The sequence below is a fragment of the Bufo bufo genome, chromosome 1 (assembly GCF_905171765.1).
Source record: "Bufo bufo chromosome 1, aBufBuf1.1, whole genome shotgun sequence".
Classification (NCBI taxonomy): domain Eukaryota; kingdom Metazoa; phylum Chordata; class Amphibia; order Anura; family Bufonidae; genus Bufo; species Bufo bufo.
In genome coordinates, this window is record NC_053389.1 from 66,545,057 (window position 1) to 66,617,145 (window position 72,089).

Sequence of the window (72,089 nt, forward strand, 5' to 3'; positions counted from 1 at the left end):
TGGAAGCACTGTCGGCCACCCAATCGATTAATGCCTGTACCTGCTCAGGCCTTACCATCCTAAGAGCGGCATTGTGCCCCACGAGATATTGCGGTACATTCTGCCGGCTAGTTGAGGGAGTTCGTTCCCTACTGTGTGCGCCTGGGGCCGAACGGCCACGTCCTCTACCAGCAACAGAGGCTCCACGGACACCACCACGACCGCGTCCTCGTCCCTTAATAGTATTTTTCTTCATTGTTGCGATTCAACTCGCACCACAATGAAATATATTATTTTTTATAAGCAAAATCCCCTCACTGGAATACTTTCAGTCTTTTGACTGTATGGATTACAGATGGAATGACTGTTATATGTGAGTACCGCTTTCTTTGACAGATTCTAGTATGGGTACATATACAGGGAGTGCAGAATTATTAGGCAAGTTGTATTTTTGAGGATTAATTTTATTATTGAACAAGAACCATGCTCTAAATAAACCCAAAAAACTCATTAATATCAAAGCTGAATATTTTTGGAAGTAGTTTTTAGTTTGTTTTTAGTTTTAGCTATTTTAGGGGGATATCTGTGTGTGCAGGTGACTATTACTGTGCATAATTATTACGCAACTTAACAAAAAACAAATATATACCCATTTCAATTATTTATTTTTACCAGTGAAACCAATATAACATCTCAACATTCACAAATATACATTTCTTACATTCAAAAACAAAACAAAAACAAATCAGTGACCAATATAGCCACCTTTCTTTGCAAGGACACTCAAAAGCCTGCCATCCATGGATTCTGTCGGTGTTTTGATCTGTTCACCATCAACATTGCGTGCAGCAGCAACCACAGCCTCCCAGACACTGTTCAGAGAGGTGTACTGTTTTCCCTCCTTGTAAATCTCACATTTGATGATGGACCACAGGTTCTCAATGGGGTTCAGATCAGGTGAACAAGGAGGCCATGTCATTAGATTTTCTTCTTTTATACCCTTTCTTGCCAGCCACGCTGTGGAGTACTTGGACGCGTGTGATGGAGCATTGTCCTGCATGAAAATCATGTTTTTCTTGAAGGATGCAGACTTCTTCCTGTACCACTGCTTGAAGAAGGTGTCTTCCAGAAACTGGCAGTAGGACTGGGAGTTGAGCTTGACTCCATCCTCAACCCAAAAAGGCCCCACAAGCTCATCTTTGATGATACCAGCCCAAACCAGTACTCCACCTCCACCTTGCTGGCGTCTGAGTCGGACTGGAGCTCTCTGCCCTTTACCAATCCAGCCATGGGCCCATCAAGACTCACTCTCATTTCATCAGTCCATAAAACCTTAGAAAAATCAGTCTTGAGATATTTCTTGGCCCAGTCTTGACGTTTCAGCTTGTGTGTCTTGTTCAGTGGTGGTCATCTTTCAGCCTTTCTTACCTTGGCCATGTCTCTGAGTATTGCACACCTTGTGCTTTTGGGCACTCCAGTGATGTTGCAGCTCTGAAATATGGCCAAACTGGTGGCAAGTGGCATCTTGGCAGCTGCACGCTTGACTTTTCTCAGTTCATGGGCAGTTATTTTGCGCCTTGGTTTTTCCACACGCTTCTTGCGACCCTGTTGACTATTTTGAATGAAACGCTTGATTGTTCGATGATCACGCTTCAGAAGCTTTGCAATTTTAAGAGTGTTGCATCCCTATGCAAGATATCTCACTATTTTTGACTTTTCTGAGCCTGTCAAGTCCTTCTTTTGACCGATTTTGCCAAAGGAAAGGAAGTTGCCTAATAATTATGCACACCTAATATAGGGTGTTGATGTCATTAGACCACACCCCTTCTCATTACAGAGATGCACATCACCTAATATGCTTAATTGGTAGTAGGCTTTCGAGCCTATACAGCTTAGAGTAAGACAACATGCATAAAGAGGATGATGTGCTCAAAATACTCATTTGCCTAATAATTCTGTACAGGGTGTATGTTTTCCCAACCCCAGCACATTAGTTTGCTAATTCCAGATGTATGAAACGCAGGCCTAACTGTATCTAGTATATTGAACGCCAGATAAACTAACTTGGCCTTTTTTAAATAAAAAAAATTCCCTCACTGGAATACTTTCAGTCTTTTGACTGTATGGATTACAGATGGAATGACTGTTATATGTGAGTACCGCTTTCTTTGACAGATTCTAGTATGGGTACATATATGTTTTCCCAACCCCAGCAAATTAGTTTGCTAATTCCAGATGTATGAAACGCAGGCCTAACTGTATCTAGTATATTGAACGCCAGATAAACTAACTTGGCCTTTTTTAAATAAAAAAAATTCCCTCACTGGAATACTTTCAGTCTTTTGACTGTATGGATTACAGATGGAATGACTGTTATATGTGAGTACCGCTTTCTTTGACAGATTCTAGTATGGGTACATATATGTTTTCCCAACCCCAGCACATTAGTTTGCTAATTCCAGATGTATAAAAAACGCAGGCCTAACTGTATCTAGTATATTGAACGCCAGATAAACTAACTTGGCCTTTTTTAAATAAAAAAAAAATTCCCTCACTGGAATACTTTCAGTCTTTTGACTGTATGGATTACAGATGGAATGACTGTTATATGTGAGTACCGCTTTCTTTGACAGATTCTAGTATGGGTACATATATGTTTTCCCAACTCCAGCACATTAGTTTGCTAATTCCAGATGTATGAAACGCAGGCCTAACTGTATCTAGTATATTGAACGGCAGATAAACTAACTTGGCCTTTTTTAAATAAAAAAAATTCCCCCACTGGAATACTTTCAGTCTTTTGACTGTATGGATTACAGATGGAATGACTGTTATATGTGAGTACCGCTTTCTTTGACAGATTCTAGTATGGGTACATATATGTTTTCCCAACCCCAGCAAATTAGTTTGCTAATTCCAGATGTATGAAACGCAGGCCTAACTGTATCTAGTATATTGAACGCCAGATAAACTAACTTGGCCTTTTTTAAATAAAAAAAATTCCCTCACTGGAATACTTTCAGTCTTTTGACTGTATGGATTACAGATGGAATGACTGTTATATGTGAGTACCGCTTTCTTTGACAGATTCTAGTATGGGTACATATATGTTTTCCCAACCCCAGCACATTAGTTTGCTAATTCCAGATGTATGAAACGCAGGCCTAACTGTATCTAGTATATTGAACGCCAGATAAACTAACTTGGCCTTTTTTAAATAAAAAAAATTCCCTCACTGGAATACTTTCAGTCTTTTGACTGTATGGATTACAGATGGAATGACTGTTATATGTGAGTACCGCTTTCTTTGACAGATTCTAGTATGGGTACATATATGTTTTCCCAACCCCAGCACATTAGTTTGCTAATTCCAGATGTATGAAACGCAGGCCTAACTGTATCTAGTATATTGAACGCCAGATAAACTAACTTGGCCTTTTTTAAATAAAAAAAATTCCCTCACTGTAATACTTTCAGTCTTTTGACTGTATGGATTACAGATGGAATGACTGTTATATGTGAGTACCGCTTTCTTTGACAGATTCTAGTATGGGTACATATATGTTTTCCCAACCCCAGCAAATTAGTTTGCTAATTCCAGATGTATGAAACGCAGGCCTAACTGTATCTAGTATATTGAACGCCAGATAAACTAACTTGGCCTTTTTTAAATAAAAAAAATTCCCTCACTGGAATACTTTCAGTCTTTTGACTGTATGGATTACAGATGGAATGACTGTTATATGTGAGTACCGCTTTCTTTGACAGATTCTAGTATGGGTACATATATGTTTTCCCAACCCCAGCACATTAGTTTGCTAATTCCAGATGTATGAAACGCAGGCCTAACTGTATCTAGTATATTGAACGCCAGATAAACTAACTTGGCCTTTTTTAAATAAAAAAAATTCCCTCACTGGAATACTTTCAGTCTTTTGACTGTATGGATTACAGATGGAATGACTGTTATATGTGAGTACCGCTTTCTTTGACAGATTCTAGTATGGGTACATATATGTTTTCCCAACCCCAGCACATTAGTTTGCTAATTCCAGATGTATGAAACGCAGGCCTAACTGTATCTAGTATATTGAACGCCAGATAAACTAACTTGGCCTTTTTTAAATAAAAAAAATTCCCTCACTGGAATACTTTCAGTCTTTTGACTGTATGGATTACAGATGGAATGACTGTTATATGTGAGTACCGCTTTCTTTGACAGATTCTAGTATGGGTACATATATGTTTTCCCAACCCCAGCAAATTAGTTTGCTAATTCCAGATGTATGAAACGCAGGCCTAACTGTATCTAGTATATTGAACGCCAGATAAACTAACTTGGCCTTTTTTAAATAAAAAAAATTCCCTCACTGGAATACTTTCAGTCTTTTGACTGTATGGATTACAGATGGAATGACTGTTATATGTGAGTACCGCTTTCTTTGACAGATTCTAGTATGGGTACATATATGTTTTCCCAACCCCAGCAAATTAGTTTGCTAATTCCAGATGTATGAAACGCAGGCCTAACTGTATCTAGTATATTGAACGCCAGATAAACTAACTTAGCCTTTTTTAAATAAAAAAAATTCCCTCACTGGAATACTTTCAGTCTTTTGACTGTATGGATTACAGATGGAATGACTGTTATATGTGAGTACCGCTTTCTTTGACAGATTCTAGTATGGGTACATATATGTTTTCCCAACCCCAGCACATTAGTTTGCTAATTCCAGATGTATGAAACGCAGGCCTAACTGTATCTAGTATATTGAACGCCAGATAAACTAACTTGGCCTTTTTTAAATAAAAAAAAATTCCCTCACTGGAATACTTTCAGTCTTTTGACTGTATGGATTACAGATGGAATGACTGTTATATGTGAGTACCGCTTTCTTTGACAGATTCTAGTATGGGTACATATATGTTTTCCCAACCCCAGCTAATTAGTTTGCTAATTCCAGATGTATGAAACGCAGGCCTAACTGTATCTAGTATATTGAACGCCAGATAAACTAACTTGGCCTTTTTTAAATAAAAAAAATTCCCTCACTGGAATACTTTCAGTCTTTTGACTGTATGGATTACAGATGGAATGACTGTTATATGTGAGTACCGCTTTCTTTGACAGATTCTAGTATGGGTACATATATGTTTTCCCAACCCCAGCACATTAGTTTGCTAATTCCAGATGTATGAAACGCAGGCCTAACTGTATCTAGTATATTGAACGCCAGATAAACTAACTTGGCCTTTTTTAAATAAAAAAAATTCCCTCACTGGAATACTTTCAGTCTTTTGACTGTATGGATTACAGATGGAATGACTGTTATATGTGAGTACCGCTTTCTTTGACAGATTCTAGTATGGGTACATATATGTTTTCCCAACCCCAGCACATTAGTTTGCTAATTCCAGATGTATGAAACGCAGGCCTAACTGTATCTAGTATATTGAACGCCAGATAAACTAACCTGGCCTTTTTTAAATAAAAAAAATTCCCTCACTGGAATACTTTCAGTCTTTTGACTGTATGGATTACAGATGGAATGACTGTTATATGTGAGTACCGCTTTCTTTGACAGATTCTAGTATGGGTACATATATGTTTTCCCAACCCCAGCACATTAGTTGGCTAATTCCAGATGTATGAAACGCAGGCCTAACTGTATCTAGTATATTGAACGCCAGATAAACTAACTTGGCCTTTTTTAAATAAAAAAAATTCCCTCACTGGAATACTTTCAGTCTTTTGACTGTATGGATTACAGATGGAATGACTGTTATATGTGAGTACCGCTTTCTTTGACAGATTCTAGTATGGGTACATATATGTTTTCCCAACCCCAGCACATTAGTTTGCTAATTCCAGATGTATGAAACGCAGGCCTAACTGTATCTAGTATATTGAACGCCAGATAAACTAACCTGGCCTTTTTTAAATAAAAAAAATTCCCTCACTGGAATACTTTCAGTCTTTTGACTGTATGGATTACAGATGGAATGACTGTTATATGTGAGTACCGCTTTCTTTGACAGATTCTAGTATGGGTACATATATGTTTTCCCAACCCCAGCACATTAGTTTGCTAATTCCAGATGTATGAAACGCAGGCCTAACTGTATCTAGTATATTGAACGCCAGATAAACTAACCTGGCCTTTTTTAAATAAAAAAAATTCCCTCACTGGAATACTTTCAGTCTTTTGACTGTATGGATTACAGATGGAATGACTGTTATATGTGAGTACCGCTTTCTTTGACAGATTCTAGTATGGGTACATATATGTTTTCCCAACCCCAGCACATTAGTTTGCTAATTCCAGATGTATGAAACGCAGGCCTAACTGTATCTAGTATATTGAACGCCAGATAAACTAACTTGGCCTTTTTTAAATAAAAAAAATTCCCTCACTGGAATACTTTCAGTCTTTTGACTGTATGGATTACAGATGGAATGACTGTTATATGTGAGTACCGCTTTCTTTGACAGATTCTAGTATGGGTACATATATGTTTTCCCAACCCCAGCACATTAGTTGGCTAATTCCAGATGTATGAAACGCAGGCCTAACTGTATCTAGTATATTGAACGCCAGATAAACTAACTTGGCCTTTTTTAAATAAAAAAAATTCCCTCACTGGAATACTTTCAGTCTTTTGACTGTATGGATTACAGATGGAATGACTGTTATATGTGAGTACCGCTTTCTTTGACAGATTCTAGTATGGGTACATATATGTTTTCCCAACCCCAGCACATTAGTTTGCTAATTCCAGATGTATGAAACGCAGGCCTAACTGTATCTAGTATATTGAACGCCAGATAAACTAACTTGGCCTTTTTTAAATAAAAAAAATTCCCTCACTGGAATACTTTATGGCTTTTCACTGTATGGATTACAGGTGGACTGGTATTAGTAGGGGTGACACAAGCACACCCAAGTCCCTGATGTAGGATTTCTATGGCACAGACCACTATTACAAGTGATTAATGGACGTTGGGAGAGATTGTGCTGCAGCACTAGTCCCAAGATGGCCGCCGCCTATCAGCCCAGTAACATGTGCCACAAAATGGTCTGCACAACCTTTAAAATAAATAGCCTTGGACTGTGCTGCTAAATCGCTATTGGTCTGAATCCCAGGTGTAGATGTCTGACTTGTTTGGAGCTTTGGAATGCACACTGTGGCAGCTTCTGCTGCAGCACTACAAGTCGCAAAATGGCGGCCGGCGGTCAGCCCAGGTACATGTGGATGGAAAAATCACTCTGGCCACTCTAAAAATAGCCAATCCCTATCAAAAAAGCAGCTCAGCTGCAGTTGTTCAGATGAATCACAGGTGGAGGAGAGAAATTTGCTTCCAGTTATTCAATTATCCCTGCCTATTCTCGCCCTAGCATCAGCTGCGTCTAACCCTGTTCTATTCACATCGGGAGTGAGCACGTCCCGACGTGCGCACAAGCTTATAAGAGGCTGAGTCACATGCTGCACTTGGCCAATCACAGCCTTGCCAATAGTAGGCATGGCTGCGATGGCATCTTAGGGCAAGTAGTATGATGCATGTTGATTGGCTGCTTTGCAGCCTTTCAAAATGCGCCAAAATACATGCCGAACGACGAACCCGAACTTTTAATAAAAAGTTCGGGTTCGGGTCCGTGTCACGAACACCCCAAAATTCGGTACGGACCCGAACTATGCTCGAACTGTTCGCTCAACACTATTTACAACGCCATAATCTAGAAACTGTACATGAGGCCATTTGTACACATTTTGATCATAATGCATAGGCCCACTCACCACGTCAAGGTTGCCACTTTCGAGTGGGTACCTGCTCTAGGTTGGTGCAGCGCCACATGGTGGCCACCTCTGCCACAACACAGTGCCCTCTGGTATTAATAAAAAGATTTGAAAGATTACTGCACTGTCCTTTCATACAGTTGTAATTAGATCTCCCCTAAGTGATCTTTTTTCCAAACTGAATAAGCCCAATTTTCCCGTCTTGTACTACAAATCACCCGTTCCCTTAAAGAGGTATTCCAGTTAGATTAAGTTATTCCCTATCCACAGGATAGGGGATAACTATTAGATTGGTGGGGGTCCTACCGCTGGGACCCCCAACGATCACAAGAATGGGGGCCCCGTACCCCCTTCAGTCCCCCTAAAATAAACAGAGTTGCCTGTCGCACATTCACGTGGCCATTTCATTCATTTTTATTGGAGTTCCGGAGATAGCTGAGGGGATAACTTATAGGGCTTGTCTCACTTCAGCAAATTGCATTTATCATGTAGAGAAAGTTAATACAAGGCACTTACTAATGTTTTGTGATTGTCCAGATGGTTATGACCACCCTGTAATCCAGCAGCGGTGGTCGTGCTTGCAAACTATAGGAAAAAGCACTAGCCTATGTCCACTCCCACAGTCTCGGCCACCAGTAAGGGCCAACGCTTTTTCCTATAGTGAACAAACACGACCACCACTGCTGGATTGCAGGGTGGTCGTAACCATGGAAACAAGCAGTGTATAATGTGATGGAAAAATGAATCCAGCCAGCAAAGGAAGCAATACGGATAATTACAATACATTAGTAAGTGCCTTGTATTAACTTCCTCTACATGATAAATGCCATTTGCTGAATTGAAATAACCCCTTTAATTACCCTCTATACCAGCTTTAGTTCAGTGTGCCCAAAATTTTACACAGTATTCCATGTAATCCAAGAGAAACTATAAAAAGTTGTGTTGAACTACAGTACACAAAACATATAACAATTTAAATTCTAGCATTAAAATCTGCATAATATTTTCCCTCAATCTCCAGTTTATTAAAGCAAAACTTTCTGTTCTGTCCCAAAAAAAAGTTCTGACTTGTAGGCTCGGTCATACTTTTTATTACACAAACACAGAAAAGTTAATTACAACATTTAAGTAGCTCTAAAAACATTATATATACAGTTCACCTGGTTCCTAAATACATTATGTACATAATCAATGCAAGGAGAAGAAACAAGGTGGCTTCACAATCATGCAGCAGCCTGAAATATTACATGTGTGATTGTGACCTAGTTTCTCCCTTAGTCGACAAGGTAAAAAAACACCTGCAAAATACAATCCATTTCTAGTATGTACGGTGCTAGACCACTGCTCTAAGTAATAAATCTCCGGTGACCCCACTGTGAGGTAATATGGGTTAAAATATCGAGTTCTAATGAGCTCACATGAATTTCGCACATGGGCCTACAGGGAGAGTCATAGCACATATCCAAAAATAGGTTGACATGGGGAATGGATGGACCAATGTAAACGTGTCCCCGTAGTGCTGCATTGTCCTGGTAGCCATACTGTGGGGTTACACTACAGCATATAACATGGCGACCTCCACGGTGTGCAGCATATATTTCAGATGCCAGAGTAGAAGTGACGATTCTATGCAGGGTTTGGCTAGAGTAGCACCATCTTGGCAAAGTGAGAGTTGGAGGTCTACAAGAGATGATGATGATGATGATGATGATGCAGTTAAGCGTTTTTCATAGTCTTTTCCTTTCTTTTGTTACTGAAGAGACAACTTGTTCCAGACCTGCAGAGAGTGTGGGGCTGTGCTGGGAAGAGGAAAGATTGTCTCAACGAGACTAACACAGTAGTCATATCATGTGCTCGACCCATGAGCTTCACTTGGCCCGAAGGAGGTAGAAGTAATAAATAGGACAGGTTCAGTGGATCAGCTACAGGCGCTACAATTCAGAAAACAAGAAGAGAAGACATGAATATGTGGCATCCATTCATATCTATCTATATCTAGCCATCACTTTTTTGCACTCTCTTCCCCAATTTCTCTTTCTCGCCCTCTCCATCTCTCTTTTTTTGCCTTCTCTCCGCCCATTTCTCTGTCTCGTCTCCATCTCTCTTTTTTGATCTCTCTCCGATCTCTTTTCCTTGCCCTCTCTCTCCTCTATCGGGTTTTCTCACCCTTTTTCTACCCCCTTTCTCTCTTTTTTTGCCTTCTCTCCCCCCAACCATTTTTCTCACCCCCATCTCACTTTGGCATAAGACAATGCCCGCTGAGGCCTACGATGTTGAGGTGTAGCTAAAACGTATTAGGGAAAAAGTTACACTATAAGTGTCCTATCAGATTCCCCTATATAAGCAAATATGTAAGAATGCAAAACGGCCGCAGAAGAAGGAGTTACCTTCATGAGTCCGTGTATCCATGGTAAAAATGACTGAACTCTTGTGTACACTCCAGCTTTGTTAGGCCGTCCACAGCCATCTCCCCAGCTTACAATACCAACTTGTTCCCAGGACGAACTCTCACCCAAATACACCAAGGGGCCCCCACTGTCACCCTAAAAGAGGGGAAAAAAATATATATTATTTTTAGACTTCCATAGGAGATGCAAACAATAGTCTGTGGTAAAGTACGGTATGTATGTTAAGTCTTCTTAGGCCTCATGCTTACAACTACTCTTGTCTGTAATACAGACAAGAATAGGACATGTTCTATAATTTGTGGAATGGACACACAGATGATATCTACTTTCTCTCGTGAGCATGAGAGACCTGCTAAGAGTTACCTGGCAAGTGTCACGCCCACCCTCAATTTCACCAGCGCACAGCATATCGATTTGGATTTGACCAAAATACTGTATGTTGCATATATTGCTTGATACCAAGTTGAGGTTGACTTTCTGAAGTGTGGAAGACAAGGATCCTGTAAAAGGCAAAATTTTGAGAAAAGATTCAGGTGAGAGGAAAACACAAAAAAATGAAAATTATCTAAACCATAAGACACATGGATTAAAACCAAACTACTTGAGTAGATCATGTTTTCAGTAATACTGCTATACTAGCTCTGGTAGGGTCTGATGGTTAGGCCAAGTTCTCACACGGTGAGTATTCAATTTTAACGCTTGTCTATGGATTTATTGATGGAGAGGAAAGATGTGGAAAATTAGGAGAAATTTTAGAGAGATGCAAAACTTACCACCTCCTTCTACAGTGTAACCCCAGCCAGTCACTTGAAATGGTGCATTATCTGGCAAGTTGATATCATATCCCGGAAGACAGATTGGTTGTATGGATGCTGGAAAGTAAAAGGAGGGGTTTAGTGAGTGAGGTCTGACTGTGGAACACCATCTCCAGCTGTTGTCAAGGAATGTGGGGATTCCAGGCCAGGGTTGCCAACAGTCCAGAAATTACTGGACAGGCCGTAAAAATAGGCGACTTTTTTCCCATATCCGGAAAAAAAAAAAAAAAAGACGTGTCAGTGATTTTTTTTTTTAGGCTGGTGGTTCTTGAAAAGATTATTTTGGTGGTAATGTTCATCATTTTACAGCTCACAGTAAATTCTGGTGAGGAGTTCTTATCAGTATATTGAGGTATAGACATGGATTACTTAGAATCTTTATCATTCATTATGGTTTTCCAATTTGTCTGTAAAACATGTTGGCTGTCCGTGATTTTGGGATAACTTGTCCGGAAAAAATAAAAAATCTGGTTGGCAACCCTTGTCCAGGCTATTAGAGCAAGCTACAAATGGGACCGAGCACAAAGAGCAAAGGAACACGATCTCTAGAGCTAAAATCTATTCTATAGTAAGAATGCTTGTTGAAAAACTGTTTCATGGCAGATTAACAGAGTTTTAAAATATCACTGTAATGATAAAGGGGCACCGATGAGGTGCCCATAAGGGGTTAAAGAAATAAATTCCCCAGAAAAATAAAAATTGGAGGGCTATATACTGCACTTGGTATCCAACTGAAAAGGACTGTTGGGTAGAGCGCTGTGAGTTGTTCTCAGTTAGGCCCTATTCACATGACCATATTTTTGCTCCGTATCTGATCCGCATTTTTGCAGATTTTAGGCAGATCCATCCAGTAATTGATGGCAGCATGGTGAAATAAGTCACTAAATATGGCCCTTGTATCACACATCATATTTACCAACAGGGTTGGGACTCCTTTATGAATTATCTCATTTCAGAAAATGGCACAGTAATTTACAGTCTTAGGCCTCTTTCACACTTGCGTTGTCCGGATCCGGCATGTACTCCACTTGCCGGAATTACACTCCGGATCCGGAAAAACGCAAGTGTACTGAAAGCATTTGAAGACGGAACCGTCTTCCAAATGCTTTCAGTGTTACTATGGCACCCAGGACGCTATTAAAGTCCTGGTTGCCATAGAAGGAGCGGGGAGCGGGGGAGCAGTATACTTACAGTCCGTGCGGCTCCCGGGGCGCTCCAGAATGACGTCAGAGCGCCCCATGCGCATGGATGACGTGATCCATGTGATCACGTGATCCATGCGCTTGGGGCGCCCTGACGTCACTCTGGAGCGCCCGGGGAGCCGCACGGACGGTAAGTACACTGCTCCCCGCTCCCCACTACACTTTACCATGGCTGCCAGGACTTTAGCGTCCCGGCAGCCATGGTAACCACTCTGAAAAAGCTAAATGTCGGATGCGGCAATGCGCCGAAACGACGTTTAGCTTAAGGCCGGATCCGGATTGATGCCTTTCAATGGGCATTAATTCCGGATCCGGCCTTGCGGCAAGTGTTCCGGATTTTTGGCCGGAGCAAAAAGCGCAGCATGCTGCGGTATTTTCTCCGGCCAAAAAACGTTCCGTTCCGGAACTGAAGACATCCTGATGCATCCTGAACGGATTTCTCTCCATTCAGAATGCATTAGGATAATCCTGATCAGGATTCTTCCGGCATAGAGCCCCGACGACGGAACTCTATGCCGGAAGACAACAACGCAGGTGTGAAAGAGCCCTTAGTAATAGAGTCTTATTACCTGAGAATTTCAAGTCCTTCTTCAGTTTAAGAATGGCAATGTCATATAACTTGCGATCTAAGCTGTAGAGGCTGTGAATGAAGATCTCAGACACTTCTGGCGCAAATAGGTAGCTAAGAACGGAAACGCCGGACTGAACGCGCCATTTATCCACCTGCTGCTCTTTCCTAGATGGACGACAAGACCCGGAATTACCTGCCTGCCGTATTATAACATGATCTACTGAAAAAGGGGACTGAGGAAGGCCTCAACAATGAGGAAGACACAAGGAGGCTACAACTTACTTTTGAAAACAATGTGCCGCACTTAAGATTATACGGGGGGTAAGAATACTTCCGCCACACGAATGTTGCCCCGAGTACTGCAAGCTGACCTGCCACGGTGAATGCTCGATGGTGGTGTCTTGTCCTCCAATAATTCGCTGCTTTTCATGATTAGCTCCACAGACTAAGAGGCAAAGAATAAAAAGATGACTACCTGACATAACGAGAGTATCAGCAGGGAAGTCTTTCATGGTGTTTTTTTGGCTGTTAAATTCTCATTTTTTTAATTTATTTTTTAAACAAGGATTTTTGGAGTGGCATTTTTTTTGTCCCTTTTTTCAGACTTTTTTTTTCTATGGACAATGGGAAAACATCTGAAGAAAAATATACTCGGCATGTGTACCATCACCCTGCCTGTTACAACTCTCACAGTGCTCAGTTCCAGCTTTGCTGAGAAGACTCGTTACACTCTTTTTTTTTTATTACAAAGAAACATCTTTCACTAATAAAGTATATTACAAAAAATATACTATACTATATATAAAAAATAATCCAAAATGACAGTTACACTTTAAAGGGGTTGTGTCATAAAACATATTCTACATTTTTCAAACTAGCCCCTGGATCTGAATACTTTTGTAATTGCATGTAATTAAACATTTAGTATAGTCAGTGAGTAATTCAATAAAATGTATTTGTACAGCGCCACCTGCTGTTTGTTCTTTTCCTTACTTTTTGTCCATCTTACTGAGGTGGTCACACATGCTCAGCTTACATCTTCAACTGCCACCAAGCCATATGTTTCTGTTAGAAGCTGTGGCAGTTATAAGGGCTCATGCACATGAATTTTGGGGTCCGTAAAACTCGGATGACATCCACGTGACATCCTTGTTGCATCCATTTTTTTGTGGATCCATTGTAACAAAATGGACAAGAACAGGACATGTTCTATTTTATTTGTGGAACAGACATACGGACACAGAATGCACACGGAGTCATTTCAGTTTGTTTTTTTTCAAGCCCCATTGAAGTGAATGGTTTCGCATACGGACCTGTAAAGAAAGTGCAATGCAAATGGAAAAAAAAAATACGTTCTTGTGCATGAGCCCTAAGGGCTCATGCACACGACCGTGCCGCGTTTTGTGGTCCGCAAAGCATTGATGCCGCCAGTGTGCGTTCTGCAATTTACGGAACGGGCAGCCCATAAATAGGAATGCCTATTGTTCGCAAGACGCACAAGAATAGGACATGTTCTATTTTATTTGCAGGGCCACATGGAACGGAGCAACGGATGTGGACAGCACACGGTGTGGTGTCTGCATCTTTTGCGCCCTCATTGAAGTGAATGGGTCTGCATCCAAGTAGCAAAAAATGTGGCTCAGGTGCGGACTCAAACAACGTTCGTGTGCATGAGCCCTCATAGGGAGAAAGCTGCAGCAGAAAGGACACATCCCCTGAGCTACCAGGCTGAATATAATCTAGCAGAGAAATTGGAGCAGTAAATGGGGAGATCTCTAGATCCATGTGAGGTACGGGGCTGGTTCTAGCTTTGTTAGAAAGAGGTTGTCATGTACTATGTGATGTCTGATTTTCATTTTTTACATCAGTCACTGGACAACCACTTTAAAGACTCCCTTTCATGCATGGATAATAGGAATAATTAAAAAGAATAGATAAACTCACCTATACAGCTGAGGGTTAAAACGTTGCCAGATGGACATGTCCTGAAAACAAGACACATAGCATTAAAAACAGGAGGAATAAAGTACCATCTAAATCAATAAAGGGAGATGATCCAATCTCCATTCTCATCCAGGTAAAGGGAGCCGGTCATCCATCTCTCTCTGAAGTAGCAACAGGCTCCCTTATTATGAAGAACATTTACTAATCCTGTCTAAGATGTAGATGGTGCAAGCTTAGACGAGACAGTGCTGGATGATAAATCTGGTCTAGTCTTTGCCACCTATTAGTTGGCTTAAAGGCTATGTACACCTTTGGGGGCAATTTTCTTTAAATATTGAATTGTACCCATTTTGAGCTAATAATATATATTTTTTAAATTGGTCTTTATTAAAAATATGGATTCCTTATTTCTGTACAGAGCTGAGATGCTCTAGTAGTACCTTTGGATTTTCTGTCTTTTTCGGCAGACCAGGAGCCGAAGGACTCCTTATCTCTGCTCTCTGACCTCCTAAACACTCATTATAGCTAGGTTCTTATCTTACTGATCAGAATGTGGCTTAAATAAGTGTTTATGACCTCTCATTTCTACACATGATTTTTTTGCTGAGACATTGGGGGACAAAATATTTAAATCATTCTTGTTTTTTGTTAAAACTACTGTAAAAATGATCTGTGTGCATACAGGCCGATTCTCTACGGTCAAGACTCTACACAATTTATTAAGATAATAATTAACATAATTGTCAGCATTTGATTTTAAAAACTTTTTAGGACTTTTACTCACCCAGAAAGAGGATCCACCTCAACCCCACTGTTAACGACCCGAACAGTACCGAAAGGCCCATTTATACCATTGTCACTTACAAAGCCAAAGGTAGGGTTACTGAAATACAAGGACAGAATGTTTTTTTATAGTCAGCATTTGGTCTAAACTACATTTGACAGTATATATGAAACATACAGTATGACAAGAAGAGGGCGTGAGTGTACTAGCATTGATAACCAACTAGTATACTTAAAAAAAGATAGAAAAGGTATAGATAAATAGCTGGTGTATGTAATAAAATGTCTACACAACATGGTTACCTTCCTTTAAAATATTTAGCTACTATAGGATTTACAATGAAAATGAGAAGATGCCATTCTACTTTTTGCCACTAGTGGGCAGCAGCTAACTCCACGGTTTTCATGTCTGGTTTGTAAGTAGTCGAAGCAAGAAAAATGCTCCTTTTTAGAAGCACTTCTGTAAGCCTCAGCAAAGGGTAGCATAGAAAGGCATCCAAACGGAAATGGTGTACTTAAAGGGTTTGTCTCACTTCAGCAAATGGTATTTATCACGTAGAGAAAGTTGATACAAGGCCCACGAGAGATCTCGGTCGGCACCTTTTCCTATCGGGTCGTAACCCCTGGATATAAAGCAGTGTATAATATGATGGAAAAACTAATCAAGCCGGCAAAGGAAGCAATATGGACAATCACAATACATTAGTAAGTGCCTTGTATTAACTGTATCTATGTGATAAATGAAATTTGCTGAAGTGAACCAACCCCAGGAATCAGTCACCAGGAGTTCACAGTGCCTTGCAGGGCTTTTTAAGGGCGCTTTTTAAAGATCTGGCTTTCTAACCTTATGGACACGTTTAACGTAGACGATTTTCTGGTAAATGTAGATTAGAAATGCGATGTAAAGCCAGCCTTATATGTACTGGTGCCTGCTGTCCAGACTATAGGTGTATACCAGAGATCAGCAACCTTCGGCACTCCAGCTGTGGTGTAAGTACGACTCCCAGCATGCACATTTGCTTGGCTGATCTCAGAACTCCTATAGAAAGTAAATGGAGCATGCTGGGAGTTGTAGTTTCACAACAGCTGGAATGCTGGAGGTTGCTGACCCCTGGTGTATACTATATACAATATACCTTGAATATCCGAGCTGGGCACATACAGCCTTAGCTCTCGCAGCATCAAAACCTTCATAACAAATGGAGCTCCACCTTCCAAAGGAGAAGATCTGTACGACGGAGTCTGCATCTGTAAGCCGGACTGTGACATAAAAAGAAAGAACAAAGTCACTTCTGGTCTGGTGAGAGATCTCGGACAAAAACAAAAAACACACCTTAAAAGTATGATTATACATGCGGGTTAGGCTGCAAGCATTCCCAATCCGCAACATGACCACGCCATGTGGTCACACCCTTATGTAGCTTTGGCTTCCATGGACCTAAGGACGGCAGTACCCATTGACGACTACTGGTCAAGTGGCAGCTGTCCCTTCCAACCCCTCCATACACATGCATGCTCAAGTGCCGTGAACGAGGAAAGGGGAAAAAGCAGTTACCAGACTCCCCTCTTATCTCCTGAAAAGTATCAGGCATGTTAAAATAAAACTGCCCAATATTCCCTGACAGTTACTATCAGGAGAGAGTCAGGAGGCCCCATACAGTACATATCAGATGATAGGCCAAAATTGGTGGGTTAGGACAACATTTATCTGATGCGTATGGCCAGCTTTACGGTTCTGTGTGAGTGAATCTCAAATTGCATGGAGGGTCACAGTCCCTTTAAGTTGTAGGGATGATAGATGAACACCTAAAGTCCAAAAAAATTACTATTATTTACACCAGAAACTGGCTTATATTATAAAGCAAATTTGCTTATCTGTCACATGGACTATCAGAAGATTCACAAAATAAATTTTGGGCATAGCTATCTTATCATTCAGACTGGAGCATGAAACACCCTTCTTAAAATCCCCCTCAAGTATTTAATTTCCATACAGCGCCACTACAGAACCCATGAAGCATTAAACAGTCCAGTTCATGGGGTAATACTCACCAAATGAGCTGTTGCTGTAATCTACTCTCTGTACGCAGCGGAGTTCATCTTCATTGTTGCTACAGTCTGAAGTTCCATCGCACCATTTGTCCAGTGGAATGAACTTAAAGGACTTGGTACAGAAGAAGTAGTAATTATCTAGGACCACCTTAACTGTAAAAATAAGGGAAAATATAAATTATAAAGCTTAAAAAAAAAACATAAAATACTGTAATTGTACAACCCCAACACAAATTCTAACCAGGGTCAGGAGAGTGTCTAAATGATAGTAAAAAAAGCCACTCATCTACTCAAGCTTGTTCTGTTCCAGCTCCTACTATTCACCTGTGGATCAGCAGTGAGATTCCCATCCATGGTTACGAGCACTGCTGTAGCCATTCACTGACCTCAGCCATGGGGACACCACCACTGAGGCCAATGAACAGCAATGAATGGATGGATATCACGCTTCTGGTCCACAGGGTACTGGAAGGAGCGGAAAGGGAAGCCTAGCTTCTGGAATGGAGCGGCATTGAGTAGATGAGAGCACCTTTTTCTTGCACTTTAGCCCTGGTTAAAATATAGGTTACAACAACTCCTTTAATGAAATCATAAACAGCTAAGATTAGGTGATTATAAAGGATGTATAACATCTGTCTTCAGCAAGTTCCCCCTAGTGGTGGCTACAGGAAGTCAGAATTCTATCCTGTCACTACTGTATATGGCGGTGTGAAGGGGTACAGGAAGTTTAATGCTCTCTTTGAACTAGTCATAACAAATACCAGAATACATCACATAACATAACACATTCTGACACATGCAGGCCCTTCCTCGGGTCAAGAACCATCTATCCAACACATCTCACCAAACCAAATCTTGCATCTTTGCATCATATCCTCAATGAAAATATATCTTCTTCTGTACTTACTCAGTATACCAATGACTGCAAGCGAAGTTAATACAAGTATCGCCGTTGTGATTGGGACACAGTATCTTCTAAGTGCTGAAACTCTTCTGATTTTGTAGACCAAAGGTCCAGGTCTTGGAGTAGGTCTCGGGGTACCACGAACAGGGCCTGGCATTCTAGTGGGTCCTACAGGCCTAGAATCAGGAGGTCGGGCAGGTCCTCGTGGTGTGGGAGCAGGAGCTGAAGCACCAGTTGGTGTTGGGGCAGCACGGGTAGCTCCAGGTGGAACGCGAACTGCAACAGCAGGGGCAGGAGTTGGTCCTGGTGGGGCAGTATTAGGTCCTGACGGTTGAGTGTTGGCAGTCCTAGTGGTAGAGGCAACTGGTTGTGATGATACAGTTGGCTGTGCTGCATTTCTTGCTCCCTCATTTGCACCTGCAATGGCATAATATCCAGAAATGATGACGGTAAAATCTAACAATGCCTATTGGGCCCAACGGTGGACCTTTTTTCATGCATGATGTTTTGCTTAGCAATCACCCACTGAATATATGCTCCATTCCTAATTTAGACAGCTATAACGTATACCACAGAATATGGCAAGTAAATGGGGGCTACGCTTAGCACCCCTTTGGGTTTCGAATACCTCAAGTTAAGTTGTATGTGTGAAGATTCCTATATTTGTTAGATACAAGTTAAGGGGAACCAGTCCATAGATTCATACTACATAAATAGGGAGAGACCTGTCAGAGAGAAGCCAGAGGGAGACACCAAGTGGACACTTCTGCTTGTGCCCAGCTCTTTTTGAAACTATGAGAGCCATTTACTAAGACCAGCCTTTCACATGCCAGTTTTATTAAAACCCAACTGGAGAAGATCTGACCAATTTATTAAGAGGGACACATCTCGTGATACATTTGTTATGTCTTCTGCTGTCCATGCTCCAGAATCGAAATCTACTCCATCCAGGTGTAATGTGGTTCCTTTTCATTGTAACGGCTAACCGTTGGTTCATTTTTTTTCTTTGCCCACAATCATTTATAATGTTTGAGTACTTTATTATGGGCAGTGAATGTGACGGAGAAAGCAAGGGTAGAGGGTTGAAAGTCCAATTGGCTGCAATGACTCGAAAACTTTTCTTTGACAGACTGTTGGCATGAGGTGCTATTAACTACGATATGCATGAAAGAAATGTTGTGTCGAGCTGTAGGGCCGAAAGGATATTTGTATGAGTGGGCCTTTATGAGGACATTGGCTTCATAAATGGGGCTTGTATAACTGTGTTTGTATTTTGCAAACAATCTTTAATGAGGCTCTTTGATAAGCCATGTTCTACACCGCTGACTTCTAGTCCTGTATGTTTTTACACTGAATAGTCCCATTGTATTTAACCACAGCGTAAATAACAAGCACACACCCTAATACTGCTCTGCAGTTTCTACCAGTTGCGGGTTGACCTTACCTGTAGTGTTAAGAGGAGACGCAACATCTACTTCTTCCTCTCCTGTACTCTGTAGAAGCAAAAGGAGAAGGATGAGAAGGGTCATACCGCACCTCTGTACTTTTATAGCTGCAGAAAAAAAATACATAAATCTCTGATACAGTGGGTCTCATCTGATTTCCTTAAGGGGTTCTCCAGGACTTAACTGTTGATCATGACCTATCAACAGTTAAGTCCTGGAATCAGTGAGGGTCCCATTCCTGGTATCCCAGATGATCAGCTAGTTTTACGAGCTATGGCATTAGGACTACACAGCTCCATGTCTGGTTACAGCAGAATCAGACCCCTGCCAATCTTGTATTGATGGCCTATCCTAAAGAAGGGGCTTTCAATAGTTAAAGGGGTTGTCCCATTTTAAACATTGGGGGGCATATTGCTAGGATATGCCCCCAGTGTCTGATAGGGGCGGGGCCCACACCTGAGACCTGCACCTATCCTTAGAACGGATCCCGCAAAGTGCAGGAGGGTGCACGTTGCATGTGCGGCTGCCCTCTATTCATTTCTATGGAACTGCCGAAAATAGCCGAGCTACACGCTCCGCTATTTTCAGAAGTCCCATTGAAATCAATGGGAAGGGCACCGTGCAAGCGTGCCAACCGCTCCATTCACTTCTATGGGGCTGACGGAAATAGCTGAGCGTGCAACTTGCTATTTTCGGCAGTCCCATAGAAATGAATGGAGGGTGTAGTGCGCCCTCTTGCACTTTGCTGGCTCCATTCTAAGGATATGTCCCCAAGACGGGAAAACCCCTTTAAGTCCTGGAAAAACCCTTTAAAGCCTCAGCTTTACTCTACAGATGAGCAAATCGATTGTAAACTAATTGGATTTGATTTATACCAGTCAACATAAAAGGCTCTTAAAGGCTGTATTAGACCCCCCGAGGCCGCAGGCGACTGTCGTCAGGGAAGCGTTCCCTCCCTACAATTGTCAGATAGCTAGCGGAGGACACTGTTGATATTACATGCAGCGATGTCCTCCATGGCACAGGTAAGACCAATCATTATGCCATCGCTCGTCCCCATGCAGGGCAGCAGTGTGCTGGCGGCAAGTTTCTATTACACAGCGCGATCTGCCGCAGGCACCACAGATTTTTAAGCATGTTTACAATTGCCCCATGAATGAGTGTTTGCGACAATCACCTGCAGAATCGGGCTGTGTAATACAGCCACAAATTAGTGGTAAAAAACATTTTTTACTTTTTTTTCAGCTTTTTATTATCTTCTATTCACATTTTTCAGGCCTTTCTCAACACCTATAGAGATGACTCAACAAATAAAAATGCCATACCTTGAACATGCTATGTTTTATTAAAAACACCAGAAGGAAGGTAAAAAAAAAAAAAAAAAAAAAAAAAAAAAAAAAAAAAAATCGCTCCATGAAACTAAACGCTTTGCCTGTAGTGAATTTCATAATTTTATAATTCACTAAAGACTCCAAAGCAACATTTTAATGCATAAAAAACACAGCATAAAAAGACTGGAAAAAAATTAAAGAAAATAAATGGCAAAAGCGCCTAAGGCTACTTTCACACTAGCGTTCGGGGCTCCGCTTGTGAGCTCCGTTTGAAGGCTCTCACAAGCGGCCCCGAACGGATCCGTACTGCCCTAATGCATTCTGAGTGGATGCGGATCCGCTCAGAATGCATCAGTCTGGCTCCGCTTGGCCTCCGTTCCGCTCAGCAGACGGACACCTGAACGCAGCTTGCAGCGTTCGGGTGTCCGCCTGGCCGTGCGGAGGCAAACGGATCCGTCCAGACTTACAATGTAAGTCAATGGGGACGGATCCGTTTGAATTTGACACCATATGGATCAATTTTCAAACTGATCCGTCCCCCATTGACTTTCAATGTAAAGTCTGGACGGATCCGTCTGAAGCTACTTTCACACTTAGAATTTTTAAACTATAATGCAGATGGATCCGTTCTGAACGGATCCAAACGTCTGCATTATAGGAGCGGATCCGTCTGTGCTGACATCAGACGGACCCGTTCTGAACGCAAGTGTGAAAGTAGCCTAAAAGAGACTATGTAGAAATCCAGCGTTGATAATACAAATATTTTACCAAATGATATCAGTTTTATAGCCAAAGTTTACTACAAAACACAAAAGTCACAGTGAAAAAAAAACAACAACCAGAACTGGCACAAGTGCTAGATTACTTCAGGCTCGATCACTCTTGTAAGGTCACACCTAGCTTCATGCGGTTATTTTCGTGCCATTTTTGCTGCGTGTATGCCTTTAAAACGCTGAGCTACAGGTGCCATCGATAGGCATGTTTTTCCAGATGTGAGTATGTAGTAGGTTGGGGAGTGGAGGTCATCAGTCAGAGCTGTGCGTTCCTGGAGAGGATGGGTTAACGCACTGCGTGCAGAGACATTGTGCCGTATCTAGTTTTAGATTACATTTTAAAGGTACGTTCACACGTCATGCCGACATGTATTTGCAAGAAGATCCGTGGCAGAAATCCAAGGCGGTACACTCTGATGTGTGGCGGTTAGGTGCAAGAATTAGCCTCATTAAGGCCCCTTTCCCACGGGCGTGTGCGTCCCGCAAAATGCAGGCCGCAATGCACAAGCACAGTCCGTGGGGCAGCCGCAGTGGATTGCGGACCCATTCACTTGAATGGTTCCGCGATACGGCCGTTCTGCAAAAAGATCGGACATGTTCAATCTTTTTGCGGAACGGAAGTACGGGACGAAACCCCACGGAAGCACTCCGTAGTGCTTCCGTAGGGTTCCGTTCCGCACCATTCCGCATCTCCAGATTTGCGGACCTATTGAAGTGAATGGGTCCGCATCCGTGATGCGGAATGCCCACGGAACGGCGCCCGTGTATTGTGGATCCGCAAATGCGGTCCGCAATACGGCAACTGGGCGCACACGCCCGTGGGAAAGAGTCCTAAATGGGGTGTATCTTAGAGTTTTCTGGGTGGAATCCACCGTCCAAGGCTTGGACTGGCTCACAGGGGTACAGGACGGTGGGCCCCTGAGAAAGATGGGCCCCTAGCCTCCCACCCCCTGCACAGGTGGCACATAACACAGTAGACTTACTGCACTACACACATATATTCCATGTACAGCTCCTCCACCAGCCGATGTTCATGTAAAGAAACTCCCCGGTTTATTATTATAGACACGATCAGAGATGAGACGACTTCTAGGTATAGAGGAAAACTGCCAGTGTCCTCTTCTCCCCAGGACCTACCTTCTCAAAGTTGTTGCAGGGACCCCCATATTCAATCATCTGGTAGCATCTTTCATATTTGAATGTATCCGTACAGTGGGCCCCCAAAATACATTTTACTGGTGGGTCCAAGACCCCCTAGTCCGACACTGCCACCGTCCAAATAAAAGCTGCCTGGATTTATCTGACGCTCTACAAGGAGGAATGGCATTGCAAAAACCTCACTTACTTGCATTGGAGGCAGCTTGTGAGCAGATCTGATTAGGGTTTTGGCTGAATATCCATGGTGATATAAGTCGTTAACCCCTTCAGCACCAGGCCACTTTTCACCTTAAGGTGACAACATTTGTCGCACCAATGTCGCGCAACGATTTTTATAATGGCAGTCTATGGTGTCGCACTGCAACATGCAACATCCTGCGACTGCGACGCAACAGTCGCAGAAAATCCATTTGAGATGGATTTTTCTACGACTGTTGCGTCGCATTCGCAGCATGTTGCACTGCGACACCATAGACTGCCATTATAAAAATCGTTGCGCGACACTGGTGCAACAAAATGTCGCGCGACAAATGGTGCAGTGTAGTTGTTCCTTATTGTCGCACGACAAATGTCGTCGTGTAGACCTAGCCTAAGTAACGCGACAGATAGGGCACAACTACACTGCACCAATGTAGCGCAACAATTTTTATAATGATAGTCTATGATGTCGCAATGCGACATGCTGCGACAGTCGCAGCAAAATCTATCTCGAATGCGTCGCAGTCGCAGCATGTCCCATGTCGCAGTGTGACACCATAGACTATCATTATAAAAAATGTCGCGCAACAAATGTCGTCGTGTAGACCTAGCCTAAATCCCAGGCCGATTTTTGCAAATCTGACATGTGTCACTTTATGTGGTAATATAACTTTGGAATGCTTTTACTTATCCAAGCCATTCTGAGACTGTTTTCTCGTGACACATTGTACTTCATGACCGTGGTAAATTTGAGTCAATATATATCACCTTTATTTATGAAAAAATCCCAAATTTACCAAAAATTATGAAAAATTCAAAATTTCTATTTTTCTGCTTTTAAAACAGAAAGTGATACCTCATAAAATATTTATTACTTAACATTCCCCATATGTCTACTTTATGTTGGCATCATTTTGTATATGTCATTTTATTTTTTTAGGACTTTAGGCTTAGAAGTTTAGAAGCAATTTTTCTAATTTTCAACAAAATTTCCCAAACCATTTGTTTGATCACCAATTCAGTTATAAAGTGATTTTGAGCGCCGTACAGCTGATCGGGCGGGTGCAGGAGTTGCGCCCGCCCGATGAGCGGCAGGGGTCCGGCAGTCACTGATAGCCGGACCCCTGCTGTATGCACCGGCATCGGTGAAAACACCAATGCTGGAGCATTAACCCTTGCACTGCCGCGGTCAGCGATGACCGTGGCATGTGCAGGATCCTGCCGGGTGCGGGTGGCCATCGGGTCCCCCCGCTGCTGTGACGGGGACCCGATGGCAGGGAAGGTCCGTCACAATGTGCATATCTATTTCTTGTAACTGTTATGTTCAAAAGTAATGTTCCTGGTTCACCAGAGGTGGCAGCAAACATGGCAGTGCTACTTTGCAGAGGATGGAACCCTTCTTTCCATTCTAAACTCCCTCTCTAAGGAGAGGAGGAGACTAGTTAGGTGGAGTTAGTTTAGTTTTACCCCCTGCCAAATGGAGGAAGCAGGTCCACGTGTCTGCTGGACGTGCCTTGCCTAGCCAGCTAGAGCACCTTCAGCTCTGCTGGATATGGAGGCCACAGTTTGGTGCCTTATCAGCCAGGAGGATAAATTCCCTGGATTAAGCTAGAGAGCAACAGATATAGCATTGTCGAGTCTGTTTGCCTGCCAGAGTTAATGCTAACGCCTGCTGGAACCAAGATAAAGTCTGTAAGCTGTTGGAGAAACGTTTCAAGTAAAGCTGCTATTGAACTTCATACAAGGTCTGGACTCGATTTATTCTTTTGCACCTAACGGTGCTGGTGTCACGAACACTAGGACCCTGCCGCCAGGGCACCTTAACAAAAACCCATTCCACTCAGGGCACCTCGAACACCATCTGGTGGGATTCCGTGGACAAACAGAGAGTGCCCCGAAGGAACTGGTGCTGTCCTTCCCATCACTGCACGCCGGCCCAGGGAGGCTCCGCTAACCGTGAGTAAATTAACTACTACCCCCATCGGCCCACCCTGCCTCACGTGTTGCCTCTGCGGACCCGGTCGCTGCATAAGAAGAGCAGCCGCGTGTGTTTGCATGTTGGGAGTTTTAGTTTCACAACAGCTGAAGTGCTCAAGGTTGCTGCTCCCTGCTATAGGGAATTTCAGCAGCCTATGTGCCCTTCTATGGCCCCACCCACTAGAGAGGCCGATGCTTTTTCTTATAGTGTACAAGCACGACCACCGCTGCTGGATTGGAAGGTGGTCATAGCCCCTTAAAACAAGCAGTGTATAATGTGAAGAAAAAATGAATGAAGCCAGCAAAGGAGGCAATATGGACAATCACAATACATTAGTAAGTGCCTTGTATTAACTGTATCTACAGGATAAATGCCACTGAAGTGAGACAACCCCTTTTGAGGCGTTTTCCAAAAGTACAATATTGATGGCCTATCCAACGCCCTCCAATCACGAGAGCAGGGGCACATGTTCCAGTGTTTAAATGGAGCACCTGCTTTACTCAGCTCTATGGGACTGTCGGAAATCACCAAGTACAAGCGCTAGATTATGTTCTGCAGCCCCATGGAGTTGAATATCCGCGGCACCATTCACATGGAACATGGGCCCCCATTCTTGTGATCGGCAGTCGGAGCCCCATCCATCAGACAATGTTTTCAATTTTTACTTTCTTCTAAGAATGATGCGGTCTGAAAGAAGATGTCACCCATCCAACAATACGACGACTACAGACGACAAATAGGTGTTGTAGCTACTGTCTTGAAACGTTTCACATTCTCTTCTGGTAAGGCCTCATGCGTCCGTGGCGTCCGTGTGCGTTCCGCATTTTGCGGAATGGCACAGACAGCCTTTAATATAACTGCCTATTCTTGATGTTATATATATATTTTATTATGACCACAGAACGGAGCAACGGATGCAGACAGCACACGGAGTGATGTCCACATCTTTTGCGGCCCTATTGAAGTGAATGGGTCCGCATCCGAGCCGCCAAAACTGCGGCTCGGATGCGGACCAAAACGGTCGTGTGCATGAGGCCTAAAGGGGATTTTCTAAGCAGTTATCAATAGTGATTCACCAGCTCGAACACCCTGCAGGGATGAGGAACTTTTGTTGTTGATTAGTCATGCCTGAAACGCCTGCGCTGCAATTTTCTGTCTATTACCTATTGTCTATTACTCCATTGTGCAATGGGGACAGACATTGTCTTGAGCACAACACATGCCAGAAAATGCTGAATTATGGCTGGTGACGAACGTGATGAATGGTAGATGGGGAAATAGTGGAAAGTGATTGAGAGCGATCAGGTCTGCGGCTATGGAACAGTCGCCAAATAAAGACAATAGGCAAGACTTATTGAAACTGGTGGAGTGAAAAAGCCAAGACGTCATCAATAGCAGCTAATCAGATTGCTTATATTACTTAGGCTACTTTCACACTTGCGTTGTTGTTTTCGGTATTGAGATCCATTCAGGATGCATCAGGACGTCTTCCGTTCCGGCAGCATTCCGTTTTGTGACCGGTCATAAAAACGGTGGTTGTTTTGTGTCCGGTCATAAAAACGGAAAAAAATGGATCTGTCACTGAAAACAATGTAAGTCAATGGTGACGGATCCGTTTTTTTAAGAGCCTAAAAAATCTGATCCGTCACCCATTGACTTTCAATATACACTGCTCAAAAAAATAAAGGGAACACTTAAACAACACAATGTAACTCCAAGTCAATCACACTTCTGTGAAATCAAGCTGTCCACTTAGGAAGCAACACTGAGTGACAATCAATTTCACATGCTGTTGTGCAAATGGGATAGACAACAGGTGGAAATTATAGGCAATTAGCAAGACACCCCCAATAAAGGAGTGGTTCTGCAGGTGGTGACCCCAGACCACTTCTCAGTTCCTATGCTTCCTGGCTGATGTTTTGGTCACTTTTGAATGCTGCCGGTGCTTTCACTCTAGTGGTAGCATGAGACGGAGTCTACAACCCACACAAGTGGCTCAGGTAGTGCAGCTTATCCAGGATGGCACATCAATGCGAGCTGTGGCAAGAAGGTTTGCTGTGTCTGTCAGCGTAGTGTCCAGAGCATGGAGGCGCTACCAGGAGACAGGCCAGGCCAGTACATCAGGAGACGTGGAGGAGGCCGTAGGAGAGCAACAACCCAGCAGCAGGACCGCTACCTCCGCCTTTGTGCAAGGAGGAACAGGAGGAGCACTGCCAGAGCCCTGCAAAATGACCTCCAGCAGGCCACAAATGTGCATGTGTCTGCTCAAACGGTCAGAAACAGACTCCATGAGGGTGATATGAGGGCCCGACGTCCACAGGTGGGGGTTGTGCTTACAGCCCAACACCGTGCAGGACGTTTGGCATTTGCCAGAAAACACCAAGATTGGCAAATTTGCCACTGGCGCCCTGTGCTCTTCACAGATGAAAGCAGGTTCATACTGAGCACATGTGACAGACGTGACAGAGTCTGGAGACGCCGTGGAGAATGTTCTGCTGCCTGCAACATCCTCCAGCATGACCGGTTTGGCATTAGGTCAGTAATGGTATGGGGTGGCATTTCTTTGGAGGGCCGCACAGCCCTCCATGTGCTCGCCAGAGGTAGCCTGACTGCCATTAGGTACCGAGATGAGATCCTCATACCCCTTGTGAGACCATATGCTGGTGCGGTTGGCCCTGGGTTCCTCCTAATGCAAGACAATGCTAGACCTCATGTGGCTGGAGTGTGTCAGAAGTTCCTGCAAGACGAAGGCATTGATGCTATGGACTGGCCCGCCCGTTCCCCAGACCTGAATCCAATTGAGCACATCTGGGACATCACGTCTCGCTCTATCCACCAACGTCACGTTGCACCACAGACTGTCCAGGAGTTGGCAGATGCTTTAGTCCAGGTCTGGGAGGAGATCCCTCAGGAGACCGTCCGCCACCTCATCAGGAGCATGCACAGGTGTTGTAGGGAGGTCATACAGGCACGTGGAGGCCACACACACTACTGAGCCTCATTTTGACTTGTTTTAAGGACATTACATCAAAGTTGGATCAGCCTGTAGTGTGTTTTTCCACTTTAATTTTGAGGGTGACTCCAAATCCAGACCTCCATGGGTTAAAAAATTTGATTTCCATATTTTTTTTTGGTGTGATTTTGTTGTCAGCACATTCAACTATGTAAAGAACAAAGTATTTCAGAAGAATATTTAATTAATTCAGATCTAGGATGTGTTATTTTTGTGTTCCCTTTATTTTTTTGAGCAGTGTATTTAGTGACTGATCTGTTTTTTTCCATTTTGACCTTACACAACAACATCCTAAAGGAACAGATGCCTCCTGATGTGCAAAATCAAAATGGATCCGCTTAATTTCCGTATTGAGATCCTCGGACGGATCTCAATACTGGAATTAACAACGCAAGTGTGAAAGTAGCCTACATCACAATAGCTTTATAAGAAAGCTAGAACCAGCCCTGTTCCTCGTATGGATCCAGAGATTTTCCAATTCACTGCCATCTTCAGCCTGGCAGCTCAGGGGGTGTGTCCTTTCTGCTGCAGCTCTCTCCCTATCACAGCTCAGGGGGTGTGCCCTTTCTGCTGCAGCTCTCTCCCTATCACAGCTCAGGGTGTGTCCTTTCTGCTGCAGAACTCTCCCTGTAACTGCCTCAGCTTCTAACAGAACATATGGCTGGCGGAAGTTGAAGATTTAAGGCTCATGCACATGGCCGTTGCCCGCAAACAGCAAGTCCGCAATATGCGAGCACCGGATGTGTGTACCCCGCATCACGGATGTGGACCCAAACACTTGAATGGGTTCACAATCTGGAAGGTCCGGTGTGGAACGGAGGCACGGAACCCGAAGCACTATGGAGAACTATGCCTCCGCACCGCAAAAAGATAGAACATGTTCAAACAGGACGTGGCGCTATACAGATACATTTTATTGACTAGCTCACCGGCTGTACTAAAATTTTTAATTGCATACAATTGGAAAAAGTATTCAGATCCAGGGGCTGGTTTGAAATATGTAGACTATGTTTCGTGACACAACCCCTTTAATTTTATTAATTAGCTTTGATAATTGTCCCCAGGAGTGTAGTTGGGGAATGGAGGTGTCTGGGCAGGTGCCTGGTGGGCCTTCCACTTGTCTTGGCCAGGGTAGCAACCTGAAACTTTTGCCCCAAGTGAATATCTAAAAGTGCTTTAGGCCTCATGCACACGATCGTTTTTCGGGTCCGCATCCGAGCCGCAGTTTTTGCGGCTCGGGTGCGGACCCATTCACTTCAATGGGGCCGCAAAAGATGCCGACAGCACCCAGTGTGCTGTCCGCATCCGTTGCCCCGCCAAAAAAATATAACGTGTCCTATTCTTATCCGTTTGGCGGACAAGAATAGGCATTTCTACAATGGGCGGAAAGGACCGCAAAAAAAACGGAACAGTTGTGTGCATGAGTCCTTATAATGACTTTCAAGTCTGTATGAAGGCTGTTTGGTACTCTAGCCGTGGCTTAAAGGGGTTAATTAGGATTTTAATATTGATGGTCTATCTCCGGGCAGAGGAAGGAGAAGTGCATCATGGGTTTGGTTGGATACTGGGACAGGAAGTGCAGGATGGAAACAACCAGAGGGTTTGGTTTTCATGGTGAAAATGGGTCGAGGAGAGTCCAAATTGGGGAAAAAAAAAGCATGGGGAAAAATGTACATGAGGTAACCAGCTACAGGAGCATAACTGTTAAAAACCCTAGTAATCGTGGAAAACCCCTTTAAGTACCATAAAGACTTCAACTATTTTTTTACAATTGTAAAATTGCGCAGATTATTAATAATTAGAAATGAGCGAATCGATTGTTAAGCCCCTTTATAAATCTGCTATCTTGGATTATTCTCTATGGGTTTTACAAGGGACTTTCCCAGAAAAAAAATTTTTAAAGCAATTATGGTAACAAAAGAAGCCAGATTACAGGGTATCCGGTTTCTCGATCAGATTATGTGCGTCAGAATTTTCTGCTACAAATAAAAATAAAGAAAATGTAAAAAAATTGAGAACTCAGCCAATTTCTTCTCCCATTCTGTTCTCCTCTGCTGTCATGTACAGTATTTTGGTTATAGGCCGCTTTCACACAATGCGTATATAGTCCAGATTTTATGTACCGAAACCTACTGCTAATGTTAATGAATAGACCTATTCACATGGACGTATAATTTCCGTCAGTATTTGAAATCCGGAGGGTAGTTGTTTCCAAATGCGCACATTACAGTCTATGGAAGTGCATCAAAAATGCAGGGAGGAAGAAATATGCATGTAAATCCTGATGAAATCCTGAAGCAATACTGACAGTATATCATTAGGAATCCGTCCATATGGCTGCATGCACATGACCGTATGTGTTTTGCGGTCCGCAAATTGTAGATCCGCAAAAAAACAAAACGGATAACGTCCATATGGCATCCGTTTTTATTTTTGCGGATCCATTGTAACAATGTCAATCCTTGTTCGCAAAACAGACAAGAATGGGACATGTTCTATTTTATTTTAAAAAAACGGAACGGACACTGAAACTAAATACGTTCGTGTGCATGAGGCCTAATCCAGAGCCAAAATACTGACCGATTACAATATGCTCGTGTGAGGGAGGTCTCAGGGAGTTTGTCAACAGAAAATTCACCGATAAACCAGGTGCAGTAACCCAGTGGTTCACTGCTAAAGGGGGGGGGGGGGGGGGTTAAGTTGTATTTTTGTATTGTAATGTTTTTTTGTTTTTTTTTAACTGCACATGGAGTTAATATATAGCCCATGGTATAGGTTGCTAGAGGGACTTCTGGTAATGAGTAGCTAGTAAGTGTGAGAGAGGCAAGGAAGCACTGTTTAGCAGCGAACGGCATCCCTGAGGGAGAAAAGCGCCGTACACTGCATAGCTTCTGTGCTTGGTATTGCAGCTCAGCCTCATTCACTTTAATAGGGCTGAACTGCGCCTAGGTCACGTGACCGATGAACGTGACATCACACGACCTAGGCTAATCTGCAAGAAGACTGAAGCGCTGCTGCCTTCTCAAACATCTGATCGGCGAGGGTCCCGTGTGCCGAACCCCCACGGATCAGATACTGATGAACTCTCCAGAGGATAGGTCATTAGTAAAAAAAAAAAAACGACAAAAATCCCTTTAATGATAGTACCTACCGTACAGTGAAATAAGACTTCTTTTTTTTTTTTTTTTTATACAACATTTCCAAAAATGAAAAACGTGTCCTAAGTGGTGTACAAATCTTTGTACATGACTGTATAACCCAGAAAATACGGGTTCATTATATACATGCATAGCCTCCGTGATACAGAAAATCCACAATAGCTCAAGAGTTAATTCACATGTTGCTGAGAGCAGCGAACGCATATGCTGCAAGTCTCCGAGGCCTGGAGCATCATAAGTGGGGACCAGGGAGACAAGGCCCGGGTTGCCAAGACACTATGGAAACAAATCCCAGGATCCTTAGGGATATTTCTCAGCAGATTTTGCTTCTTTCATTGGAAGGTGACATAGAAAAGTCCCACAAAACTGTCTGCTATGAGGCTGCACCTGCTGATAGCACGCTCCCAAAATCACTGAGGGCCTCCACATCAAGCAGAAGAGCATCCGGTGAATCAGTCAGGTACGGGTTTCAAATAGATCAGTCATGAGCTGCGAAGCCATGTGCACATGGCTCCTAACTGTATAATGCTGGGACTGTAATGACGGGGTGTAAGCGTGGAGAGCCGGTGTGACTCATTGACTCACGAGTAGTCATCATCATTCCGTTCCTCCGTCTCTTTAATTTTATCTTCTGTTGTGTGCAAAAAATTATTATTCATTTTGATTTTATGTGCAAAAAAAAAAAAGATGGCGGAACAGAATAAAAAAAAAACAAAGAAAAAAATGGGGCAAGAGTTTCAAACACAAAATGTGAATTCGGTTCTGTGATTCTGAATGAGTGGCCTTTCCAAGGTATAATGGATGGGGTTGAAATCCCAGGATCACCACCGATCAACAGAAAGAAGAGGAAGCTGACCCCTCGCTGCAGTACCCAACACAGCGACACCCATAGGTGTGTGGCCCATTATGGTACTGCAGCTCGGTCCATGCAAGGGAATAGAGCTGAGCTGCATTATGAGACACAGCCGCATTCGTGTGGTCATTAATGATGTGTCAGATATTGCAGCAAAAGGGCCACATCCTCTTCTGCAGTATGGGTGCAGTGCCCTGGAGCAAAGGTACTTTGGACTATGGACATTTACCCTAATTTCTACTTTGCAAAGCCTTCAACTACCTACTTTATTGCACTTTGAAGGGTTAAATTGCACAGTGATTTATGCTGTTGTGTGCACGTATACTATTTCATATTGTTGCACTGCATTTATATGTTGTACTATATCCTGTTCCTTTGCACTGTTATTACACTATAGCTGCACTGCGGAAAGAGTTAATGCACAGCCTGCTAATAAGTAACCGCATGGGAAAGACACAAAGGGGTCTCATGTAGGAGCCTGAGGAATGGGCCTGTTACTTTTTTCTTACAGATGTCTGTGTTCAACTAACTAAATTTTTACAAGATTGTGACTAGGTGGTACCAGACTCCCTCTCGATTACATAAGATCAACCCTACATCGTTTAGGATCTGATGGCGTTGCGGGGTGGAAGTGGGAAGTACTATGGACCATATTTGGTGGTACCGCCCACAGATCCACCAATTATGGTTGGATGTTCTAACTCTCTACAATAAGTTATACCACGCCTCTATATCAATATCCTTGGAGATGGCATTACTGTTCACGTTCCCAGGTCCACCGCAACATGTAAGACATTGTATACTAAGATGTTTCATTACAGCCATGAGAGCAGTTATTCCTAGGTTTTGGAAAACTTCAAGGGCCGAGGAATTCCATAGAGTAAGGCCTCATGCACACAACAGTATTTTTTCACGGTCCGCAAAACGGGGTTCCGTTGTCCCGTGATCCGTTTTTTTTTTTCGTGCGTCTTCCTTGATTTTTGGAGGATCACCAGACATGAAAAGTGTCAAGTTTGCCTTGAAAATGATAGGCAAAAAAACTGACACGGATCACGGACGCGGATGACAATCTTGTGTGCCTCCGTGTTTTTTCACAGACCCATTGACTTGAATGGGTCCGCGAACCGTTGTCCGTGAAAAAAATAGGACAGGTCATTTTTTTGGATGGACTGGAAACACGGATGACAAACGGTGCATTTTCCGAGTTTTCAACGGACCCATTGAAAATCACGGAAAACGGAACAACGGACACGGAACCCAACAACGGTCGTGTGCATGAGGCCTTATGTGCATGGAGGATATGATCACGTGTAGAATGGTAGTTGGGCTGCCTTCCAATTATTATGGTCCCCGTGGTCTTCTTTCCGAGAATCTCCTGGGTACCATGCTTGACTGGAGGGGGGTTCGCTCGCCTATACCCTTTAGGCTGTTTTATTGGTCGAGTTCTAAATTAACATATCATTTAGTAACTGCTAACCTTGAATTTGTGGCATAGTAGGTGATTTATAGGACTAGGCCTGTTCCTTCCCTTTTGCATCTAGTCTTGTTGTTGTCTTAGGTGTTGTTAGGATTTGTCTAAGAACCACAATAGATACAAGAAGCTGTGGAACAAGCTGTTTTTATTATTTTCTATTCATTCTTTTATAAATTCTGTTTTTCCATTTTGTAATAAGACTGATTTGTGTCCCTTGGAACAAGTTTGTTTGTGTTGAAATTGATGATAATTTATCAAATCTAATTTTAATATATGAGACTTTATGGTTTTCTACCTATGCACAGTTTTGGATGGAAAAAAATAGAGACACTGACTCTCTGACTGTCTGATTTAGCTCTGTTGTTTATGTCTGAAGGCTTCTTTATTTCTGGGAAAATGGCTTAGTCATTCCCATAGACTTGCACTGAAGCGCTATACAAGTCTGTGGGCTGAGTTTCTCCACTCCACTCCTCCCACTAGAAGGTTGTAGTTCAGCCAGACACTGTATATAGGGAGAGCAGTCAGATCCCTTAGTTTTCTGCGGATAGGGACCAGTGCTTAGTAGGAGAAACTCTGCCAGACTGCATGAGTGACCATAAGAAGACTCTGAGATGGAGATGGTCTACCACAGATACTGGGTCACCAGACTAGTGACTTGGGAGCCAGCCGGACAACTGAGCCACAGACCCTGCGCCACTAGCCTTTGACCAGCGCTCTAGTCTTTTGAGAGAGAGGGACAGCTAGATCAGGCCTTTCCTCAGCACCAAACCTTCTTCTACCAGAGAAGAGACTGGAGAAGCCAGCCCAGTGCCTCGCCTGTATTGTTTTGCACCTGAATTCCTCCAGTAAAGAAGCACACTGGTTTACTGCAGACCCTGACTCTCTGGACTTATTTGCCATTGGGGTGCACCACGCCTTACCATCCCTTCTGGAGAGCAGCAACACATGGTGGCACCTTGATGGTGTCCGGGGGACCCAGCATAGTGTTGAACCCACCCCAAACCCGACCACTGCATGGGGGAGGGGGGAAAGGTTGGCATCGTACTGATCATACACCGATGGACGTCAACCCAACTCACTTAATTCATTCAACAGCTATATAAAAACTATGGTCACCTTGTCGATAGATAGTAAAGGGTAGTCTGGTTTCAAGATATTGATGACCCATCTTCAGAATCAGATCGGTTGGGGTCCAACTCCTGGCACCCGACAGATCGGCAGTTTCAAGCTACTGCAGCGCTTATGCCATCACAGCTTTGTCCTGTTCACTTGAATGAGAGAGGAAGCTGTAATTACCCTGGAACGCTGCTACAATGTAGACGCTGTGCAGGTAAAATAATGAAGGGGACCCAGTGCTTGCATGTGCCCCAGAGCACCTTTAAACGCCTATACAGGAGGGGTGCGGGGAGTTGAACCTCCAATGATCTGATATTGATGATCTATACCGAGGACAAATCATAAAAAACAGACAATCTCTCTAATGTGCAATCCTGGAAAACCTATTAAAGATAACCGGGCTAGGTGTGAAACAGAAAAAGAAATGAGGGTCCATTGTATAGTGGAGGGAGCTGGTTACTGCAGTATTCACTTCAGTGGGAACAGCATTGCAGTAACCAGCTCTGTCCACTACACAATGGATGGAGCTGTGGAGTTCCAGCGCCGGAGCTACTCCAGAAATGCTAATTGCGAATAGTGTGTCAGACTGCAGCCAATGTAAACTGATGACTTATCCTCAGGATAGGTCATCAACTGTGAAATTCCAGAGCAACTCCAAGGCTATGAGATCATACACTGTGCACCTATTAACCTCACAACACAGTGACAAAGCAGTTATTCCCTAGAGTGGCGCTCCCCAAACAGTGACTCTCCTGCATTTGGCACCCCAGCTGTTGACAGTTGCACATAACTTCTGACGGCACCAGGGATGGCATGGGAGGACTATAGTTCGGTACAAGGGTCAGAACCATGTCGCTAGCAGTAAAAGCCATAGCAATAACTCATGTTTAAAAGTCTGATCGCTCATTTGGATGACAGCTGTTCCTTCTGACTTCCCCAAGCGCATGCATGCTCGGTTCAGCTGAGTGTGCATGTGTTCTGAATAAGAAGAGCCGAACAAGACACCCCTGATGGCGGCTTATCTCCGGTGACAATAAAATATCAAGTTTCTTAAAGGGTAACTGTCATGTTTTCATAAAAAAAACAAAAACAATTTTAGCATATGTTACAGCTGCAGCAGCATTATGCATAAAGCAATCTTTAGTTTCTTCACATACCACTGTTTTCCTTGAGTTTTTCTCTTAGTTACAGCTGTTCAAACATTTACAATATGAGGACCTTCTCAAGATGGCTCCTCTGCCAGTTCTCTGAGGCAAAAACTGCTTTCTCTCACTTCCCAACACAGTTGCTGTAGCCAGCAGCTCCCTGCCAGCCAATCAGATTGGATTACTGAGACACGCCTCCTCACTCTGAAGCCTAGTGTGAAGGACCGCCCCTCAGTCTTCCTGTCTTCTTAGCCAGAGACAGATGAGCCATAGCAACTGTCTTTTAAGGGAGCAGTGAAAAGGGGCAGGGGACATTAATGAAAACTGTTATTATAAGGTAATTACAGATCTTTTGACAATCATTGACAGACTAACTCAGGTATACATGCCTCCCGGATGGAGTAGAGTTAACGCTCCTGTTTTCTGAGATTTCTGAGTTATCTAATCTAAGCAAACACCTTCAATTGCTTTTCAATGGCTTTTGTCTCAAGATAATGCGATGAGTTAAGAGGTTTGAGTTAAGAGCTGGAGTGCTAACCCTGCTCCATCTGTAGCTCTAATAAACTAGCAAGTAAAAAAGAAAAGAAAAGAGGGTTACCCTTTAAAGTCTACTTTCCCTCTCAACAGCATATGTTGGGAGAGAGTCGGGAGGCCCCCATATGCGTGAGATAGTCAGCCGGTCCTGCTGAAATAGTTGGGTTCGGCTGAGCTTGCACTTTTTTCTATTCTAAACCTCTGCCCTAGAGACACAGCATTTACCCTTTGGAGCACACGTGTGCCACAATCTGAGAATGTAGAACACAGCAGAAGCCGCAGCACCCGGTGATTAAAGATTTTTTTTTTATTGATATCAAAGTGTAAGTGTGCAAATAAAACGTTATGATTCTGTCTAATGAATTCAAATTTCTGGAGCTGGAATGTGTTGACATCATTGGGATTGAAGAATAATTATGGCGGTGCCCTGAGGGAGAATGAACAATGGACGCCTATCCTTCCGGTAAAAATGTTAAGAGCCTGAAAATAAAAGAAGTAAATGCAGCTCTATATTTTATGTGGACTAATTTGGAACGAACATTTCAAATATTCTGACCAGAATCTTGCGTCCATGTAAGGCAGTCATTGGCAAACACGGCAGGACCCCCAGTACCAAGGAAAAATCTCTCTGAGCCGATCAAGAAAATAAAGGACGGTCATTGATCAACCCCTTGGGGCACATTTACTAAGGCCTCGTCCACATTTCCGTTTTTCACTGATGCATGCTGTCCGCATTTTCAACAGACAGCACACGTACCCGTAGGTCAGTAGAAAAAAATCAGAGACATGCCCTACTTTGATCCGTGATGTGGACCAAGCACGCCCATAGAAGTCTATGGGTCTGTGAAAATCACGGACACATCACGGATCACTGAAGACTGATAGGAGATCCTTTGGAAATAAATTTTCAGCTGAGCAACATGAGTGAATTATGGATGACACAACGATAGTAAAAACAGATACACTGACCAACCATTGGATCCTTCACGGACAGCTTCACAGATGAAACACGTACGCTTTTTTTGGACGAGGCCTAAAAGACTTGCGACTATTTTCCGGGTAAAATAGCCACAAATCCTTTTTTTTTTAACTGGCCATGCGACAATATTTAGTCGCATGGCCCTTTCTATGCTGTGTCCACCAGCTGGGTGTGATAGTTGAGTGTTGGCGCACACCTCATCATAAATTAGACAATTCTAACAGTAGCGCAAGGGGAAACGAAGACCGCCATGAAAAGCCGGTCTTAGTAAATGTGCGTCACATGCCTAGCTTGCACAAGACTTTATAACTTTTAGGGCACTTTGAGCGCTGCTTGTTACTTTCCAAAAGCGGGTGTAAAAGGGGTGAGGAGTGGATTATGTGTGAACAGGCATAGCCTTGCTGGAGTAGCTTCCAGTTCTGGTGCGCCATTCTATGGATAGGCAATAAATAATTTTTGCGGGATCACCCCTTTGGGTACGCAGGGGGTTTTGGAGCTCTGGATCGCATGCCAGCGGTGCACGACTTCTCAGTAGGGAGAGGGGAAAAAGTGGCTAGCGTAAATTGTGTATGACCACCTGAATGCACTTCTCCAACTCCGCCATCTCCACATAGAATATATCCTAGTAGGACTGGCTAGTTCACCTCCAAGAATGTGGCTAGGGCATCAGCAGCCGGATGATTTAAAACCAGAAATACAATGGGGGTCATTTACAAAGATCGACATTCTATACCGGTCTTTGATTCCCCCACTATGCTGCTGAAGGATGCGTCTAATTTATGACGAGGTCTGCACCGCCGGAAGTCTGTGCACCTGGTTTTTCACCAACATTTACACCTGTGAACAGATGTAAACAGACTAGCAAATTTGTTGGGGCTGATGTTACAGCGACCGGGTCCGCAGGGGCAATACGTGAGCCGATGGGGGTAGTAGTAGATTTACTCACGGTTAGCAGTGCTCCCTGGGCCGGCGTGCAGTGAAGGGAAGGACAGCACCTGTTCCTTCGGGGAACACTCTGTTTGTCCAGGGATTCCCGCCAGATGGTGGTTGAGGTGCCCTTGGTGGTGGGGGTTTAAGGTGCCTTGGCGGCAGGGTCCCTGGTGTTCGTGACGCCAGCACCGTTAGGTGCAAAGGAAGGTTGTAGAAAGGATGAGGAGTCAATAGTTGAAAACAATGGAACTTTTACTTAATCAATTGTCTCCAGGTAATCAGTACAGTTTATATGGCAAAGATGATAATCCCAACAATATCCACTGTAATCCGTATAACATGTTTGGTAGTTGTAATTTGAGGAGTTTCCTTCTCTCTATATCTATCTATACTTTGTCCACACTCTAGCACTCAGGTACTGAATTTAATAACTTACTGGTCAGTAGCCATCCACAGGGCGGTCTCCCTAATGGTAGGCATCAGTCTTCTGCTCCATTGTTTGGAAAGGACTGACTGAAGAATTACCGTCCACCATGTCCATAGAGGCATGTGGTAAAGGACAACTCACGCGTATAGTCGTCTGGTTGTGTCCAGGTACTTTTAGGTTCCTCCTGGTCACTGGTGCTTGTGAAGTCCATTGGCTAATTTAGCTCTAACCTTCACTAGACTTTCTCTATATCCAGACGTGGACTCACTGGTCTGTGCTGCTTGTCTACTGTTCTCTATACTCCCTTAGCTTGATCAGGGCCAAGGGGCTAGAATAGCAGCTACCTGGTGGGCTAGGCCTGTACTGCTCCTCCATGAACTTACTCCTCTGTGCTCTGACAGACAACCCTGAACAACCACTCCCTCTAGGTTATATCTAAGTGATGCCAGCACCACCTAGGGTGTCATTCCATCCATTCACCCCTAACAGCCTGTTATCAGGAATATACAGGTTACATACAGCAATACATCACATTAGGATATACCAATGTTTAAAGTGCCCACGGATATCAAGGAGTGAGACCCTGCAATGTCCCAAACAAAATATTGTAAAAGTCGCAAAAAGTTTTTATTTTTAATAGTGATGAGCGAAGTTCATTGATTCGGCTTCTTTGTCGAATTTCACAATTAAATTCGATTCGAATTACTTTGTCACAAAGCACATTCCTTTGTATGTAGCAGGCGCAATGACGGGGAACGGCGATCGCGCCGCGTTCATCATTGATCACCGCTAGGGATGAGCGAATCTACTTCGGATGAAACGTCTGAAATCGATTCGCATAAAACTTTGTTAGAATACTGTACGGAGCGAGCGCTCCGTACAGTATGAGAATGTATTGGCTCCGATAAGCTGAAGTTATTACTAAACAGAGTTCGGGATAAGGTTTTTAACAGTAGAATTTTTGAAGTTATTACCCGAAGTCTCGTGAGACTTCGCGAAGTAATAACTTCGGCTCATCTCAGCCAATACATTCTAATGCTGTACGCTCGCTCCATACAGTATTCAAACTGTAATCACGCCATCTGATGCTACAGTTGAGCCTTTCAGGAGTTAATCAGGTGGAAAAAAACAAAACAAAAAAAACACACTCGCCTTATCCATTTGCTTGCAGAGAGGCCGTCGCGGCCATCTTGATTGAAGACACCGTGCGAAATCTCATGAGAAGATGTGATGACGTCATCATGCTGGCCGGGTGTGGTGACATCATCACTGATGACATCACCATGCCCGGCCAGCGTACTGCCGTGATGTCACACGTGACCCCGCAAGAGATTTTCTGCAGTATCCAATCAAGGTGGCTGTGAGGGCCTCTCTGCTTTCGCGGCCACCTTGTGCCAATTTTGCCTTTGTCACAGCTCTGTAGGAATCTGTTATTTGGATATTCTTACTCCGCTTGCTTCCAACCCCTACATAATACCAATGTTCTTGCAATAGCCCCCCTATGGCAGGTTGGCATTTGTGCAGCTGTACGTAAAGTGTATCTTGACGGGTTTATGTATCAGGATGCGTTATTATTGTAAGGTACTAAGACGTGGAGCGTTTTCACTTCTCTCAATCATTAGGCTTCCTTTTTTTTGGGGGCTTTTTTTTTAGCTTTTTATTTTAAAAAAACACCATTTTGTCAGGTGTTTAGGGAGTTTTTCAGAGGTTTCGCGGTTCTCGGTGTGGCTTTTGTGCAGAATTTGCTTTAGCAAAAAAAGCCAGATGCAGATGGTAAAAGAAAGTGTGGGAAACACAGCGCGCACATTTTTTTTGTAGTGGTGCTTTTTTATCCTTTTTAGATGCGGCTTTGGGTCAATTTTCATTTTTAAATTGCAGCGTGCAATTGACAGATCCAGCAAAAACGCAGATGTGAAAGTAGCCTAAGGGTAAATGCACACATTCAGGATTTATGTGCAGACAATCCGCAGGGAAATCTGTGAGGTCGATCCGCATCAATCAGTGTGGATTTACATGCGCATTTGATGCCGATTTTCCGCATGCCGATTTTACTCTCCCCATTGAAGTGAATGGAGAAAATCTGGTCAGGAAAAATAAAATAAATTGACATACTGTGGATTTTAAAATCCGCATGGTAGGTCAAAATCTGCGCGGGAAAAAATCTGCATCTTGTGCATGAAAATTTCAGATTCTCATAGAATACAATATACATGACCTACGGTGCGAATTTTCCGCGGGCAAATCCGCCCGCAATCCTGATCATGTGCATTTACCCTAAGTCAACCAATACTTAGTATAAAGCTCTGCAATCATGTCCGTCCCTGCTCCCCATTTATCCTCCAGCTCGAGCCCCTGTGATCTATTAAAACAGTGAGACCGTCTTTGTTGACCGTGGCAACCAATCAGATCAAGGCTTTCATTTTTCCAGAGCAGTTTAAGAAATGAAAGCTGAGCTCTGACTGGTTGCTATGGGTTACAAGGACAGTTTTACTGTTAGGCAGTTTTGCAATATGTGGAACTGCCCTTAAAGTGGGTTTATACTGACTAGCCCTTCACCGTGGTGCAGCAACAGGACGATTAGGTTTCACATTTACTCTGCATTTTAAAAATGCTGTTGCGACCAGTTTCTTCCACGTAAACCAGTCTATGTTTACAATGTTGGGTTGGGTAACATTCTGGTTTCGTGACCACAGCAGCCGATCACGCCATTGTGCTGTGAACAAAGAAAAACTTTATTGCCCATAGCAACCAATCGCAGTGCATCTTTCATTTGTCAAGAGAAGAAAACAAAATGAAATCTGCGCTCTGATTGGTTGCTATGGGTACTACAGAATTTTTTATATATATATTTTTTGAACTCCTTTATAACCCCCCAAAAGCAAGACACGATACTGGGGACTAGGGATGAGTGAATTTACTTCGGATGAAACATCGGAAGTTGATTCGCATAAAACTTTATTTCAATACTGTACAGTATTAGAATTTATTGGCTCTGATGAGCCGAAGTGATTACTTAGCGAAGCCTCGCGAGACTTCGCGTAGTAACTTCATAAATTGATTTCCAAGGTACCACTTAAGTAATAAGTGGTCATCCAAATGGCTTGAAAAAGCGCAACAAGCGCGAAGCGGCTGTTGCCCTCTAGCTGTGCTTTGTTCGCATCACGCTGATCTTTTTATGTGAATAAAGCTGCAAAGAGTATTCTTGGTGAGTGCCGCTTTCTTTCTTCTTGCGTATAGGCTAACACATATTACCGCTGTCTTTATAATCATATATTGTGCCCGTAACTAAAGAAGTAATACGTATATTAGCTTTTTGAGCAGATCTGTGTGGTGAAGCTATAGTACATAGTGTATAGGACACAGCTCTTCCCTCAACATGTCTAGGGGAGGGTGTAGAGCACAGGAGGGGTTACAAAGCAGTGCTCAAAGGTTTCAGCTCCACCTCTTGGTGCTCCAACTTGCTCACTTGCATATGAATAAAAACGCAGATTTCTCTGCAGCTGTTTAGCATACAGACAAAAGAAAGGTATTGTTTTAATCAGCGGGATGAGCCCTACCAGGCACGATGTCTGGTTTAATAGGCTTGTTTCTGGCAATATAGGCGCTTGAAGAAAGTCAAGACCTCTCTATACACATCAAATGGTCAGCAGGCTTGTAAAACCTGCCGTCATTCATCAAATGTGTATAACCACCTTAAAGGGGTATTCCAATTAGATTAAGTTATCCCCTATCCACAGGATCACGAGAATGGGTACTTCGTACCCCCTGCAGCCGCCCTGAAATGAACGGAGCGTCTGGTCACATATGTGTGCAGCTTCTCCATTCTTTTCTATGGGAGTTCTGGAAATGGCCAAGTACAACGCTCCAATATCTCTGGGATTCCCATAGAAATGAATGGAGCGGCTGTACACAAGCCTGACCAGCCCCTCAGTTCATTTCAGGGGGGCTGCAGGGGGTACGGGGCCCCTGTTCTCATGATCTGTGGGGGTCCCAGTGGTAAGACCCCCACCGATCTAATAGTTATTCCTCTATCCTATAGATAGGGGATAACTTAATCTAACTGAAATACCCTGATTTAAAATGGCCATCAGCATCCTCTCCTAGAATGTAAGCAGGATTGTTTGCCTCCGCTTGCAGGGCAGCCTAGGTGGGTGAGGGACATGGGACCGCACTACACACTACGCTCTGACTCTTGCATATACTACACATTGGTGCATTCCTGTCAGGCTGCTCAGCCATGATGGCATATCATAGGCAAAATCACATCATTACCATCTACTGTAGGGCGGTATGGTGCAGGGATCAGCAACCTTCAGCACTCCAGCTGCTGTGAAACTACAACTTCCAGCATGCAAACATGCTCAGCTGTACTTCTAACTCCCATAGGAGTGAATAAAGCATTCTGGGGGTTGAGGTTTCCAAACAGCTGGAGTACCGGAGGTTTCCTATCCCTAGTGTAGTGAGGCCCTATGTCCTCAGCCCTCTAGGCAGCTCTGCAAGGGGAGGCAACCAGTCCTGCTCACATTCTAGGACAGGTTGCTGGCGGCACATCATATCATGGGCAGTACTTTCTGTAAATCAGCAGCAAAACAGCTCGGAGCGATGCAGATTCGCCAGGTGACAGATGAAAAAAACGCTCTCATCTGTGTCACAAGTCATCAATAATGTAAATACACAGTAATATACAGGACGTTGCATTAGAAAACTGCTGCTTGTAGCTTTCACCATGTTCATCCATAGATTTATGCCATTTTTACAATCAAATTCAGGCATTTTCACAATTTGTACGCCTGTCTTGATATCCCCTGTGCCGCTGGAGGATGCTCTTAATTTATGACAAGGCACAGGCCTAGTGGTTGACGTAGAATTCGGTCGCAATTTACGCCAGAAAATGATGTTGTAAATGAAGACAAGTGTACCGGAACCAATAGCCCCGACAACACAACACCATGGCCCCTTTTTTGAAAGTGGCAAGGGTGGCATCAAAATGGCATTAAAAAAAACACAGAAAAATGGCATATAAAAACTATTTGCAGTCTTCAATGCACATCTGGTCCCCTCATATAAACTTCCTGCATGGACAGGATGACCTGCTCTGCTGCAGCCAATAATTGGCCTCAGAGGTGACATGTCCAAAAATGACATGTGACCCAGCAGTGACTGCAGAGGCCCCATCCGTGCAGGATGCTTACATGTGGGGGACTGGAAGTCCAGTGAAGACAGAACGGGAGTGTCGGACCCTGAATGAAGTGATGAGGAGCAGGTAAGTATAGTGCAGGTCCCACTGGGGGGTGGGAAGGGATAAAAAAAAAAAATAGAAAATCCTGAACAACCCCTTTTAGTCCATGGGCACACCATATTTTTACTTAATTTAGAAAGGTAGTGATTAGAAAAAACACAACTCTAAAACAGGATACCTATGCTCTTGTCCGATCTCCGGAACTACCATAGAAATGAATACAGCAACCATGCACACGCCCGAATGGCTGCTCAGTTCATTTCGGGAGGAATCTACTAGGTACAGGGCCCCTGTTCATGATTAGTGGGGGTCCCAAAGGTAGAACTACCACCAGTCTGATAGTTATACCCTATTCTGTAAATAGGGAATAACTTTATATAATCGGAATACCCCTTTAAGAGTACAGCCAAAGGGTGCGGCTGTGCAGCAGTTTTGCGGGTTACCCTGCTGCCAATAACAATGAAGAGTGAAAAAACAATTTGTGCTGCGGCACACATGGCCGAGTAGTCAGTCGTATCACGACTCTATCTCAATTTCCGCATAGCCGTGCTACGTGGCCGAACTCCTCTATGTTACACTGGTGTGATGTGGTATAGCTTAGTTTACAACGTCCTGCTCATTGGGCCTGATGCACACAGCTGTGTCCGTATTCCAGCCTGCAAAACATTGATCCGCAAAAAATACAGATCCTTCCGTGTGAATTTCTCATTTTTTCTCATTCCCATCAACAGATATGACCATTCTCATCTGCAATACGGACAAGAATAGAACATGATCTGTAATTTGTAGAACGGAAACAAGGGGTCGGCTAAAAAAAAATCAAAAAAAAAATCTGATGCATGCATGGTCCACAAAAAAGAATGGATCAGTGTGCTATCTGCAAAAAATGCAGACAGCGCATGAATGAAAATCACAGTCCAAGCCTAAGAGCTCATTCACACTTCTGTTTTTAATTTTAATTTTTAAATTGAACAAAACCTTGCCAGTACATTTGAATGGTTTTGTTCACATTTCATGTTTTTTTATACATGTCGGTTTCTTATGCACATAACTTTTTTCAGTACGCACCATAATCCGACAGATCTATATAGGTACCGTTTTTAGCCCATGGACTTTAGTGGTTTGACTGAGGGGTAGTCCCATGAAGACAACTAATCTCTTTATTTACAGGATAGGGGATAAATGTCTGATTGCTGGGGAACCCCTAAATAACTGTAATGGGGGTGCCCCGTGCTCCCCGTTTGAATGGAGCGGCAGACATGCATGTCCACCGCTCCATTCAACTCTATGGGACTGCTAGTACTAAAGCTTGGCTATCTCCGGTAGCCCCATAGAGTTGTATGGAGCTGCAGCACCCATGTATGAGCGCTGCCCCATTCAAACTAAAGAGCACGCCCCCTTGTTTTTGTGGTTGGCAGGGCCCCCAGCTGTCGGACCCCTGACGATCAGGCACTTATCCTGTTCTGCGTTTGCATGGTTCTCATGTGCCTATTTGTCCTTTCTGTATCATCTGTATTTCAGCAACATTACAAAAGCAAAAAAAATAATATAATATAATCTCTTAAAACAATATGGAACAAAAACAGATACAATATGGAAGCAAAAATCAGAGTGAATTATAAAACAAAACTATTGGCATTATGCATTTTCATACGCACGTGCGAATCAACCCTAAAATCCAGAACACATGAAAGCCAAATCTGTTTCTGCTTGAAAGGAACTACATGGGCATCATCCACAATCAGGTTAGGGAAGCCACCAAGTACACTTACCATGGTGATCCTAGGATGTCAACCTCTCCACTGCTCAATCCAAAACGTATGGGACTGTACAGGACTATGTCTTATGTGTTTGCTTCTAAGCCCCGTCTCATGTTTTTCTACCTCGGCATGTCAGTTTCCTTGTTTCTCTTCCTTATCTGCATGTCTATTTTATGAGAAAAAAAAACACAGGAGTATTGAAAGTTGTCAAACTGGAATCCGGGGTTTAGCCCTGCCCTACACACCATGACTTCACAGCTCCTTCCGCCCTGACTCATCTGAACATGTGAGAGGCTGCAGTGACCAGACCTGACTCCTTACTGGAAGCACCAACAATGGCCGTCAAGCTTCTTCCTTCATTGTTCGAAACAAGGAAGTAAATCGGTCAGGAATAGGCTCACTTTCATGGTCACCTCTGCTCCGGGAAAATATTGCTTGTTGCTCATAACCGGAAACAAATAATTTGTGCTGTACGTTGACCGCCGAAAAAAAGACGTAGATCTGGGTATAGCAAATCTGTCTGTATTGTATGTAGGGGGGATCTATTTTACCCTGTCTAATAATCCTCCTTTGGCCTCATGCACACGACCGTTGTTTTGGTCCGCATCCGAGCCGCAGTTCTTGTGGCTTGGATGCGGACCCATTCACTTCAATGGGGCCGCAAAAGATGTGGACAGCACTCCGTGTGCTGTCCGCCTCCGTTGCTCCGTTACGTAGCCACACAAAAAAAATATAACATGTCCTATTCTTGTCCGTTTTGGGACAAGAATAGGCATTTCTAAAATGGGCCGCCTGTTCCGTTCCGCAAATTGCGGGAAGGCAAATGGGCGGTTTCCGTGTTTTGCAGATCCGCAATTTGCGGACCACAAAAAACGGAACGGTTGTGTGCATGAGGCCTTAGTTTGATGTTTGTCAGTAGAATAATGTGTTCGGGTATGTTCACACAAAGCAAACACACCGCATATTTTCCATTGTGGAATCTGCTGCATTTACAGTAGCAGCAAAGTATGGAAACATTGCAGGTGATGGCCAACATGGACCTGCAATGACCCACAGGAGAAGAGCTGGGAGGAAGGGAGTGGTAGTTGTGGCACTAATTGGAGCAGTAGGGGTTCGCCATGGGCCATGCAGTGAATGGAGAAGTGCAACCTGTCTTCCCATATGGGAACACCCTGGTATTGGAACTTCTGCCTGATGGTGGCTGTGGTGCTCTTGATGCTAGAGGTATGTGGTGTATCACTGATCTGTTATCCTACTTAAAACTTAACTTTTATCAGATAATATATATAAAAAATATGTCCCACAATAATAGTAGTGATGACTGCATGTAGAAAGAAACACAAAACTCGCCCAGGCAAGTAAAGGCAAAAATTACTAGGCACTACGTATATGTATATACCACATCAAATTACGCATACGTAGTCCTGTAGCATAGATAATAACACTATGGTTTGACCACTTATTATGATCACCACTCACGGTTTGTTGCATGGAAGATATGTGATCATGGTATTCAGGCAGCTTGGGTGATCAATTGGATCTGTAGTGGTCCCCTTGATCTGCTGAAACAAATGTGGTTCCAAGTGATGTTAGGTTGCTGAGTCGCTTGAGGCAGTAGGTCAGGTAGGTAGGAGAATGTCCCTGATGAGCTATTATTCTCCTGCCTAAAAGCGGAGAGGTCTCCCGCCTATGTGCGGGAGAATCACCCCCTAAGGAGCGACCCCACTTCTCGGTGGCTATCCCTGTTATTCTGGCCCTGTTGTTGTCTCCTAGTGCTGGCCTGTTCTGGTGTTTCTTTCAGAAGTCGTTCCCGACGCGTTTCCTCTGACAGATGATGCTGTCAGATTCATCAGGGGTAGAGTGGATGATGTGGATACGGTATAATAACCGTCAGCTCAATCGCTTTTTTGGTGGTGTCCCAGCTAGATTGCAGTCCAGGTATGTGGTGATGGGGTACAAGGCAGGAGGCCTAGATGATAGGGCACGGCGGATTAATGATGGAGTCAATGACCAGGCCCGTTTGGTTGAAACAAACAGTCTCTTTTTAATAAATAGATAGATAAATAAATAGATGCTAGTAATCCTTCCCAAATCTCTCTCTGCGAGTGCTAGCAATCTTCCCAAATAACCACAGGCGAGCAATTCCATTCTCATCAATACTTTCTGCAATGCTCAGGCTGCGGGGTGCAGATCTCAAATTCGGATGTCCAGTCCGTTTCCAAAGTGTGGTGTGCTCCAAGCTATATACCATTTCCACAAGCAGTAAAGACCTTTTCAATAAACGTGTGTTACCTTATTGTCTTCGATACACACCCTTGATGGTTCCAAACCTCCTGTATCAACCTCAAGCTTTCTTTCTCTCAGTAGTATTTTTTGAGTTTAGTTGCTTCCCTTGGGTAGCTCTTCCAATCCAAGGGATTAAGGTTCCCAGGACTAGGTTTCTCCTTGGGCCTACTTTTCAGCAGCTCACAGATACACGTGTTGCCTCTTGCTCTGCTGGCTAGGCACTCTGTACTCTGCAAGTTGGGGGGGGGGGGGTTAGAATCTCAGGAGCAGCCTATCTCCCAGCAACCTAACCAGGACTGTTAGTGTTAACTATTGATTGCCTATAGACAACCATTAGGGATAAACGGTGTATAAAGAATTGAGTACTTTAACAATGGATCACAACATTAGAATAAGGTTAACTCTTTTGCAGCGATCCCCTGCGTCACTGCAGACCTAGTGGGGAAAAAAATTTCCGAAAAAATATTCCATTGTTGCAAAATGTTTGTATGCATAAAGGCAGAATAAAGACATATTTCCCAATAAGTGGTTCTTACAGACTAATCGGTGATTGTGAGCCAAAACCAAGAGTGGAGCCTACACAAAGACATGTTATAAGGGAAGGATCTGCACCTGCTCTGTGTTTAGAGCCGCACCTGGTTTTGGCTCACAAATCACTGACGTGTGAATGAGGCTTTAGGCTGGGGATGGCAACCTTGTCTGTGACACCAAAGATTGCTGTGTAGCAGTGCAGCCAATTGACTGAATGGAGCTGTCTCCCAAAAAAAACATAATACCAAGTGATTAAAAGTATCACAGTGCGGTTCACTGTGACAGTTTTGGCCGTGTAGGCTGGCTGCATGCCCCTCCGCATACTGGCTGCAGGCTGTCTCCTGTGTATGCTGGTTGCTTGGGGCTGCGTGCTGACTGCAGTGTTTTGTGGCACTGCTGTTGCTCTCTCCTTGTCTGCATCTCTGTGGCTGATGTCTCTGGTGCCGTGCGGGCTGGCTGCTTGCACCTTGTATACTGTCTGTGGGGTTCCCCGTGCATGCTGGCTGCGGCCTTGTGTGTAAACTGGGTCTGAATTTGGATGCTTCTCTGTTTGTCACTGTGACACGGGTTGTTTGTGCTCTGGCGTACTGGCTGCGGTGGACTCCGTGTATGCTGGTTGCCAGGGGCAACGTCCTGTACTGCAGCCTGTGTGTTTTGTGGTTCTGGTACTCCTGTTCAGGTGGGGTTAACTTTCCCTGATCTGTGCCTGGGTGTGGCTTATCAGGTGTCCTCGTTAAGAAGCTATTTCTACCTGTGAGCTGTTGGGCTTGTGGTCAGTCTTTCTTGTGTCTTGCTGGGTGTAGCACCTCTCTGCTCACCCAGGAGGTCAGTGTGTCTTCTGTCCAGTGCCTTACTGGGTGTAGCCCCCTGCTGCTGACCCAGGTTTTTTTTTTTCCTATCTGCCCTCGTTTGTCACCTGGTAATGAATTGTTGCTGCTTTGTCTGATACAGTCCTGATCAAAAGTTTAAGACCACTTGAAAAATGGCAAAAAATCATATTTAGCATGGCTGGATCTTAACAAGGTTCCAAGTAGAGCTTCAACATGCAACAAGAAGAAATGGGAGTGAGACAAAACATTTTTTGAGCATTCAATTTAATGAAAACAACGAATAAACTGAAACAGGCTGTTTTTCAGCTGATCAAAAGTTTAGGACCACACCTCCAAAAAAAAACTAAACCCCCCCAAAACAGAAATCCAACTTCCAAACATCAACTCAGTAATGAGTAGCTCCGTCGTTATTGTTGATCACTTCAAAAATTTGTTTCGGCATGCTTGATGCAAGCGTTTCCATGAGGTGAGTGGGAACATTTCTCCAAGTGGTGAAGATGGCCGCACGAAGGCCATCTACTGTCTGGAACTGTTGTCCATTTTTGTAAACTTCCCTTGCCATCCATCCCCAAAGGTTCTCAATTGGATTTAGATCAGGGGAACACGCAGGATGGGCCAAAAGAGTGATGTTATTCTCCTGGAAGAAGTCCCTTGTCCTGCAGGCATTGTGTACTGTAGCGTTGTCCTGTTGAAAAACCCAGTTGTTACCACACAGACGAGGGCCCTCAGTCATGAGGAATGCTCTCTGCAGCATCTGGACATAGCCAGCAGCCGTTTGACGCCCCTGCACTTCCTGAAGCTCCATTGTTCTACTGAAGGAAAAAGCACCCCAGACCATTATGGCGCCCCCTCCACTGTGGCACGTAGAAAACATCTCAGGTGGGATCTGCTTGTCATGCCAGTAACATTGGAAACCATCAGGACCATCAAGGTTACATTTTTTCTCCTCAGAGAATAAAACTTTCTTCCACCTTTGAATGTCCCATGTTTGGTGCTCTCTTGCAAAGTCCAAACGAGCAGTTCTGTGGCGTTCAGGGAGACTAGGTCTTTGAAGACTTTTTTTGTTTTTGAAGCCCTTCAGTCTCAGATGCCGTCTGATGGTTATGGGGCTGCAGTCAGCACCAGTAAGGGCCTTAATTTGGGTCGAGGATCGTCCAGTGTCTTGACGGACAGCCAATTGGATCCTCCGGCTCAGTGCTGATTGAAATTTTTTGGGGTCTTCCACTTGACTTTTTTGTTCCATAACCCTCAGGATGATTTAAGAAATTCCAAATGACTGTCTTACTGCGTCCCACCTCAGCAGCGATGGCGCGCTGTGAGAGACCCTGCTTATGCAGTTCAACAACCCGACCACGTTCAAAAAGGGAGAGTTTTTTTGCCTTTGCCATCACAACGTGTGACTACCTGACAGAAAATGACAATGAATCCACATCTTTGCACAGATTTGGCCTTTTAAACGCATGTGGTCCTAAAATTTAGGTCAGCTGAAAACAGCCTGTTTCAGTTTATTCGTTGTTTTCATTAAATTAAATGCTCAAAAAATGTTTTGTCTCACTCCCATTTCTTCTTGTTGCATGTTGAAGCTCTACTTGGAACCTTGTTAAGATCCAGCCATGCTAAATATGATTTTTTGAAATTTTTCAAGTGGTCTTAAACTTTTGATCAGGACTGTATTGTGGTTACCTGTTCTATGATGTTTTGTGCCTGTCCTGTATGATGTGTAGCCTAGCAGTGCTCTACTGCATCTGATGGATTCTGTCCCATGTCCTGTCTGGCAGTGCCTACTGCTTCTGATACTTGTCTGTTCTTGTCTGCCTGTAGTTTCTTTCTACTTCTGTTCCTATCCCGTGTTTGTCCTGCCTTCATGAGAGGATCCCTGGCTTCCCCGGAGGGGGATTTTCTAGTCTGTGTGTAGAATCTCTGCCTGAGACCGCCAAGCTTCCATCCCACTTGGGGTCCAGGCATCTGCTTCTGAGCTGGTTCCCGTTTGTCTTGTCTGTTCCATGTCCTGTGTTTGCTTGGGTTCCAGTTCTGTCGTCTGTTCCATGTCCTGTGTTTGCTTGGGTTCCAGTTCTGTCGTCTGTTCCGCTGGTGCTTGCACCAGTTGGTTCCTTGCAGGTAGGGGCCAAGTGTACCGGGACCTTCCTGGAGGTGCGACCAGTGAGCCCTCGGCCCAGTTCATCCCCACCACCAGGGGCTCTGTGAAGAACGTGGCTCACTGTCTCTCAGCTCTCTGGGTTTTGCCTCTGGTCTGCCTGTGCACTTGGTTCTGTGGTAGTGCTACCATTATTGCCTACCTGCTTACTGTCATGTGCTTTTATTACACTTGTAATAAAGTTCACTGTGGGTCCTTGGTGTGTTTTTGCCTGTGTCCTGTTCGCATGACGTCCCGGAGGTCTTCCTTGGGCCTCCGGCACGTGACAAAGTCATATACTCTCCAAAAGGGTACCACTGAAAATGTCAACTCATCCCGTAAAAAAACAAGATCTTGCACAAGACCATCACCAGAATAATAATAAAAAAAAAAGAGGCTCGAAGATAATGGCGACACAAAATATAGATATAGAGAGAGAGAGTAAAAGTGTAAATCAATGTGTAAAAATAGCAAAACTAAGAAACCAACAAAAAAAACTATATAAAACTGGTATCTCTGTAAACTTAGTGACCAGCACGATAAAGTTAATGTGTTGTTTTTCCACATGGTGCACTGTGTTCCCTAAAAAGCAATGGCCGAACTGCTGCTTTTTCTTTATCCTGCTTCCCAAAAAGCAAAATAAAAAAGTTGTATGTAAACAAAATAAGTCCTCACACATCTCTGTAGAGAGAAAAATATATAACGAATGGTTCTCAGAAAATAACTGTACTACTGCCCCAGAGGTTGATCTATATGGGGTGCCATTTGTTTGTTCACAGTGCATTTTGTATAGACAAATGGGGTCATTTATCAAACTGGTGTAAAGTAGAACTGGCTTAGTTGCCTATAATAACCAATCAGATTCCATCTTCCATTTTTGACAGCTCCTTTGAAAAATGAAAGGTGGAATCTGATTGGTTGCTATGGGCAACTAAGCCAGTTCTAGTTTACACCAGTTTGATAAATGACCCCAAAGTTCATTTTGTAGAATTCTATTTCACAAAATGACATTCTGTTTGCCAAAATTAACAGAATTGTATTTTGTTGCACAACATTCATTTTGTGACACATAATTCTACAAAATGCAGTTTGTGTCAAAGTGTACTGTGAACAAATGGCGCCCCTTAGTTACATGGAATTCATTTTGTGGCACAGAATTAATTTTGTCACACAGAATGGTAGTTTGTGACACAGAATGTCATTTTGTTACACAGAATATTATTTTGTCAGACAAAATGTCATTTTGGTACACAGAATACAATTTGCCGCACAAAATGAATTCTTTCTATACAAAATGCATTTTGTGTCACAAAATGCACTGTGAACAAATGGTGCTTCATAGATTGAAAGCAACATGGGGCCTGTAAACTAATTCATCAAAATCTGTGCTGCCAAAATGTGGTCTTTCCCTTTCTGAACTCTGCAATGTACCCAAAAAGCAGTTTACCTCTACATTTAGAGCATCTCTGTACCAAGTAGAACCCATCTACTAGTTTATAAAGTCTGGCACGTATCTGTGCAATTTTCATTTTGCATGGTCCGCTGCTCATTAATTGATGCAAAATACCTGTGGTGTCAAAAATGCTCACTCCACTCCTTCATAAATAACTTGAGAGGTGTAGTTTCCAAAATAACATCACTTATTCGGGTACCTCAGGGTTTCTGCAAATCTGATGTAGTTTTAAAAAACCATACTAGCAAAATCCATGCCCCAAAGGCCAAATTGCGCTTCTTCCCTTCTGAGCTCTACCATGTGCCCTTACAGCAACTTGCATCCCCACATCCTTTACATGAGCCTCTACTTAATCACAGAGCCTCTACAGTTGGTTGGTCAGTGCTGTATAAGGCTACTTTCACACTAGCGGCACGGACCTCCGGCAGGCTGTTCCGTCGGGTGGGGACCGAATGGCAGTCTGGAGGCACACTGTCACTAGCGGCAGGACGGATCCATCAGGCTGTTCACCCGACGGAACAGCCTGCCGAAGGTCCGTGCCGCTAGTGTGAAAGCAGCCTAAGTCTCCTGAAAATAAAAAATCTGGGGATAATGCAACATTTTATTGGAAAAAAAAAAAATTCTTTTGTATTTTCACAGCCAAGTGTCTAAATTATTTTAAACACCTGTGGGGTCAAAGCATTCACTATACATCAGGGGCTCTTCAAATGTGACATGGTGCCCAAAAATCATTGCAGCAAAATCTGCTCTCCAAAAACCATATGGATCGCCTTCCTTTCTGATCCCTGTGCTGTGCCATACAGCAGTTTACGACCACATGTGGGATGTTTCTGTAAACTGCATGATCAGGGTAATAAATATTATCATTTGTTTTGCTATTAACCCTTGCTTTGTTACAGGAAAAAATGATTAAAATGGAAAAACTGTGAAACAAATATAATATTTATAAATTTCCCCTCCATTTTGCTTTAATTCCTGTGGAACACCTAAAGGGGTAACCAAAATGCACATTTATTAACCACCTCAGCCCCCAGTGCTTAAACACCCTGAAAGACCAGGCCACTTTTTACACTTCTGACCTACACTACTTTCACCATTTATTGCTCGGTCATGCAACTTACCACCCAAATGAATTTTACCTCCTTTTCTTCTCACTAATAGAGCTTTCATTTGGTGGTATTTCATTGCTGCTGACATTTTTACTTTTTTTGTTATTAATCGAAATTTAACGATTTTTTTTGCAAAAAAATGACATTTTTCACTTTCAGTTGTAAAATTTTGCAAAAAAAATGACATCCATATATAAATTTTGCTCTAAATTTATTGTTCTACATGTCTTTGATAAAAAAAAAATGTTTGGGTAAAAAAAAAATGGTTTGGGTAAAAGTTATAGCGTTTACAAACTATGGTACAAAAATGTGAATTTCCGCTTTTTGAAGCAGCTCTGACTTTCTGAGCACCTGTCATGTTTCCTGAGGTTCTACAATGCCCAGACAGTACAAACACCCCACAAATGACCCCATTTCGGAAAGTACACACCCTAAGGTATTCGCTGATGGGCATAGTGAGTTCATAGAACTTTTTATTTTTTGTCACAAGTTAGCGGAAAATGATGATTTTTTATTTTTATTTTTTTTTTCTTACAAAGTCTCATATTCCACTAACTTGTGACAAAAAATAAAAACTTCCATGAACTCACTATGCCCATCACGAAATACCTTGGGGTCTCTTCTTTCCAAAATGGGGTCACTTGTGGGGTAGTTATACTGCCCTGGCATTCTAGGGGCCCAAATGTGTGGTAAGGAGTTTGAAATCAAATTCTGTAAAAACTGACCAGTGAAATCCGAAAGGTGCTCTTTGGAATGTGGGCCCCTTTGCCCACCTAGGCTGCAAAAAAGTGTCACACATCTGGTATCTCCGTATTCAGTAGAAGTTGGGGAATGTGTTTTGGGGTGTCATTTTACATATACCCATGCTGGGTGAGATAAATATCTTGGTCAAATGCCAACTTTGTATAAAAAAATGGGAAAAGTTGTCTTTTGCCAAGATATTTCTCTCACCCAGCATGGGTATATGTAAAATGACACCCCAAAACACATTCCCCAACTTCTCCTGAATACGGAGATACCAGATGTGTGACACTTTTTTGCAGCCTAGGTGGGCAAAGGGGCCCATATTCCAAAGAGCACCTTTCGGATTTCACTCGTCATTTTTTACAGAATTTGATTTCAAACTCCTTACCACACATTTGGGCCCCTAGAATGCCAGGGCAGTATAACTACCCCACAAGTGACCCCATTTTGGAAAGAAGAGACCCCAAGGTATTCGCTGATGGGCATAGTGAGTTCATGGAAGTTTTTATTTTTTGTCACAAGTTAGTGGAATATGAGACTTTGTATGAAAAAAAAAAAAAAAAAAAAAAATCATCATTTTCCACTAACTTGTGACAAAAAATAAAAAATTCTAGGAACTCGCCATGCCCCTCACGGAATACCTTGGGGTGTCTTCTTTCCAAAATGGGGTCACTTGTGGGGTAGTTATACTGCCCTGGCATTTTCCAGGGGCCCTAATGTGTGGTAAGTAGGTAAATGACCAGTGAAATCCGAAAGGTGCTCTTTGGAATATGGGCCCCTTTGCCCACCTAGGCTGCAAAAAAGTGTCACACATCTGGTATCTCCGTACTCGGGAGAAGTTGGGGAATGTGTTTTGGGGTGTCTTTTTACATATACCCATGCTGGGTGAGAGAAATATCTTGGCAAAAGACAACTTTTCCCATTTTTTTATACAAAGTTGGCATTTGACCAAGATATTTCTCTCACCCAGCATGGGTATATGTAAAATGACACCCCAAAACACATTCCCCACCTTCTCCTGAGTACGGAGATACCAGATGTGTGACACTTTTTTGCAGCCTAGGTGGGCAAAGGGGCCCATATTCCAAAGAGCACCTTTCGGATTTCACTCGTCATTTTTTACAGAATTTGATTTCAAACTCCTTACCACACATTTGGGCCCCTAAAATACCAGGGCATTATACCTACCCCACAAGTGACCCCATTTTGGAAAGAATAGACCCCAAGGTATTCGCTGATGGGCATAGTGAGTTCATGGAAGTTTTTATTTTTTGTCACAAGTTAGTGGAATATGAGACTTTGTATGAAAAAAAAAAAAAAAAAAAATCATCATTTTCCACTAACTTGTGACAAAAAATAAAAAATTCTAGGAACTCGCCATGCCCCTCACGGAATACCTTGGGGTGTCTTCTTTCCAAAATGGGGTCACTTGTGGGGTAGTTATACTGCCCTGGCATTTTCCAGGGGCCCTAATGTGTGGTAAGTAGGTAAATGACCAGTGAAATCAGAAAGGTGCTCTTTGGAATATGGGCCCCTTTGCCCACCTAGGCTGCAAAAAAGTGTCACACATCTGGTATCTCCGTACTCGGGAGAAGTTGGGGAATGTGTTTTGGGGTGTCTTTTTACATATACCCATGCTGGGTGAGAGAAATATCTTGGCAAAAGACAACTTTTCCCATTTTTTTATACAAAGTTGGCATTTGACCAAGATATTTATCTCACCCAGCATGGGTATATGTAAAATGACACCCCAAAACACATTCCCCAACTTCTCCTGAGTACGGCGATACCAGATGTGTGACACTTTTTTGCAGCCTAGATGCGCAAAGGGGCCCAAATTCCTTTTAGGAGGGCATTTTTAGACATTTGGATACCAGACTTCTTCTCACGCTTTGGGGCCCCTAGAATGCCAGGGCAGTATAAATACCCCACATGTGACCCCATTTTGGAAAGAAGACACCCCAAGGTATTCAATGAGGGGCATGGCGAGTTCATAGAAATTTTTTTTTTTTGGCACAAGTTAGCGGAAATTGATATTTTTTATTTTTTTCTCACAAAGTCTCCCGTTCCGCTAACTTGGGACAAAAATTTCAATCTTTCATGGACTCAATATGCCCCTCACTGAATACCTGGGGGTGTCTTCTTTCCGAAATGGGGTCACATGTGGGGTATTTATACTGCCCTGGCATTCTAGGGGCCCTAAAGCGTGAGAAGAAGTCTGGAATATAAATGTCTAAAAAATTTTACGCATTTGGATTCCGTGAGGGGTATGGTGAGTTCATGTCAAATTTTATTTTTTGTCACAAGTTAGTGGAATATGAGACTTTGTAAGAAAAAAAAATAATAATTCCGCTAACTTGGGCCAAAAAAATGTCTGAATGGAGCCTTACAGGGGGGTGATCAATGACAGGGGGGGTGATCAATGACAGGGGGGGTGATCAATGACAGGGGGGGTGATCAATGACAGGGGTGGTGATCAATGACAGGGGGGGTGATCAGGGAGTCTATATGGGGTGATAACCACAGTCATTGATCACGCCCGTGTAAGGCTTCATTCAGACGTCCGGATGCGTTTTGCGGATCCGATCCATCTATCAGTGGATCCGTAAAAATCATGCGGACGTCTGAATGGAGCTTTACAGGGGGGTGATCAATGACAGGGGGGTAATCAATGACAGGGGGGTGATCAGGGAGTCTATATGGGGTGATCACCACAGTCATTGATCATGCCCCTGTAAGGCTTCATTCAGACGTCCGGATGCGTTTTGCGGATCCGATCCATCTATCAGTGGATCCGTAAAAATCATGCGGACATCTGAATGGAGCTTTACAGGGGGGTGATCAATGACAGGGGGGTAATCAATGACAGGGGGGTGATCAGGGAGTCTATATGGGGTGATCACCACAGTCATTGATCATGCCCCTGTAAGGCTTCATTCAGACGTCCGGATGCGTTTTGCGGATCCGATCCATCTATCAGTGGATCCGTAAAAATCATGCGGACGTCTGAATGGAGCTTTACAGGGGGGTAATCAATGACAGGGGGGTGATCAATGACAGGGGGGGTGATCAATGACAGGGGGGGTGATCAATGACAGGGGGGTGATCAGGGAGTCTATATGGGGTGATAACCACAGTCATTGATCATGCCCCTGTAAGGCTTCATTCAGACGTCCGGATGCGTTTTGCGGATCCGATCCATCTATCAGTGGATCCGTAAAAATCATGCGGACATCTGAATGGAGCTTTACAGGGGGGTGATCAGGGAGTCTATATGGGGTGATCACCACAGTCATTGATCATGCCCCTGTAAGGCTTCATTCAGACGTCCGGATGCGTTTTGCGGATCCGATCCATCTATCAGTGGATCCGTAAAAATCATGCGGACGTCTGAATGGAGCTTTACAGGGGGGTAATCAATGACAGGGGGGTGATCAATGACAGGGGGGTGATCAGGGAGTCTATATGGGGTGATAACCACAGTCATTGATCATGCCCCTGTAAGGCTTCATTCAGACGTCCGGATGCGTTTTGCGGATCCGATCCATCTATCAGTGGATCCGTAAAAATCATGCGGACATCTGAATGGAGCTTTACAGGGGGTTGATCAATGACAGGGGGGTAATCAATGACAGGGGGGTGATCAGGGAGTCTATATGGGGTGATCAGGGGTGATCAGGGGCTAATAAGGGGTTAATAAGTGACGGGGGGGGGGGTGTAGTGTAGTGTAGTGGTGCTTGGTGGGACTTTACTGAGCTACCTGTGTCCTCTGGTGGTCGATCCAAACAAATGGGACCACCAGAGGACCAGGTAGCAGGTATATTAGACGCTGTTATCAAAACAGCGTCTAATATACCTGTTAGGGGTTAAAAAAAACACATCTCCAGCCTGCCAGCGAACGATCGCCGCTGGCAGGCTGGAGATCAACTCTCTTACCTTCCGTTCCTGTGAGCGCGCGCGCCTGTGTGCGCGCGTTCACAGGAAATCTCGCGTCTCGCGAGAGGACGCGTATATGCGTCCAGGAGGAATGAATCAACCACCTCCAGGACGCGTCTGTGCGTACAGCGGTCCGGAGGTGGTTAAGACCAGCATTTTAGATGCCGGTCTTAATAAACTGCTAAGCTGGCGATGGTTCCGCCGAAGTTATTTAGAGGCGCCAGCCTCTTCATAAGTTCGGCGAATCCTCTGCCAGTTCTAAATGTAAGACAGCTTCCGAGAAGTCTTAGGCCTAGTTCACACGATCGTTCTTTTTGCGAGTGTACGGGCCGTTTTTTTGTGTTCCGTATACGGAACCATTCATTTCAATGGTTCCTCATTAAAAACGGAATGTGTTCCGTAAGCATTCCGTTTCCGTATTTCCGTTTTTCCGTTCTGTTGAAAGATAGAACATGTCCTATTATTGCCCGCAAATCACGTTCCGTGGCTCCATTCAAGTCAATGGGTCCGCAAAAAAAACGGAACACATACGGAAATGCATCCATATGTCTTCCGTATCCGTTCCGTTTTTGCGGAACCATCTATTGTAAATGTTATGCCCAGCCCAATTTTTTCTATGTAATTACTGTATATGGCATATGGAAAAACGGAAAGGAAACGGAAACACAACGCAAACAAAAAACGGAACAAGGATCTGTGAAAAACGGACCGCAAAAAACTATAAAAGCCATACGGTCGTGTGAACTAGGTCTTACATTAAAGGGCTTCTGTCACCCCACAAGTCTTTTTTTTTTTTTTTTGGATAGTTATATTCCTTATAGGGCGATATAGGAGAATATAATAGTCTTACTTACTTTCATGCGGCCGTTTCTTTAGAAAACGAAGTTTTATAATATGTAAATGAGGGCTCTACCAGCAAGTAGGGCGTCTACTTGCTGGTAGCCGCAGCAGAAAACCGCCCCCTCGCCGTGTTGATTGACAGGGCCAGCCGTGATCTCCTCCTCCGGCCGGCCCTGTCAGTATTTCAAAAATCGCGCGCCTCTGTTCATTCGGCGCAGGCGCTCTGAGATGAGGAGGCTCGTCTCCTCAGAACTCCCTCAGTGCGCCTGCGCCGATGACCTCACCGAAAGAGAAGACGTCATCGGCGCAGGCGCACTGAGGGAGTTCTGAGGAGACGAGCCTCCTCATCTCAGAGCGCCTGCGCCGAATCAACACAGGCGCGTGATTTTTGAAATACTGACAGGGCCGGCCGGAGGAGGAGATCACGGCTGGCCCTGCCAACACGGCGAGGGGGCGGTTTTCTGCTGCGGCTACCAGCAAGTAGACGCCCTACTTGCTGGTAGAGACCGGATTTACATATTATAAAACTTTGTTTTCTAAAGAAACGGCCGCATGAAAGTAAGTAAGACTATTATATTCTCCTATATCGCCCTATAAGGAATGTAACTATCCAAAAAAAAAAAAAAAAGACTTTTGTGGGGTGACAGAAGCCCTTTAAGACCTTTATTCTATGCATGAAACAGGCGTAGAAAATGGAAAATGAGACTGACCTGCCGGCTCATCCCCTTTCCTGCCCATGCCACGCCCACTTTTTTAGACCTGGCGTGAGCGGGCAGAAGTCGCAGATTGCGGAACATCTAGCTGTTGTGATGCAATCTGTGCCTGAAATACATCTAAGGCCTCTTGCACACAAGTTTTTTTTTTTTCAGTTTCCGTTCTGTTTTTTTGTGTTCCATATACGGAACCATTCATTTCAATGAATACGCAAAAAAAAAAACGCGGAAGGTACTCCGTATGCCTTCCGTTTCCATATTTCCGTTCCTTTCAAAGATAGAACATGTCCTATTATTGCCCGCATAACGGACAAGGATAGTACAGTTCTATCAGAGGCCAGCTGTTCCGTTCCACAAAAAAACGGAATGCACACGCACGTCATCCGTATTTTTTGCGGATCTGTTTTTTGCGGACTGCAAAATACTGAAAAAGCCAGGTCTTGTGCAAGAGGCCTAATATAGGCGTATTTCAGCTTAATAAATTACCCCCAAAGTTTCTAAATACAGTTTCTAGTTTTTATTTATGGGTGGTTTCTATTATGTAAACCTTTTAAAATAACTTCAAATCTGAACTGGTCCTTAAAAAAGTCAGTTATGGAAATTTTGGGGAAAATTAGAAAAATTGCTTCTTAGATTCTAAGGGTGCCTGCAAACGGATTCTGCCTGTTTTTACATGTGGATTTTGTGTGGAAAAGCTGCAGAGTATTACAGTACCAGCAAAGTGTATGGGATTAGACAAATCTCATGTACAGAGATTAGATTTTTTCTTTGGTGTGGAAATTGACCTGTTGTGTGGATTTTGAAATCTGCAGCATGTCAATTGTTGCCGCGTTTTTTGTTTGTGAATTTCACCCTTTTCAAAAAAAGGGTGAGATCTGTGCCAAAACTGCACCTGCATCAAAAACCACACAAAAAAGGCACTAAAACCACGATAAATAGTGCAGATTTATGTGCCTTTTTTGTGCGGTTTTGATGCTGATTTCTTGCAGATTTTCAGCACAAAAATCTGCAGCATGTGCAACTGCCCTTAGGCCCCTTGCAGACGAGCGTGTCCGGATTAGGTCCGGATGCGTTGCGTCTGCGATCAGGGAAAATTGCGCGAGTAGGTACGTAATTGCAGTCAGCTTTGACTGCGATTGCGTTCCGATGTTCGGTTTTTATCGCGCAGGTGCAATGTGTTTTGCACGCGTGGGATAAAAAACTGACTGTGGTACCCAGACCCGGACTTCTTCACTGAAGTTCGGGTTTGGGATCGGTGTTCTGTATATTTTATTATTTTCTATTATAACATGGTTATAATGGAAAATAATAGCATTCTTAATACAGAATGCTAAATAAAAGGTCCATTGTGGGGTTAAAAAAAAAGTAACTCCCCCCATCCACTTGATCGCGCAGCCGGGCTCGTCGTCTTTATAGGACCTGGTGAGCGCGATGACGTCACTGAAGGTCCTTTTCCAGCCAGGTCCTGCAAGAAGAAGAAGAAAGACGACGAGCCCGGCTGCGTGATCAAGTGGATGAGGTGAGTTACATTTTTGTTTTATTTTTAACCGCACAATGGACCTTATACTTGGCATTCTTTAATTCGGAATGCTATTATTTTCCATTATAAGAAAATAATAAAGTAAATGGGGTCCTGGGTAACTCCTTTGTCATCTCCTTAGCAACCATGTGTGCAAATCGCATTGCATCCGCACTTGCTTGCGGATGCTTGCGATTTTCACGCATCCCTATTCATTTCTATGGGGCCTGCCTTGCGTGAAAAACCCAGAATATAGAGCATGCTGCGATTTTCACGCAATGCAGAAATGATGCGTGAAAATCACCGCTCATCAGAACAGCCCCATTGAAGTAAATGGGTCCGGATTCAGTGCGGGTGCAATGCGTTCACCTCACGCATTGCACCCGCGCGGAATTATCGCCTGTGTGAAAGGGGCCTTAGGGGAGATTTGCACGGCCAAAGTCCTGGCACGGCACTGCCACACCCTAGCGTTGAGGATTGGAGAGGCACAGCTGCTCCAAGAATGGACATCTCCCTTCTCGGTGCGGCTATAAGCTGCTGCTCCACGATCCTCAGCGCTGCCTCCCATTGAGATGTATGGGAGGCAGAAAGGACCCGGCTGCCGGTGAGGCAGAACTTCAGCGAAGCTGTCCGCATAAAAAAACCTCCGTTAAAACCCACCTTCACCTTCTAACATCCTAAAAAAGTGACATGTCAGATTTACAAAATAAGGGCTCGTGCACATGACCGTATGTATTTTGCGGTCTGCAAAAAATGGATCCGCAAAAAATACGGATGACGTCCGTGTACATTCAGAATTTTGCTGAACGGAACAGCTGGCCCCTAATAGAACAGTACTATCCCTGTAGGACATGTTCTGCATGCACGAGCAATTTCTTGCCTCCGTCCTGTTATTTTATCTAATGAAATCTCTGCGCATGCGCGGTCGTTCTTTATCCTGCGCTTGTCACTCCCGTCTATGAGGCGGCTAGTGAAAAGAATTATGGCTCACACGGGAGCGCGCACGCACATACAGGAGGCAGAGTTCGTAGATCAGTAGATACGGCTGTCAATCAATAGAAAGGACAACTGACTGAGCAGTTTATTGAAGAGGACAGAGCAGTCATGGCATGGCATGGAAAGCAGAAGGTGGGATAACCCCTTTAGGCCTCATGCACAGGACCGTGCCGTTTTTTGCGGTCCGCAAACAGCGGATCCGCAAAAAACTGAAGCCGCCCCATGTGCCTTCCGCAATTTGCGTAACGGAATGGACGCCCCATTGTAGACATGCCTATTCTTGTCCGCAAAACGGACAAGAATAGGACATGCTATATATATTTTTGCGGGGCCATGGAACGGTGCAACGGATGCAGCAAAAACTGCGGCTCGGATGCGGACCCGAACAACTGTCGTGTGCATGAGGCCTTAATGATGAAGATGACATACAGTTTTTCCTGCTGAAAAAATGCAGTGTAAGGCTACTTTCACACTACCGTTCAGAGCGGATCCGTCTGGGGTCTGCACAGACGGATCCGCTCATATAATGCAGACTTGGGATCCGTTCAGAACGGATCCGTCTGCATTATATTGTAGAAAAAATTCTAAGTGTGAAAGTAGCTTCAGACGGATCCGTCCAGACTTTACATTGAAAGTCAATGGGGGACGGATCCGTTTGAAAATTGAGCCATATTGTGTCAAATTCAAACGGATCCGTCCCCATTTACTTACATTGTAAGTCTGGACGGATCAGTTTGCCTCCGCACGGCCAGGCGGACACCCGAACGCTGCAAGCTGCGTTCAGGTGTCCGCCTGCTGAGCGGAGCGGAGGCTGAACGCTGCCAGACTGAGGCATTCTGAGCGGATCCGCATCCACTCAGAATGCATTAGGGCAGTACGGATGCGTTCGGGGCCGCTTGTGAGAGCCTTCAAACGGAGCTCCGAACGGTAGTGTGAAAGTAGCCTAATACAGTACCAGCAAAGTGTATCAGATTAGACAAATCTCATGAACACTTACCGTAGATTTTTTTTTCTTCCACGCAGAAATTGACCTGTTGTGCAACTTTAAAAAAGTGCAGCAATTGTTTCTTGATTCTGCACCTTCTGTAGAGCGGTTTTCCCGTAGACATCCATGGGGTTGTTAACATTCACACGGAGTTCCATGTGGATTTATGTGGTTCTGTACCCAAATCGAACCAAAAAACGCAACTTCTAACTGCAGTTTTGGTGTCAATTGGATGCGGTTTTGCTGCAGATTTTACCCTTTATTAGAAATGGGGTTCGTGCAACATTTTTATGCCAAAAGCTGGCATAAAAATCCCTGTAAATGACTACCACAGTGTTTTTGTTTGTGGCGGTTTGGTGATGTTTTGGGGGTTTATGAAGTTTTTCAAAACACCGCGGGGGAGATTGATAAAAAATGGTGTAAGGGGAAACTGGCTTAGTTGCCCATAGCAATCAGTCAGATTCCACTTATAATTTTTTTAAAGAGCGCTGAAAAATAAAAGGTGGAATCTGACTGGTCGCTAGGGGAAACGAAGCCAGAGAGTTCACATCACCGTTACTTTTCCATCCAACAGAAATAAAAAACTAAACCATCCTGTGCGTGTTATGCACATTTGGCATCAGTTTGAGCCATTTCCGTCTAAGATCCATTTTTTTAGATGAAAAAACGTATTGCATGCAGGCCTTTTTTTTTTTTTTCCCATCTACAAAAAACGGATCTCAGATGGAAATGGCTTAGGGCTCATTCACACGACCGCGTGAAGCCCGTGACCGTGCTGTGGACCGCAAATTGCGGTCCGCAATGCACGGGCACCGTTCGTGGGACAGGCGCATGGGGATCGCAGACCCATTCACTTGAATGGGTCCGCGATCCTTCCGTTCCGCAAAAAGATAGAGCAAGTTCTATCTTTTTGCGGTGTGGAAGCACGGAACGCAACCCCAGAAAGCACTCCGTAGTGTTCCGTTCCGTGCTTCCATTCCGCATCTCCGGATTTGCGGACCCATTGAAGTGAATGGGTTCGCATCCGTGATGCGGAATGCACACGGAACGGTGCCCGTGTATTGCGGGTCTGCAATACGGCCACGGGCAGCACACGTTCGTGTGAATGAGCCCTTAAACTGATGATCCTGTTTTTTTGTTTTTCTTCTGTTCTTCTGTTCTTCTGTCGGATCAGTAGAAGGGAAAAATAACGGGGATGTGAACTCTCCTTATACCTGTTTTGATAAATCTCCTCCAGAATGCCGTGGGTACCCCATTTGCTGGCATTTTCTCCTTAGGCATCTCTAAAAGACCTCATGCACACGAATGTATTTCGTTTCCTTGTCCGTTCCGTTTTTTTTTACGGATAGGATGCGGACCCATTCATTTCAATCGGTCCGCAAAAAATGCTTACAGCACACCGTGTGCTATCTGCATTCGTATGTCCGTTCCGTAGCCCCACAAAAAAAATAGAACATGTCCTATTCTTGTCCGTTTTAGGCATTGTTACATCAGTGCAAGGGGGAAACTAAAACTGGTGTAAAAAGACAAACTTGGGGTCCATTCACACATATCGCGGATACTCAAAATACGAATACCAGCCGCATGCATCCCGCATTTTTCCCTTCCCGACCTATGTAACAAATGCCTGTTTTTGACAAAAACTGCATTGCAAAACCTGGGCCATTTTGTTGTACGGTAAATGGCCAGGACTTCATGGAGATGATCATACAGTACATGCACGTGCCTGGTTAAAAAAAAAAAAAAAAATTCCGGAGATTTAACTACGCGCGAAATATTGAAATCACATGAATTTGAAGCCAGTGATTGGCTGCAGGGGTCACGTAGGTAGACTGGCACTTCATCAATGCAGCAAAGATAGGTACCGTTGAAGCAGGGAATTTAAGAGGTGAGTTTTGCCTATTTGCTTATGTTAGCATAATTTCTAGTGTTACGCAAATTTCTTTACACTCTTGGAAAACCGATTTTAATAAGACCAATGAATCTTGTACCCATTCCATCAGTCATTCTGGATCAATATAAGCTGACCTTTTTTTTTTTTTTTTTTTTAACTAACCAAGCTTTCTTAGGGTATATGCACAACACATCTACAGTATAGCACATGCGGTGCAGGGCAGCCTTTAGTAACACATAGGTAGGGTCTATTATATTGGCTTATCTGACCATTATTGAGTTATCCATTGATGCTAACAGCTTTATTGTTTTTACAGTTTTTACATCCTTTTAAAAAAATTTGTAGCCAGTGAGCATCATATGTGTGCACGTCCCCTACTGAAAACAATGCAGATTATGTACTAGTTGTAAAACAAGGAAATTAAAGAATGTAAATGGTCTTCATGGAAAGCAGAAAACACAGCAAACATTTTTTCACTTGTGCTTAAGGCCCTGTTTGTTTGCCAAGTGCTTCAAGGTTCAATTTACTTCCAGGTCTAATACTTAGGCCACATGCCTATGACCGTGTCCATTTTGCGGTCCGCAAAAGACTGATACCAGTCGCGTGCATTCCACATTTTGCTGAACGGAATGTCCGCCCCACAATAGAGCAGTCCTATCCTTGTCCGTGATACGGGTGGTTCTATTTATTTTTGCGAGGCCACAGAATGGACGTGCGGCTGCAGACTGGGTGCTGTCCGCGTCTTTTGCGGCCTCATTGAAGTGAACGGGTCCGCATCCGACCTGCAAAAAATGTGCTTTGGATGCGGACCCAAACCATGGTTGTGTTCATAGGGCCTTAGGAAACTACAACTTACGCCCAAAACTGTAGTCAGCTATCCTCTAGCTGGCATAGATTTGAGTTTCTGATGCATGTACGGTCAGAGATGTGCCTAATTTGTTAAACTCGTCCCACAAAAAATATTCTACAATTTTGAAACTAGCACCTGGACCTGACTACTTTTGTAATTGCAAGTAATTAGATGGGTTGCTCTGGGTTCAGAGCTGAACCCAGGCATAAGCCCCCCTTCACACAATTAGGCCTCATGCACACGGCCGTTGCCATATTGCAGCCCGTAAACAGCGGGTTCGCAATTTGCGGGCACCGGCCGTGTGCTCCCCGCATCACAGATGTGGACCCATTCACTTAAATGGGTCCACAATCCGGAGCTGCGGTGCAGAACGGAGGCACGTAACCCCACGGAAGCACTATGGAGTGCTTCCGTGGTGTTTCTGTCCGTGCCTCCTCACCGCAAAAAATAGAACATGTTATATTTTTTTACGGTGCGGACGGATCACGAACCCATTCAAGTTGAATGGTTCTCGATCCGTCCCGCCGGCCAAATAGATGTTGCCCGTGCATTGGGGACCGCATCGGAGCTAGAAATGCTCCGATTCTCAACTCATACTGGGTTCACTCAATTTCATGCTTCAACTGTCTCCTGAGCTGTGATAGGGAGACCATGGACACGCCCCCTGAGCTGCAGCAGAAAAGACACGCCCCCTGAGCTGCAGCAGAAAAGACACGCCCCCTGAGCTGCAGCAGCTTTATATAAATCTAGCAAACCAATGAATGGGGAGATCTCTGGATCCATGCGAGGTATCGGGCTGGTTCTAGCTTTGTCCTGTACTATTTGATGTATGATTTTCATTTTTTATATTGGGCATGAGAACCCCTTTAAGAGGCATCTGCCTCCTAATAAATTAGGCGTCTCTTACTCCAGCGCACAGGGGATCAAGACTGGATTATGGGAACACCAGTCTTGATAAATCACCCCCTTTGTATTTGTCACCTTTGCATCTGGGTTAACATTGGGGGCACTCAAAAGACCCTTTTACATGGGCCAAAGAGAAGGTTGATTATTGAGAACGAATGTTCATGTGAATGCTCTAATAATTGGCCATTGTAAATGTGTCACCGATCATCTGACAAATGAGCGTTTTGCTTGCATGTGGCACATAAAATCATACTAATAACGATCATTCATCCTTGGCATTGTGCCATATGAAAGGCATTTTAAATGAGTGGTGATGGACTTTTAGATTGTCAATCATGGTTTGTTATTGGCCTAGCATTGGTCAATGACTTAGGGCTAGGTGCTTATCTAATGACAACTGGAAATGGCATTCAGGAATATAATTAAGAAAAGGATAAGGTCATGGATCCAGTTGGAAACTAAGGCAGAGCAGAAAGCCATCAGATCCTTGTCCTGCCACTCACCATTGTAAGCGGTCAGAAGCATGGACAGCACATCAAGGTCCTGGCTCAGGAAGTGCAATAATGTCACTGCATACAGCAGAAAGATTTCCCAGCTTCTCAAGTTGAATTTCAACTTTCTTCTTTAGGCACTATTAACAGTGTGCGTTAAGGAGGATTACTGCTGTGCAGGAACTTAAACCTTACTACTTTATGGTAGCACCAATGGGCGATATAACTACTGTGTGGAGTGGGGAATGCACAAAAGAGGACTACTACTGTATGGGAACATGCATGGAGGACTACTATGTGGAGGTATAAAGGAAGGGATAGCTGTAGTATGGGACCACAATGAAGCCAATATTACTGTGTGTTGAGAACTGTTACTGTTTTGTGGACACTTACTTTGTAGGACACAGAGGGTACTATTACTGTGTGGAGCTCCATGGAAGCATTATTACCTTCTAAATCACTATTACATTCAGGGCACTATGGATGACACGTTTTTGTAGAGGTGGGGTGGGGTACTGGAAAAGATTGTACTGTAAATTAAATTCTGCAGAGATGATTTGTGTCTGGAAGAAGTCGTCATGGTGGTCTGGGCCAAATAGAGAATAAAAAATAAATGAAAAAAAGAACATCTACAATCAGAGATGATGTCACATGTGAGGCAATGGATTTAAATGTCCTGTATTCAATTATGTGGTCTGAACCTTAGAAATGTGATGATATCACACTACCTTCCACTCACCATAACAACTCCTGCTCCCATTATCCATCACCCCAACAAAGCCCGTTGAGTAGGGAGTAGGAGTTGTTACAGCAGTGTATGCGAAACCACTGTGGCAACCAACAGATTTGACTTTCGCTAATCCTAAAGACGTTATCCTAGCAGTCCCCTGGTATTCACCCTTTAACCCTTATACAGGGATCTGGACTTTTTTGCAGAGGACCCCCCAGCCGCTACCTTCTAAAGTCTCTGTGTGGTTGACAGATGACCCATGAGGGTCAGAGACACCAGTGCGGAGTACAGAAGGATCAGGCAAAATCATAGTCAGGGACAGGCCAAGATCAAGACTGGCAGAGTATGTGCAATATGGTAAATGGTTTAAGGTCAGGGCATGCATTGAAGGGACAATACGGGAGTCTGACACAGATCAAGTCAGTCAGCAGAGGGTCAAATCCAGTAATCGGGCAGAGGTCAGTACATAGGCAGACAAAGAAATACAGCACACCTTCACAAAAAAACTAGCAAGCTAGATAACCTATTGCTAAGGCACCCTTACATAGAGTGTGCACTAAAGAAGTTTTCCAGGATTTTTTTTCTTTGCCTATATAGTGCAGTATAAAGAATGAGATGGAGGCTCTTTCTTTGTGTTTACCTGTTTTATTTGATGTGCCATTTGTGAATTGTCAGCCATTTTGATTCCCTCTTCCCCTCAGATATGGTTGTCCTAATGAATCCTGCATTTGCCATCATGCCTGGCTTTGCAGAGGGGGTTTATGGGCAGTACAGTGGCTCAGTGGTTAGCACTGGGCTCCTAGGTTTGAATCTGACCAAGGACAACAGCTGCATGGAGTTTGTATGTTCTTCCCGTGTTTGTGTTGGAGTTCCTCCAGGTACTCTGGTTTCCTCCCACAGTCCAAATACATACCGATAGGGAACTTAGATTGTGAGCCCCATTGGGGACAGCTTGATGCTAATGTCTTTAAAGCGCTGCGGAATATAGTAGCGCTATATAAGTGCATATATCAGCTCTTGGTCCTCCTCCATCTTCACTTTCCAAGGCCAGACATCTAGAAGGTTTTAGTCCGCCAACTCATCCAGGGTGACGGACCTCCTGAAAAACACACAACACTGACAACAATCACAGATCGCCATGGGGCACAGATGATACATGTTACCCTGTTCTACTGTTTATTACTTTTGCCCTGTATATCAGTAGGCCCTGACTCTCCAGCTGACACAGCGTCTTATTTGTATACAGGAAGTCAGTTTCTCTATTCATTTCTTTGGCAGCCTTTACGTGAGTCTCATAGGAATGAATTGAGAAACTAACTTCCTGTCCACACACAAGTCCCTGAGTCAGTTGGAGAGTCATGGTGTTGGTCACATGACACAGCCGAGGAATAGAATGGAGGGGATAACTCACAACCACAGCTACCAGTAACATAGTAACATAGTACATAAGGCCGAAAAAAGACATTTGTCCATCCAGTTCGGCCTGTTATCCTGCAAGTTGATCCAGTAAGAAAATTACCTTCCCTACTATTTACATCATCTACCTTTCTAATGGTCCACAGAATAAAATGTTTTGTGAGAGTGATCCTTTAAGGCCGGCATCCTCAAACTGCGGCCCTCCAGCTGTTGCAAAACTACAACTCCCAGCATGCCTGAACAGTCTACAGGTATCAGCCTACAGCAGGGCATTGTGGGAGTTGTAGTTTTACAACAGCTGGAGGGCCGCAGTTTGAGGATACAAGGCCTCTTTCACACGGGCTCCGGATGCGTCGCGTATGCATTTTGCGGGAAACCCACGCGAGTAGGCACGCAATTGCAGTCAGTTTTGACTGCAATTGCTTTCCGATGTTCAGTTTCCGCGTGAGTGCAATGCGTTTTGCACGCGCGTGAGAAAAAACTGAATGTAGTACCCAGACCCGAACCCGGACTTCACTGAAGTTCGGGTTTGGGTTAGGTGTTCAATTAATTTTATTATTTTCCCTTATAACATGGTTATAAGGGAAAATAATAGCATTCTAAATACAGAATGCTTACTAAGGGTACTTTCATACTTGCGGCAGTACGGATCCGACAGGCTGTTCACCATGTCGGATCCGTCCTTCCGCTATTTCGCCGGACCGCCGCTCCGTCCCCATTGACTATAATGGGAACGGGGGCGGAGCTCCGGCGCAGCACGGCGAGAGCCGCCGGACTAAAAAGTCGGACATGCAGGACTTTTAGTCCGGCGGCCTTTCGCCGTGCTGCGCTGGAGCTCCGCCCCCGTCCCCATTATAGTCAATCCGTCCTGCCGTGAAAGTAGCCTAAAATGTAGATTGAGGGGTTAAAAAAAATATATATAATATAACTCACCTCATCCAATTGATCGCGCAGCTGGCACGGTCTTCTTGCTTCTTCTTTCAGAACCTATAAAAGGACCTTTGATGATGTAATCTTCTATCTTCATTCAGCAGGACCTGCACTGACGTCACTGCGCTCACCACGTGGTGAGCGCGATTACGTCATCAAAGGTCCTTTTGCAGGTCCTGAAAAAAGAAGCAAAAAGACTATGCCAGCTGCGCGATCAATTGGATGAGGTGAGTTTGTTTGTTTATTTTTTATTTTTTTTAACCCCTCCATCCCTAATTTACTTATAGCCATGTTATAAGGGAAAATAATACAGTGAATACACTTTAATGGGGTCCAGGGTTGCTCATCCCTATCATCTCCTAGCAACCATGCGTGAAAATCTCACCGCATCCGCACTTGCTTGCGGATGCTTGCGATTTTCACGCAGACCCATTAATTTCTATGGGGCCTGCGTTGCGTGAAAAACGCAGAATATAGAACATGCTGAACATTTTCACTCAACGTACAAGTGATGCGTGAAAATCACTGCTCATCTGCACAGCCCCATTGAAGTGAATGGGTCCGGATTCAGTGCGGGTGCAATGCGTTCACCTCATGCATTGCGCCCGTGCGGAATACTCGCCCGTGTGAAAGGGGCCTAACAGTGGGACCCTCTTCTATTAACTTAGACTTATCTATCAGAATATCTGAAAATGTTTTTTTCACAACCTGGCAACTTATACACTGCTCAAAAAAATAAAGGGAACACAAAAATAACACATCCTAGATCTGAATTAATTAAATATTTTTCTGAAATACTTTGTTCTTTACATAGTTGAATGTGCTAACAA

General features: G+C 43.8%; 1 protein-coding gene and 1 long non-coding RNA gene across 2 annotated transcripts; one reads left to right on the forward strand and one right to left on the reverse strand.

Moving 5' to 3' along the window:
- Positions 1-8,533: 8,533 nt before the first annotated feature.
- On the reverse strand, positions 8,534-46,129 carry LOC120996057 (transmembrane protease serine 4-like). Its single transcript, XM_040425735.1, has 13 exons — positions 45,979-46,129; positions 19,900-19,948; positions 18,459-18,872; positions 17,552-17,704; positions 16,636-16,759; positions 15,501-15,599; positions 14,717-14,757; positions 13,055-13,217; positions 12,771-12,937; positions 10,958-11,056; positions 10,548-10,684; positions 10,164-10,319; positions 8,534-9,707 (listed from the first exon to the last, which is right to left on the reverse strand). Exons 1-13 carry the CDS (start codon positions 45,979-45,981, stop codon positions 9,699-9,701), a joined length of 1,614 nt encoding a protein of 537 aa, XP_040281669.1. The 5' UTR covers positions 45,982-46,129; the 3' UTR covers positions 8,534-9,698.
- Positions 41,014-55,048, forward strand: LOC120996064. Its single transcript, XR_005777718.1, has 3 exons — positions 41,014-41,245; positions 42,371-42,375; positions 55,038-55,048. It is a non-coding gene; the product is annotated as an uncharacterized LOC120996064 (long non-coding RNA).
- The last annotated feature ends 17,041 nt before the right edge of the window (positions 55,049-72,089 follow it).

Coding starts and splice junctions, on each gene's coding strand:
- LOC120996057 (XM_040425735.1), bottom strand. Junction 17,705..18,458: donor TGCAGTCATTGGTATACTGA/GTAAGTACAGAA, acceptor TTATTTTTACAG/TTAAGGTGGTCCTAGATAAT. Junction 10,685..10,957: donor TTACACTGTAGAAGGAGGTG/GTAAGTTTTGCA, acceptor TGCCTTTTACAG/GATCCTTGTCTTCCACACTT.